The sequence below is a fragment of the Lissotriton helveticus genome, chromosome 2_1 (genome assembly GCF_964261635.1).
Source record: "Lissotriton helveticus chromosome 2_1, aLisHel1.1, whole genome shotgun sequence".
Lineage (NCBI taxonomy): Eukaryota > Metazoa > Chordata > Amphibia > Caudata > Salamandridae > Lissotriton > Lissotriton helveticus.
The window spans coordinates 1,727,396,396-1,727,468,484 of NC_136059.1; positions in this window are offsets into that span (position 1 = coordinate 1,727,396,396).

The following is a 72,089-nucleotide window of genomic DNA, read 5'->3' on the forward strand; positions in this document are numbered from 1 at the left end:
GAAACTTTGAGCGCAATGTATATATATATATTGTTTATATATATATATATATATATATATATATATATATATATATATATATATATATATATATTACCTACTGGCGGTCGCCAGTAGGTATATATAGTTAGGATTTTTTCTCTATGGGATTTTTGAAAATTCTATGCCTAATAACTTTGGCGTTTGTGGACGGAATTGGCTGAAATTTTCAGGAAAATGGCACATTTTGTTTCTGAGCAGCCCCTGAAAATTTTGGGGGGGTTCGTCAAGGGGGGGCCGAGAAAAAGGGGGTCCCAAAACGCGTTTTTCCCATGTTCATTTCCATAGGGCGGTTGGCCTCACTTTTAGCCCGAACGGCTGAATGGATTTGCACGAAACTTGGCAAAATTGTAGGGACTGGTAGCCCGATGTGCCTTTTGTAGGTCTCAATATATGTGCTCCAGTGGATTTTGAGAAATTAACGTTTAAAAAAAGATATATATCTGTAACAGCGGACCGGGCAGCGTCCCAGGACGCGTACTTTTCGCGCAACGGAGCTTTGTGAAGCGAAGCTGATTGGTTCTCCGGCGTCTGTCAACATTCCAAACAGTCCGTAGCGGCCGCCATCTTGTCTCTCGGTAGGATCGAGAGACAAGAGGAGGCGAAAGCGAAGGGGCAAATGACCATAAGGGGGAATAGTAGATCCTCGCTGACCCCCTAGGTTTGATGTGGAGGTTTTAAAAGGGCCCCGCGGGGCAAAAAAAAATAAAATAATAATAATCGAACGGCTGAATGGATTTGCACGAAACTTGGCAAAATTGTAGGACTGGTAGCCCGATGTGCCTTTGCTAGGTCTCAATATATGTGCTCCAGTGGATTTTGAGAAATTAACGTTCAAAAAAAGATATATATCTGTAACAGCGCTCCGCTTCGCGTACTTTTCGCGTTACGGAGGTTTGCGAAGCTGATTGGTTTTTCGGCGTCTGTAAACATTCCAAACAGTCCGTAGCGGCCGCCATCTTGTCTCTCGGTAGGATCGAGAGACAAGAGGAGGCCAAAGCGAAGGGGCAAATGACCATAAGGGGGCATAGTAGATCGTCCCTGACCCCCTAGGTTTGATGTGGAGGCTTTGAAAAGGTCTCGCAGGGCAAAAAAAAATATACAGTTTTTTTAGTTTTTTTGCGTGGAGTGCGCCCGGTTCGCGAACCGGGAAGCGTTCTGGGGAGCGTACTTTCTTGAAAATTAGTGAAAAAAGTTAGAGTAAAATAATAATTGTGAGTGATCAGATGTAGGGTAGCTCTGAGAAGAGCTTTTGGGTTTATGGTACATTTTAGGTACTTATAAGTAGGTACCAATGCACATTCTTAAATTCAGAGTGAAAACTCTGTTGCCCTCATCTGAGAAGTGAACTCCATCTCCTCTGTAGATATCTTGCATGTAGTAACGCAAGTTATTGTTGTACAGGGAGCCCATTCCATGGTCTCTCATGTAAGCTGAAACAGATTTGTTTACATGCTTCCTCGATTTCTCAATTTGTGGACAAAATTGGTTCGACCACCTCCATTTCTGTCTTTGGCATATATTTGAATATACCAAGGCAGTCTGAGGAAAAAGTGCCATCATCAATTGCTCAAAGGTGTCCTTTAAAAGCATTTCCAGACCTACCCCAGTCAAAGTGCCCAAATCATTACCTCCACAGTGCACAATTAACAGGTCAGGTTTTGGCAAATGCATAAAGGTTTTCACCAATGGTATCAATTGGTGACATTTTAATCCTCTGTGGCCAAACCACTTAATTTCCACATCTTGTAAATTGAGGTTAGGTAAATTCCTGTTTTCAGCGTACGTTTGAGCCCAATAGATGTAACTATGTCCAACAATCCAGACAGAAAACATGGTGAGAGAAGGTTCTGCTGCAGTCAGATGAAGTGTGGCAATGAAATGGCAGTTGAAAAAATGAGAGTGTAAAATGAAAAAAACTGAGGAGTTTCTGTGTTAATGAAGCAGTAAGAGTGATTGGTGGATTTTGATTGCTGAAAACAGAAAGTTAGTGTGCATGGATGAGTTCGTTGAAAGATGTATTTTGAGTGGCGAAGAAAAAATCATTAAATGAAAGAATGCTCTGGATATGCAGGTGCACTGAGAGTTCAGAGTTCAATTGCAACATTGTTGTGTGAGAGGTCTTGCAAGAGGTGGTTGCTATGCAGAAAAAGCAGAGAGGGGGCAGAGGGGGAAGGGTTTTGCTTTGAAAAAAAGTGAGGGAAGAGTTTTGATTGGGTGACATGAGAGATATGTGTGAGGAATTACAGCATTTCTGTGCTTTTGATAGCTGCAGACTCTGGAGTGCATACCCTTTGCTCTGCTGAAGACAAATTGGTGTGTTTCTGAGACTGTTTTGAAACTCAAAGTATTTGCTAAGGTGAGAAAAGATTTCTTTAATTTAGATAGAAAATAGTGTGCTTTAAGGAGAAAATTATGAAGAAAGTTGTGTTTTTCAAATGTTGCTTTGTCTCAAGTGTTTCACAAATAGATTTTGTTTCTTTGAGAAATTGTAATTGGAGAAAATGTGAAGTATTAGTACTGACAGGGCTTTTATGTGCATAGGAGCTGTGGAGTGTTTTCAAATTATGACTTGTAAATCGTTTTTGAGAAAAAGCAATGGTTTTAATATTGATGAGAAGGACATAATGGTGTCTGCTTCTTTATAAGGTAATTGAGAGTCTCTGATGTTATTTTTCCCATTTCAATGTAAGAAGTTTGTCTGTGGAGCGAATTGCTTGTAAATATGCTCCCACCTGTGCATGGCAAATTTAGATTTTGAATGTTTCCGTTACATAGGCATGTTAAAGGTGACTGAAACATGCTGCAAAGGCAATCAAAAAATGCTTTTATGTGTCTTAAGGACATTTTAAGTCATTTCCCCATGTGCAGTGTTTTCAAATTATGAGTTGAAAATCGTTTTTGGAATGTTTTCAAAATTTATGTGCGCCATATGACCCCAAATGTCTTTTTCAGGGGTGCAGCAGGGTGTTCTTGAGACACCCCTGCACCGTCGGAAAAATTCGTAATTTGCGATGAGGTAATTGCTAATCGCAAATTGCACCTTCATTCCTATGGGCCTCCTGCTGCATGGAAATGAATGGGTAATTTGTAATTAGCAAATAGGTCATCGCAAACTAGGAATGGTAAAGAATCGCTATTTATTCCTTAAAGTTCGCTATTTAGGAAATGCAAAAAACTTTGATGATACATATGGCGGTTTATCTCTAACAAGATAAGAAGCATAGGGATAGATTTATGATGACTGGCGCATCACCAGGGATGTGTTAGTCATTCTGTGCCGCTGTTCCGTCACCTATGGTGTGCTGCATTTACAATGCGGCGCATCATGGGGCAAAAACAGCACAGATGCGTGACGTATTTGTGCCGTAAAGTTGGCGCATTGCTGGAGTTGTATCGCAAGTGTGATGAAGCTCCAGTAAGGTTGAGGGGTGCCCCTGTCGCAGGGTTTCTGTTCTGACACAGAACTGTGGACAGAGGATTGGAACCTCGGCGAATTAGGGTGTCCCAAAACTCACCTTAGTAATCAAAACCCCTTAGCAAGCTAGGTACAGTGTCACATTGGATATAACAAACTCTCAATGTTTAGACAATCCAGAATATGAACTTATAGTACCTCAGGATACGTGGAACTCATGAACAGTCGGTCGTTATATATTTCTTAGAAACGAGAACATGGAGTTAAGAAGAACACATGTGTATTTGAAATGTTTATTTACTAATGCCGTCTTCTCAGGCGTAGTATCTTAGATTATACAAGTACACATATTATCAGTAGCAAAATTACCAGCATAGTCAATAGTACATAAAAAGCGAATGGTGACAGTATGTTAACATGCTGTAAATGAATAAGAGTTAGCAACACTTATAAGCAGCCGCGGGCCGTGGAGGGAGTTACGGTGGGCAGGGAGGCGGGGAGGGGGAGGGGCAGGGTGGAGAGGGCTCCACCCTGCCCCTCCCCCTCCCCGCATCCCTGCCCCACCGTAACTCCCTCCACGGCCCGCGGCTGCTTATATCTCACCCTCCCTAATACACATAATATATTATTTGCTAAGAAGGTCTCTTTGTGTTGGTTTAGGGCGTGCCGATACTTTAGTGTCTTAGATTTGAAGGAATCACATCAGCATAGAAAAGATAATCCATATGCCGTGCTTAATATCGCCAACGGCATTGTGCCATAATATTCTAGCATGCGATTGCGGAACAGTGTCAGCAGCTGCAGGGCGGGAGCTTGCACAGGAGGGACATCCATATTTAAAAATGTAAAAAAGCACAAGAGCGTCCGCTGGTAATGCAAGTAAAAATGGGAATCCACGAAGCAGAGTGGAAAAAATAGAATGTAAGAAAGCAGGGATGACTCCAAAGATTTTCTCAAATGAAGTCACGAGACCACTGGTAACAATTTTAAAAAAGTGCGCCAGGCCCTTTGTGGAGGACGCGTTAGAGATAGTCCGAACCATCTTGCTGAAATGGAAAGGCGAATCTGTATTTAAAAGGGTCTGCACCTCTGTACGGGTGTTCGCTATGTGAAGCACGAAAGTTTCACGGGCCGAACTCAAGGCCACCTCTCTCTGAGACAAAATAGCTCTTATTCTTGCCATGCCGTTGAAATGTGCTGCCAAGGTTGGTATTTGTGGCCAGATTGAAAACTCCCTATGTTCATGTGTGGGAGGAAATAGAACATTTCTGCAGCAAATAACCCGTTCATTTACTGTTACGATAAAATGAATACTTTTAATTAACCCAGAACAATCTTCATTATTGAGCATCAAATAACTACCATTTTCCAAGAACTTGAACGTGGGGATGATAGCAGGAACTGGTGTGCCTTGCAACACGCAAGCCATATTTGGTCGGTGTTTGTTGCATGAACCGTGTAACTGTATGTGCCTACACATTAGTGAATGATCTGGCGTCTCAGTGCATTCCTCTCCATTCAGATAAAGTTCTTGATCATCTTTGAAAATCTGTATGTGTATGGAAGCGACCAGACTTCATGAAGAAAACCACTACCTAAAGGTTAATAACGACCTATTGGTATATATTTCATACAATTTGAAAACTTATATAAAGCAAAAGGCAGCGTTATTAAACCGTGGATAAGGCACGTTGCCAAAGCAGTCAACCTTTTGGATTTATACTGGAAATGTTAAAGGAAGAATTACGGAGTAGGGCCTGTAAATCTTTAATAGACAACGAGTAAAATTACTCCAACCATCATATTCCTCTAACTCCGGGATAGTAGGGGTGTTTAATTTTTTAGAAGTAGCCAATCCAAAGCATTTGGTCTGGGAAATTGTTTCATTCACAAACAACATATGTTTTGGGATGAGACATGCACGGTGGAAAGCCTCAGTGCCTTGTACCTGCCAGGTTCGTGAACCCCAAACTGATGTAGATCCTGGATATTTTTACTCTGTATTACGTTAGCATGGTCTCATTACTGGTTTAAACGCCATTTTTCCTTTTTTGTAACTTCTGCACACGACACTTAGTTGTTGCTTTAGCTTTCAGCCTACCTGCGTCAAGATCTATGCCTGCTTCAAGCAGGCGCAGGGTTTTGATGTAGCTTTGTCCTATCTGATTGTAAATGCGGCACACCGTGGGTGGCAGAGCAGCGGTGCACGTTAACTGGTGCATCCCTGGGGATGTGCTAGTTAATATAAATCTGCCCCTTTACATTTAATTATGTGCAGGGGACACAGAGTAGGTGAGGTTTATCCAAGGTTAAGAAGAGATGAGTCCTGTTCAGTGAAAAATTGGAGATAGGCTTCAGTATATTATATACTTAAGTAGTGTGTTAAGTTTTTGATGACTGTTATTAATTTACTGTTGGGTAATAGTGGTTAATAACATTTTTTATTATATTTTACCACAGATTCAACTGCAGATTATTTCAAGATTTTAGGATGCCTAGCAAAGAAAGAGTAAGAAAGGCTGCAAAACGTCAAAGACAGCAGGACCATGGAATAATGCAGCAGTCCTCTAACAAAAAGATTTGTCAAGTCACCAAGAAAGCACCGGGTAAGAGTCGAAAAACAGTCATAAGAAATATGTGTAGTAAAAAAAATATTACTACAGAAAATGTTTCAGTCCAGAAAAGGAGAAAGAATTCAAATGGTAAGGAAAGGCCAATGAGAAATGTTACTGCTAGAGTAAGAGATAACTCTATGCATGAAAGTAGAAGGAAACAACAGTTTAGGGATATTCGTAAACGAATGTTCCGCAACAGGATAATTGGGAATTTGTTAAAAAATATTAAGAAAGGTCAGCAGAAAGTGGTTTTTTATAAGAGAAAAAAAATAGTTGAGAAAGTTATTGATCAGGCATTTGAAATTAAACGTAAGTTATTTATTTTGACAATCAATAGAATTAGGAAGCTAAACAAGGTAATTTATGATTTCAAAAGAAATAGTAGATGGAAGAGAATAGTTAATCGTAGTAATTTTTGTGAAGTTTTTTCTGGAGAATGGATGCATAGTTCAAGCTCTGAGGCATTTTTTAATGAGGAGAGTTATTTCCAGGATAATGATTTGGTGCATGCAGTTGACACCAGTGGTCGAGCTTATGAAGTGAAAGATGGTTGTCCAGTTGAAAAAGAAAAACTTGTGAGAACAGAGATAGAAGAGGTGTTAGGTAATGAGGTTTTAGGGAGACGTCCTAAGGGTCCTGTGTACACCTGGAAGTGTAGTAGTATTTGCAGTGTACGACAGGATTCCATCAATTTGCTTTGTGATTTTATACGGTCATTTAGTAAGAAAAGTTTGAAGCAGAAAATGAAGTTGTTGCAAGAATTAGATCCTTGCAGAGTGAGAGAAGTGATAGGTTTGCATGGTCATTCACTGGCTTGTCTTTCCAGGAGAGTATGCCAGAGTGTTTTTCATCATTTCAGGATGCTAGCAGTGCATCATAATAAAGTGAGGAAATTAGTTAGAATGTTGTATTATGCTAAGAGTCCAGCAATTATGCTTAAACAATTATGCACTGCTCTTTTGCATGGTTCTGAAATAGATGTGAAGAATATATGTGAAGAAATTGAGTTTTGTTACTTTGGAAGTAAAGAGGAGAATGTTGAAATTGACCAAGAAGAAGAGAGTAATGTGGAAGATAGTGTACAGGTTTCCAGTACAGATAATTTCCAGAGGGAAATTGCGACGTTTGAGGTGAAATCAAGTGAGAGGCCAAATTTCACTTGTGTGTGTTGTCGACGCACTTATTATAAGAATCAGACTAAGTTAGTGGATTTATATGGAAAAAGTGAAAGGGAAAATAATAGTGAATGGAAGGATTTTACAACATACTTGATGGTAGAAAATTGTTTTGATTTGGGATTGGATCAACGTGTGTGTACTTATTGTTGTAACAAATTAAATCAAAACCAGATGCCTGCTAGAGCAGTTCATAATAATCTGGAATTGGTTGAGATTCCTTCTGAATTGAAGGATTTAAATACTTATGAATCTATTTTGATTCAAAGTATCCATCCCTTTCAGGCTATTGTAAGAATGGAGCCAAAGACAGGGAAATTGCCTCCATCAGATTTACAGAGAGGATTAAAGGGAAGAGTTGTTTATTTGCCTCTAGATTTGAAGAAAAACATTAACACAATTGGAGTAGAAAAAGTGGAAGAGGAACCTCTTGTTATCTTAGTTAATGGGGTTCCGACAAAGAATAAGAAAATATGGCAAGATTTAGTAGATGTTAGGAAAGTCAAAAGGGCAACATTGTATTTGAAAAAATATAATAAATACTATAAAAATGTATATGTTGCAGAAGAGGAAGTAAGTGAGGAAGAGGATAGCGATTTGTGTGCTGGTCAAATTGAGAAAGTAGAACCCTGTACTAGTGAAGAAATATATGAACATTATAGTGTTCATCCTTTGCATTCCAAGGAAGTCATGGGGAATGCTATTGAGTTGTTTCAAATGAAACAAGCGAAAGGGAGTCCCATTAGTGTTTGGGAGGAAAGTTTGGAAGCTCGGTGTTTCCCACAGCTTTTTCCAACAGGTCAGGGAGGAAGATATGATGAGCGACCTCATCAAATTCCTGCTTCTGAATACCGGACTTTGCGATTGTATGCAGGAGATCCTAGGTTTCGACAATGCATTCCTTATTTGTTTCATCTCCTGTTTGAAAGCGATCTGTCTGGACTGTCATATGCAGTGAACCACATCTTGAAAAGTGGTATACACATGCAAAACATCTCGGCAAGTGACTTTATGGATAAAGTCAATGTCCAAGACAGTATTTTGGATTCTCACCTGATTAATCTCATGGCGTGTCAGCGTGGTACTAATGAGTACTGGTACCGTCGTCATGGTGATTTAAAATGTATGCTGAGGAACTTAGGAACTCCCACATGGTTCCTCACTTTGAGCTGTGCTGAGTATGGCTGGGAAGACTTACTTGAATTTCTACGAGAGGCAAATGCTAACGTAGAAAACATCGAATTCAAGACACCCGGAGAACTGTGCTCTTTGGATCCAGTCAATGTATGTAGGTACTTCAATCATAGATTTGAAGGTATGATGTCTTTCATCATGAATAAGAAGAATCCACCTCTTGGAGAGGTGTTGGATTTCTTCTGGAGGAAGGAGTACCAAGCAAGAGGTGCTCCTCATATACATATGTTGCTGTGGATCAAGGATGCACCTAAATTTGGAACGGATGCAGACGACTCAGTGATGAGTTTCATAGAACAGTATTCTACGTGTGCTGTTCCAAACGCAAAGGAGAAAAAAAGCCTAAGAGAAAAAGTTCTACGTTTCCAAAGCCATCGATGTGGAAAGTACTGTCGTCGTAAATTCCGGAACAAAGACAAGTTCTACACCAAATGTCGTTTCGGCTTTCCACGATCGGTGATTTCTAAAGGAAGAGTGAACAGTTTGATGTCTTCGCTGCGACATAATGTGATGAAGAAATCACCTAAAAACACATACAATTTGAAGAGGAACGAAGAGTCTAAGTACATCAACGACTACAACCCGGTGATTTTGTCCATGTGGAATGCTAACATGGATATACAGTTTGTGGCTGATAACTGTATGGCTGTGGCTCGGTATGTGACATCTTACATCACCAAAAAAGAGAAGACAGAATTGAAGGATATGTGGGAGGACATTTCCCATGAAAAGAGCCTCAGCAAGAAGTTGTACAGTTTCAGTCTGAAGATGTTGTCGCATCGAGAAATCGGAGCTTACGAATGTTCTGACCGGTTGTCTTCAGCAAGTCTCTATGCCAAGTCCAGGAGTATCGTTTGGGCGAGTGTTGGTCTTGCTGCAACGCGTAATCGAGTTCTGAAACCTGTGCGGGAAATTGAGTATTTGGCGGAAAAGGAGCCAAACAGTACCGACATTTTGAAGAGCAACATGTTGGATACATATTATCCAAATCGAAGCAGTCACCTCGAGAATGTTTGTCTGTATGAGGTTCTGCAAAATTACATATTCAAGAGGAACATCAAAGAAGATACTGAGAAAGGAGTGTATGCTGTAATAGGAAGTGAGGGATGTCTGGTCAAGCAAAGAAAATGCCACTTGATAAACCATCGAAAATTGAGTGGCGAATCTCCTGAAAAAAAGGAGTTTTTCTATTTAGCACTTTTGCAACTTTTTAAGCCTTGGCGTGCAGAAGAGGAACTGCTTGGAGATTTCCTTTGTTACGAAGACTCATTCAATGCTGCCAAGGAGACCATAGAATGTCCTGCTTTTCCCAAATATGTAGAAATGTTGAATGTGGAAATTGAGCAGGAAGCAACGATTGCAGCCGAGATTGCCAGAGACAGTTCTCAGGACAGTCAGAGTTCTGCTTCATTGAGTCAGGATCCACTAGGAGGACCTCTTATCGAAAATGAAGCTGCCACTGCTATGAATGAAGTGGAAAGAGCCATGGCACATGCTCAGGAGGATGTGGTTAACTTAGAAGAGTTGGAAAGACAACTCAACGTTGAGCAGAGGAAAATATATGACGAACTTACCATGCAAATTGATCATGGATTAAGTCATGACAAGAAAGAGTGCTCATGTACGTCGTTGAAGCCTGTCCGACTGTACGTGACTGGAGAAGCGGGAACTGGAAAAAGTTTCCTTATTAAAGCAATTTCATGTTATTTGCAGGAAAGGACAGAGTCATCGCTGTCTTGTGTTGTCACCGCTCCAACTGGACTGGCAGCACATAACATTAAAGGGATTACTTTACATCGTTTACTGATGCTGCCAGTGGAGCATGACAACAAATTAGAATATCACAAGCTATCTGGAGATGCTTGTTTTGAAGTTTCAAGAGTCTTGAGGAAAATGAAACTTCTTATCATTGACGAAGTAAGCATGGTTTCCAATGTCATGATTGCCTTTGTGCATTTGAGAATGCAAGAAGTTCTCAAAACAGAGTATGATGTGTTATTTGGTGGCAAACACATCATTGTTTTCGGAGATCTTCTGCAGCTGACACCAGTGAAAGGGCAACCTGTGTTCAAAATGCTCACGCATGAAGATACCAGGAAGTGCTTAGGGAGTATTGGCAACGTCAATATATGGTTAAACTTCAATTATGCTGAACTGCATGAAAATATGCGTCAGGCAAAGGATGAAGTTTACAAGACTATTCTACAAGATGTTAGAATTGGAAAAGTGACCGAGCATGGGAAAGAAGCTTTACATGCACGATTACTGACAAATTTATATCCAGACGAAGATGTTTTGCCTGAGAATATTTTTCAGAAAGTTACTGAGAAAAAATCTGGAATATGTTTGATGCCAACTCTTGCAGAATGTGCCAAATTCAACAACAAAATGTTGCATTTAGAAAAGCAAGAGATTGTGAAATTGGAAGCTATTGACAGAGTAGAGCATATGGGATCAACAATTATTTTGTCTGAGAATCTGAAAACAAAATTGGATTAATTAGAGAAGAGTATATCTAAAACTGCGGGTTTTAAAAAGACTCTGAATGTGTGCTTGAACTGCCGTATAATTTTAAGAAGGAATTTACATGTTGAAAGAGGTCTGGTAAATGGATCAATGGGTAATGTTGTTGATTTTGTGAAATACAGAAATAGAGATGGAATTGAATTTTTAAAAATTAAATTTGATGGCATTGAGGAAGTACAGCTAATTGCTCGTTGTTCTGCTAGATTTTTGCTTGTAAAAGACTTATATGTTCGTCGTAAGCAGTTTCCTGTTTGCTTGGCATATGCGGTGACAATCCATAAATCGCAAGGTTTAAGTGTAGACTGTGCATTGGTGAATATTGGCAGTTCTGTGTTCAAGGAGGGTATGGCATATGTGGCATTGTCACGAGTTAGGACTTTATCGGGATTGTACTTGATTGAGTGTGATGTCACAAACATTTGTGCGGATCTAGATTGTGTTAAGGAATACAATAGGTTGAGAAGAGAGTATGCGCCACATTTGCCTCAGTATCCTTTGTTTGAGAAACGTGTGGTAGGCCGGAAACGAAGAAATGTGACCAATACTGGGGAGGTTGTAGCAAAAAGACGAAAAGTCGATGAACCTGAAATTATAAGCAGAAACAAAAAGGATTCTGTTGAAGATGTTGTTGGTTTTCAATTTGAAAACAGTTCTGGTGTCAACTGCTATGCTAATGTAGTGGTTAATGTTTTGTTTTCTCTACAAAATGTAAAAGAAGAGATTGTGGTCAATTCTGATCAAAGATTTTGCAGTTTGTTAAATTCTGTGTTAGAGAAATGTAGCACTGATAGAACAAACATAGAAAGTGTGTCTGAAATTCGAAATCTGTTAGACAGATGTTCAGGCCAAACACAATTCTCTCAAAATAGTCAGCAAGATTGTCAGGAGTTTTTAATGTATATGCTTGATGTATTGTATGCTGAAGGTGTAGATGTAGATCATCTGTTTGGGCTTTCTTATCAATGGCAGCATGACTGCGAGAACTGTAGGGTATCAAGTAGTACTAGTGTAGACTCAGAAAGATTTATATATTTAACTTTGCCAGACAGTAAATCAGTCTCTTTTAATAAGCTAGTAAAAGCAGCTGATCACAATATGGAGTGTAGGCAATGTAAATCTGAAATGATGTCCACATTATTTATACGAACATATGGCCAGTATGTCATTTTAATGTTCCAACGATGTAGGCCTGATGGAACAAAATTGACAACTTTAATTAAAAATTTTGTGGCTTCACAGTTGTCAATATCAGGAAGGACTTTTGTAACTGTAGCAATTATATATCATGATGGTTCTTCAATAACATCAGGACATTATACAGCTTATTTAAAGTGTAGAAATGGCTGGTCATTCTGCAATGATTCTGTTTTAATTTTCAAAAAAGAAATTGCCATATGACCTTAAAAACTCTTACCTGGTGTTTTTAAAACCAAAATTTTAGGGAAAGAATCTCGGGATGTGCTCTGAGGAATTTCAAGAAGTTCTCATGGCTCCTACACTATTTGGCCTTGAAGATAAGTGTAGTACAGAGACATAACTTTTTACCATAACACTGGACGTTATTGAGAAATACGTGCACTTTGAATGAGTTCAGAAAAACTATTTCTTTTTATAAGCTAATTGAAGCAGCGAATCAAAACATGGAGTAGAGGGAATGTAAGTCTGCAATGCTGTCTACTGTTTTACATTGCTTTGTGATTAAAAGTGATGTAGAGAATTAAATAATTGTACTAGTCATAAAGGTAGTGTAAGTCTGCTTCATAGTAAGCAGTATCAGTGTGATAGGAAATGTAGAACATGATTGAGCAAGAAGGGGAAGATATTACTAGTCCAGGATTGTGTAAATGATCTTCAACATTTTAATTCTGAAAGTTGCGGAAATGCGAAAAGACGGGATTGGCTAACAAGAAATCCAAGAGTTATACATGGCTCTGACAAGATTTGGCCTTGTGGAATCTTGTGGTAGAGAGCAAGAAGTCATTTATTGTATGTAACATGTTTTTGAAAACGATGGAGGTTTTCTTTCAGAAAGTGGCGGGTTGAAAGTAATAACAGCACAACAGAGTGTAAGCTGTTCATAGGACATCCTTGGCCGTCATGGAAAGTAAGTTAACTTTAAGGAGTTCTGAATTCTGATTTCTAATGTTGTATGGGTTTTTTAAACACAATCATTTTGATTGTGGTTTTTTTTCCCCGCTGTTATATGATGAATACCTTCAAGTCACTGTTTTAGTGAAATTTGATACATTCTGAGAACAGCAAAAATAAACCATTTAACATGTATAATTAATTCTGTTCTGTTTGCATTTATGATGTACATGTAGAACTGTGTAGGAGGCATGGAGAAGGTGAGGCTTCTGTAAGTGTCAAAGTTGTTGCATACAGTGCTCATATTCTACGTAGTCTTTTATATTTCATTACTTTCACTGTTTCTGACTGATCTAAAAAAATTTTTTTTAAAAGAACAGTAAGTATAAGGGAAGGAAACAGACAGTTATGTTAAAAGAAACACAGCTATAGGGAATAAACTAGGGATACTGTTACCCGCAATCCTCTGCTGATGATGTCACTGAGCATGTCATGAATGATGTAATATGTGACATCATCAGCAGTGGATTACGGGTAATAGTATCTCTAGTTTACTCCCCTATAGCTGTCTTTCTTTTAACATAACTGTCTGTTTCCTTCCCTTATACTTACTGTTCTTTTTAAAAAAAAAAAAATGTGGGTTCGCTTCCGGTTCGCGTACCGGGGAGCGAACTGGGAAGCGAACTAAGAGAAATAGAGGTTGGCACAGTTGCAAATATTGTACCAATTTTTTAATAACGGGGAGGTAGTTCTGAAAAGAACTTTTTTTTAAATTGTTTTTGTTGTTTTATATTTTTTTTATTATTTTTCTGAACATTTTTTTACTTTTTTTGAATTTTTCTGAACAGTTTTATATTTTTTTTGGTTTTTTTTCGGAGGGGGCAACGAAAACGATTCATTGTAAAGGGCTCAAAAGGAGCAAGAAAACAAAAAAAAAGAATTTATTGTTTGGGGAGTTTCGGACAAACATGAGCATGATTGTCAATAGCTCTGTTGATCAGAGTGATGCTACTTTCTCCGTAGCAAATGAATCCACTGCAATGTACGCAGACTTGTTTTACTTCACGAAATCTCGTTTGTATATTTGGCACCATCTCCCTGCCCTCTGGTCCCGTTACTTCCGGTACAACAGATCTTCTGGCCATAATAGGGAGATTATCTAGGTCGTCCTGTTCCTCTTCTTCCTCTTCTTGCTGAATTATAACTTTAGCAGGTGGTCCACTCTTCCTTGGATGTGGTGGAGGTGGTGGGGAAGCACCAGCTGAAGCTAGTAAAGAAGCCATTGCTCACTGGTAACAAAGGGTCTTTCTCTCACAATGATGAAAGTCAGAGTGAGGAAAGAAGGAGGGATTTTCACCATTTGGGAAAAAAAATAGTTCTCAACCAATGAAAAGTGTTCATTTTAGATCATATGACCTAGTCTTACATCATTAGGAAACCGAAAGTGAAATGAACCAATGAAAAGTGTTATTACCAAGTCACATGACCTGCTGTGTTTACGTTACGCGCTTTGCAGGGCCTCCCGGTTTGCTTCCAGAAACCTGTGCTTTGCGACTCGGTAAGCGTACGAGTTCGCTAACGTAGCACGTCATATGACGTATCACGCGACAACGCGAAACGTCATGCGGACGGGAGGCGTCACGATGTTGTTTTCTAACGCGGCAGTTGCGGTAAAGAAACGTTTACCGGCTCGCGGTCTATTTCGCGGCATCAAGGTCAGCTAACGGGAAGCTTCCCGATTCGCGAAGCGGGAACGAAGAAAAAAAAATATTTAAAAAAAAAGTTATTAATAAACATATAAAATATATTTTTGGATTTAAAGAAGAATACATTTTACAGCTACAGATATTAGCTGTTAAAAAACCAATGAAATTCACTGAAAAAACCATAGGTTATAGACCATATATAGTTAGGAATTAGCATTTACAAAACCTTGAAAATTCAGTGAAAAAACCATAGGTTATAGACCATATATAGTTAGGAATTAGCATTTAAAAAACCTTATTTTACTCACACAAAACCATTGAAATTCCATATATAGTTAGTTGCACTAACTATATATCGCGCACCCGCAATCCACTGCTGATGATGTCACATATTACATCATTCATGACATGGTCAGTGACATCACTGATGACATCACTGATGACATCTCAAATGACATCACTGATGACATCTCACTTGACATCAATGATCACATCACTGATGATATCATTCATGTGATAATACAATGCATCTCCTCACACTCTAATATAACCTCCGTTACACCCAGTGTTAAATAGAGAGTATCATTTTTGAAACCATTGACACACCAATACTAGTTACTACATACGCACTCACTGATTCCTATGTCTACACACACATTCACTCATACAATCATTCATACATACAATCACTCATCTTTACAACACTATCATATGCACTCATACACCTATACAGACACTCACACTCTGCCACTCATCCATGGAGTTACTCACACACCTAGTCAGTCCTGAAAAGAATCAATCACACTTCCATTTTCTCATCTATACAGTTAAACACAGAACACCTTACATTTTTGAAACATATACTAACACATAGTTACTCTCTTATAGAATCACTGATACAAGTACACATTGATCTGCACAGAGTCACACACCTCCCAGCCAGCCATACACACACTCAGTCTCCCATACAAATACTTGTGCAACCAATCAATAACCCATATAGCTACTTATATAGCTACTGATCAACACATGCACAGCTTGCACAACAACAGACATACTGATGCACACTTTTAGACAGTTTAGTCACTAACCCGTGCATTCAGTAAGACGCATTTAATCACTCACTCATACAGTCAATCACGCACCTACTAAAACCTTCATTCAGACACTTATACATCCACTCATTCTTCAATATGTAAAACATATTTAAACTTTACAGAAACACATAATCACTGGATGCTGTCATCAGTGATGTCATCAGTGATGTCACTGACCATGTCATGAATGATGTAATATGTGACATCATCAGCAGTGGATTGCGGGTGCGCGATATATAGTTAGTGCAACTAACTATATATGGAATTTCAATGGTTTTGTGTGAGTAAAATAAGGTTTTTTAAATGCTAATTCCTAACTATATATGGTCTATAACCTATGGTTTTTTCAGTGAATTTTCAAGGTTTTGTAAATGCTAATTCCTAACTATATATGGTCTATAACCTATGGTTTTTTCAGTGAATATATATATATATACATACATATATATATATATATATATATATATATATATATATTACACTGCAACTTTATCGGTTAGAAAAGAAGTCAGCTCGAGCCCAAGTCCATTAAGCGTGAAGTTTATTAACCACACAGGATGCCAAAAACACCCGACGCGTTTCGGTGCAGCCGCACCTTGGTCACGGGTAACAGTGTTTTTTTCTTTCACGCGTTTTAAAGTAAACAGCAAAGTGACATAACATAAAGGTAGGACTACTCGTCCTCACAAAAGTTTGTTTACCCACATTATGGCGGCCATATTTGAATATGTTTGTTTAAACAGACAAGTATGTAACCCAGTTACCACAGTGATTTAAGAACAACTCATATGTTGAAAGTGTGAACTCAGAATTAGAGCGACATAACATTTCATGTAACAATGTTAATAAGCTGAGTGTAAAACATGATAATTCATTCTAGATGACAGTGCATCAGAATTTTGTTAATACATATCGCCCCAGTGGGCTTTCACACTCTAAATGTGATTTGTGTCTCACATTTCAATCAAGCCCCTGTGGGCTATTTAAATCAATTTAAAATGAATAATCACTGTAAATTAGTTCGCACATAGTCCCGCCCAAGTGGGCAATCAAATAATTTAAAGTTCCAAATAATATGAGGTAAAATTGGGTACATTCTCTTGAATCAGTCCAATTAATTCAGCAGCCAGTGGTTTCCCATCCTTATAGCGTGGCGACATGTGAGTCTCCTACAAACATAAAATATGTAATCACTTTAAAATACACACAATTTGTTTTAAAAAAACAAGTACATAGACAGCTTCAAAACATCTCTACATGATTCAGTTACTGAGTTTAGAGTTTTATATAATTATTCAAGCTAAATGGACAGATAACTCCTCATCCTTATTCAGCCCAAAAGGATGTACAGTGTCATATTTAATTATGAACTTTGACTCAAGTCGTCTCAATTGTCTCAGTCTATCACCACCACGTTCTGATGGCGAAATCCTATCTAGGGCACAGAATTTCAGTAGGCTTAGTTTTTTCTCATGAACATCTTTAAAGTGTTTTGCAATGGGGTAGTTCTTGTCCTCACACATGAGGACAAGAACTACCCCATTGCAAAACACATGAGGACAAGAACTACCCCATTGCAAAACACTTTAAAGATGTTCATGAGAAAAAACTAAGCCTACTGAAATTCTGTGCCCTAGATAGGATTTCGCCATCAGAACGTGGTGGTGATAGACTGAGACAATTGAGACGACTTGAGTCAAAGTTCATAATAAAATATGACACTGTACATCCTTTTGGGCTGAATAAGGATGAGGAGTTATCTGTCCATTTAGCTTGAATAATTATATAAAACTCTAAACTCAGTAACTGAATCATGTAGAGATGTTTTGAAGCTGTCTATGTACTTGTTTTTTTAAAACAAATTGTGTGTATTTTAAAGTGATTACATATTTTATGTTTGTAGGAGACTCACATGTCGCCACGCTATAAGGATGGGAAACCACTGGCTGCTGAATTAATTGGACTGATTCAAGAGAATGTACCCAATTTTACCTCATATTATTTGGAACTTTAAATTATTTGATTGCCCACTTGGGCGGGACTATGTGCGAACTAATTTACAGTGATTATTCATTTTAAATTGATTTAAATAGCCCACAGGGGCTTGATTGAAATGTGAGACACAAATCACATTTAGAGTGTGAAAGCCCACTGGGGCGATATGTATTAACAAAATTCTGATGCACTGTCATCTAGAATGAATTATCATGTTTTACATTCAGCTTATTAACATTGTTACATGAAATGTTATGTCGCTCTAATTCTGAGTTCACACTTTCAACATATGAGTTGTTCTTAAATCACTGTGGTAACTGGGTTACATACTTGTCTGTTTAAACAAACATATTCAAATATGGCCGCCATAATGTGGGTAAACAAACTTTTGTGAGGACGAGTAGTCCTACCTTTATGTTATGTTACTTTGCTGTTTACTTTAAAACGCGTGAAAGAAAAAAACACTGTTACCCGTGACCAAGGTGCGGCTGCACCGAAACGCGTCGGGTGTTTTTGGCATCCTGTGTGGTTAATAAACTTCACGCTTAATGGACTTGGGCTCGAGCTGACTTCTTTTCTAACCGATAAAGTTGCAGTGTAATTAATAGGGGGTCGCCTCCCCGCTCGAGCTCGCCGCCGCTAGCAGGCTGGGGGACTGGCGAACTTTGCTGATATATATATATATATATATATATATATATATATATATATAATATATATATATATATATATATATATATATATATATATTGTTTTTAATTATGAGTCCCATGTACTAAAAAATCAACTATGGAAGGGATTCCCTTTGATAGTACCTTGCACAAGGGCAATCCATAAATAATCCTTCAGGTAGTGATTTGGCTTACATTGTTGTTTTTTGGTAAGCCCTTTCTGTTAGTGAATACAAATTCACATAAAGAAGCAGGAGAGGTGACATACCCTCCCAGCCTGAGCTAGTAAAATGTTTACATGAAATATCATTGGACTGTGATCGAGGATAGGCTGCAAAAATATTGCTAAGATTTCTTTGGAGTTTAAATGAGGGAAGTAACTAGTTGTTCATTAAAATTGTTTATTTGCTTCATGTTTTTACTAAATAGGGCTTTAATACACATTCCCTATTGTAAGGCCCAGTAAATCCACCCTTTGGAGTTACAAATACCCATGGTACAGGTAAATCTGTGGGTGGAGATGCTGAGGATTACAGGATACAACCTGATGCATAAATGTCAACTTTTTAAACCAGGAAAGTGAGAGTTTTTTAAAACTAATCTAGGGAATGTATTTTACCCATACACCAATATTGGAGCCGAGACAACTTCAGGCAGGAGATAGCTAAAATAAATCCATTTGTGGCTTGACAAACCAGGAGTCTCCCACCTGAGTTGGGTTTGCTGGCATGTATGGTTATGGTTCCCTTACAAATGAGGAGTTACCAAGAGAATTAGCAATTTGGGCAATTTTGTTCAACTTTGAGGTTTCAGATGCAGGTGAAACGAATATATAAACGGATCTGTGGTGTTCCTACAGGTCTCATGGGCCTAGTTTGCAAGGTGCCAATGGGCCGGAGGACAGGGGGGATGGTTTGCGCTACTGTTCCTGAGGTGCTCTCTGCCTGGCACCCAATACATTCAGGACAATTGCTTGTATTCTTGCATTTTCCCAGTGCTGGCACAGAATGTGCGACCTAGTGCCAACGCAGGCCCCCTTGGGTGCCTGCATTGCAAACAGCATTGTTTTTGTGCAAGAAGGGGTTCCATCCTGCACAAAAACAATCTCACTTTCTAAGTGTGCTGCAGAGCAAAAGGAAGTATAGAGAATAAATAAAGAAATGTCTCCTTGTTACGCCTCCCCTGTGAAGATTTAGCATTTTGTTGCATTCCCAGGTCTACCAGTAATGGCACATCCGGGAATGTGTTAAATTCCTTGGGTATTGTTTGGGAAATGACCAACGGGTGTTTCATTTACTACTTGCTGAAGCATCTCCGTGATTTCTGATCCAAAGCACCAGGCACATGGAGGTTGTTGTTTATGGAAGTGGCCAGAAAAGAGGGCTGGTGAAATTTTTCTAATTTGGCAGGAATATGAAATTACCGCAAGTCTAATTTTCAAATCCTCTTGGGACAAATGAAAAAAATTATGGATGGGCTGTGTTTGATTCCAAGTCACTACACCCTCAACTACCATCCTCTGAGGATTTCTAGAATATCTGGCTGTGGTAAATGTAAGGAAAACAAGAGTACATAAGAAATAGGTTATAACAAGGACAACAAAAGGGGTGAGGAAATCAATCAATCAATCAATCCATCAATCAATCAGGGTATTTGTATAGCGCGCTACACACCCGGAGGGTCTCAAGGCGCTACTGTTCGAACAGCCAGGTCTTGAGTTGCTTCCTGAAGGAGAGGCGGTCTTGGGTCAGACGGAGGTGGATTGGGAGGGAGTTCCAAGTCTTGGCTGCCAGGTAGGAGAAGGATCTTCCTCCCATGGTGGCTCTTCGGATGCGTGGAATGGCGGTGAGGGCGTGGCTGGTTGATCGTAGCTGGCGGGTGGGAGTGTAGAAGGTCAGGCGGTTGTTGAGGTACCTAGGGCCCAGGTTGTGGAGGGCCTTGTGTGCGTGGGTAAGGAGTCGGAACGTGATTGTCTTGCTGATGGGGAGCCAGTGCAGGTTTCTCAGGTGTCCGGAGATGTGGCTGTGTCGGGGGATGTCCAGGATGAGTCGTGCGGAGGCGTTCTGGATGCGCTGGAGTCTTTTCTGTACTTTGGCTGTGGTTCCGGGATAGAGGGTGTTTCCGTAGTCCAGTCGGCTGGTGACGAGTGCCTGGGTGACCGTCTTCCTGGTTTTGGTGGGGATCCATCGGAAGATCTTTCGGAGCATGCGAAGGATGTTGAAGCATGATGATGAGACGGCGTTGACTTGTCTGGTCATCGAGAGGGAGGAGTCCAGGATGAAGCCCAGGATGCGTGCGTGGTCCGTTGGTTTGGGTGCGTTGCCCAGGGCAGGGGGCCACCAGGAGTCGTCCCAGGCAGAGGGTGATGATCCAAGGATGAGGACTTCCGTCTTGTCTGAGTTCAGCTTCAGGCAGCTGTTCATCACCCACTCGGCTACGTCTTTCATCCCTTTTTGTAGGTTGGTTCTGGCGGTGGCTGGGTCGTTGGTGAGGGAGAGGATCAGCTGAGTGTCGTCGGCATAGGAGATGATGTTGAGGTTGTGTTGGCGTGCGATGGCTGCGAGGGGGCTCATGTAGACGTTGAAGAGGGTGGGGCTGAGTGATGAGCCTTGTGGTACGCCGCAGATGACTTCGGTGGCCTTGGATCTGAACGGGGGGAGGCGGACTCTCTGGGTTCTTTCGGCGAGGAACGAGATGATCCAAGATGAGCAAAATAAGGAACAAGATTTCACAAGCAAATAGCACAAAGGAACAAAAGTAAGAATGGAGGGCAGCCACAATATGACAAAAAGGCACATCACCCAGCATTAGTACCTGACTCAGCACCACCGGATCCCAATCAGTAGATAACAGCTGTCAAAGAGTCACAAACCATGAGTTCCACAGTGTGGACAGGATGTTGTTCCGCCAAAATATCGAGTAGAGAGTGATAGAAAGTTTTACTAAAAACTGAAATAATAGCTAGAAATCACATGTGCAATATTAAAGTGAAATTTATAATGAACCGAAAAGATGCTTACAAATGTGCAATTTGTAGTACACAGATATATGTATTCATATTAGGACTCAAAAATGCCTAAAGTAACTTTGCTTCACAAATGACGTGACTAGATTGCATTAAAAACGTTGACCTTTCCATGACTATGCCTTTAATGAAAGATTCACATAACTCTGATTGTGATTAATAATAATAATATTTTGAAATGTTTGCTGAGAAATCATTAGATGGAATTATGAAAAATAACCACACAAGGTTATAATGCTTGAATGGTGATGTTGAATGTTTAGCATTTTTTCCTTATTTTATAAGAGAAGATGCTTTGCTAAAAAATGTCTTGTTACAGCTGACATTTCGATTTTTTTTATTTTTTTACATTATCTTTTGTGCTTTTCGCCCTTCCACTCCCAAAGCTGAATGCTGAAGGCTTAATGCTGAGTGCAGGAAGCTGCATGAACCTATTTGAACTTTATTGCCGATTGTAGTTGCCACTGCTCCTGCATTATCATTTTGCCTTATTGCTTTGAGACTCAACTGAGTTTCATGAATCTCTCCTTAGCGGAAATTCTGCTGTTATTGATTAATTGGATTTGAGCTTTACTCCGTATCTCATTCTTATCTCTTGAATTAGGAACTTCTTACTGGTTCATACTGACACCATTTTGCCCCATTCTTAGAATAGGGATTCTTTCCTTTATGGAACGTGTCTGATGCATTATGATTTGATCTAACCATATATTATTATCAATTCTGTTAACTGACAGAGATATTGAACTATAGAGATTTTCTAAACCTTAAGTGAAAATAAAACATTTAAAACTAACTCAAACTCTCTTCATTGGCTGAACTTAGAAATAGACATTGTAATAAGGATTTGTGTGATGATATGCTCCTCATTCTCAAATATGACAGCCAAGGTCTGTTGCATATTTTGATCAAGAAGAAGAGAAATGGGAAAGAACAAAGAAAACACAGAGCAGGGAGCAGCCCAGAGAGAGAGAGAGAGGAAAACCTATAATAATTTAAACTGATTCCTGCTCCAGCAGGAGTTTTGTGGGACCTTAATAGAGTAAAACGCAAAGGAGACACATTTTGGTCTCCATATAGCTGCACAACCTATTAATAATGAATTTAATGAATTAAATTCGTAATCAATTCTTTTTTATTCCTCAATTTTAACCAAAAGTCTTCTGTCTTTTCTTCACTCTGTTATGTTTCAATCCTTTATATCCATTTGCTTTGTTCCTTATCTTTTCAAAAAACACAGGGGAATCCTTGTTTCCTTATGCCACGTTTTTATTGTATATCACCCAGTGCATTTCGGGGAAAAATCCCTTCTTCAGGGGTTTCTAAAGTGCAAACAAAATAAAACCTTATCAATTCGATGGCAAACATATTTTGTAAAAACAATCATTGTAAATGCCGTATATATTCAAAAAGAGACTGATAATTACCATATGTTTCTATTATTCTGTCTGTGCACAACTGTTACTGTCATTTTTTATATACATGCATAGCTGATAACACTCCCCATATTCAATATCTTAACGCCTAATCGTGTCTCACAACAACATTGCTGCGACCTTGCCGAATTATGAACTGATATCTGTTTTCTAGGAGTCCTTTAGTGAGTTCATTTAGAAAGTGTGCTGTAGCGCGCTTACCGTGGCACAAATTGATTCGGTCTTTCATGAACGTCCAATGCAGGAAAAAAAAAATGCAGCGGCTAAACTGCATTCCGTTCCCTCTTCTCACTTCAAGGAAAGCTTAACTGAAAGCTGGCAAACGCTCGCTTAAATCACCCCGCTCCTTATCAGCTGTGTTCGCACGTGACTTGGGTAAAATTGAGGAATAAAAAAGAATTGATTACGAATTTAATTAATTAAATTCATTAATAATAGGTTGTGCAGCTATATGGAGACCAAAATGTGTCTCCTTTGCGTTTTTCTCTTGTTTGCAGTGCGAATGGGCGGAGCACGGAGAGCGAGCACGCCGACAAAGTTTAAAATGGACAGTACAAGTAGCGTTGGTAAATTAAAGAAGAAATAAGGAGTGCATCTCGCCACTACCTATGTACCTTAAGAGAGTAGCCAGAATATCGAGGTACAAAATATTGAAAAGCAAGTAAGCATAGGTATTCTATACCTAACGCCACATGTATGTGCCTGGATGATATGTACATCTTCAAGGTACGTATATGTGGAGTTAAGAGTCGTAAATCTATACTTTCACCATATAGACTTACCTTTCAACATTTTGCACCTTGATATTTTGTCTACTGTTTTATGATACCATGATATTCCCATGCTTGATTTTCCGTGGTACATCAACCAGGACTAGGGGAAAGCAACCTGGTCTACATGTCATGTGATGCATGCAATGCGTAATATGACACTCAGTATCATCATGGGTGGTGCCTCCTGTCTCCCGGCAGTAACATACATTTGAGGTTTTGCTGGATCACAACCCCTCAATGAAAAGCCATTCCAGGAAATTGTGAAAAGATGTAATTTACAACTGACACTTGCAAAAACTGCTACTATTCTTAGGTCGAGCCTGGGCAGTGCATGTGCTGCTCTGCGAGGTTTGCTGTATTGAGGAAGGGACTTGAAGCTCCACCCAATCTCTTCCCACATTTTTCATTGGCTTGTGTCATAGTCCACTGTAATCTGTGGCTGTTCATTGGTCAAAAAGCTTGGTAGTCTCTCCTTAGTACTCCCTTGTCTCATTTTGTAACCTCCCATTGCGACACCCCTGTTATGTGTGTTGTTGCTCTAGTCTTTAATTACAGCCTCCGATCACTAATTTCTCAAATATCGTTGTCCTGCCTGCTATTGCAGACAGGACATGCTCTCTCCTGTAATGCAATAGGTCTCACTTTTGCGAGAGTTTAGGCTATTGGCATTGTAAATGACATATGGCCAGATGTAGGAGCCCTAATACCGGTCGGAAACGGCCGATTTTGGCCGTTTCTAACCGGTATTAGGGTTTTCAGATGTAGGGCATGCATTTACAGAATCGGTATTTTACCGAATCTGTATTTACCGATTCGGTAAAATTACCGAATCGGTAAATACAGACTCGGTAAAATACCGAATCTGTAAATGCAGATGTAGCTGGCACATGTCAGAGTGCCACAGGCCTTCAGAATTTGGTATTTTACCACCCAATCCTTTTGGGTGGTAAAATACCGAATTCAGGTGTGCATGCACATCTGTGCATGCACACCTGTGCCATGTGACACACAGACATGCCCTTAGGGCATGTCTGTGTGCCACATGGCACACATGCCTGTATTGGGGGTGCTAGAGGGTGTCAAAGTGACACCCCCTGCACCCTTGCTGAAATCGGTATTTACCGAATCTGTAAATACCGATTCGGTAATGCCCATTGATTCCTATGGGCTTCAATGCCCATAGCAATCAATGGGCATTACCGATCGGTATTTACAGAATCAGTAAATACCGAATCTTAACGATTCGGTATTTACCGAATCTAAAATACCTACATCTCCCCTCCTCTTTTTTACCACTTCTTAAATACCGATTCGGTATGAATCGGTATTTAAGAAGTGGTAAAAAAGATTTACCTACATGGGGCCCAATGCTTTTTATTTATCTCTTTTAAAAACAACACATTAATAAAAGGCATTGTTATTTACAATGCTACTAGCTCAAACTCTCATAAATGAGAGACATATTGCATTGCAAATGCTTGTTAACATTACTTGCAAGGGGAGCATTGTTCAGAGCTACCGTCATCATTATTGTCATCTACTGAAAGTACCTGCATTGTAGTTGTCTGCTGTATGCCATCTTGAGAGTAAAGAGGGATTAGGATCATGTTATTAGTGTGATCTGATGATTGTTAGCAAGAGACAAGGGGTCTGATTGGGATGGCGGGCAGACTCACACCTGCCCGCCACCCTAATGGAGATGGGGACCGCCCGACATAGTGTCAGGGGTCCCGCATGACAAATTACAATGCGATCGCCAACGTGGCTGTTGCTTTATCCAGGTTTTCCATTGCAGCAATGGAAAAAAGGGATGTGTAACACATCTCTTTTCCATGTGACAGGCACCATGTGGTGCCTGTCACTTGGTACCTGGATCTGTTGGGGGGCACTATAGGTGCCCCCACACCCACAATCAAGGGCCCGGGATTAAATGGGGCCCGCTATAGGCCCGCAAGGTGAACCACCATGGAAAGGCTGGCGGGAGGGAGCATCGTAATCCCTACAACTGTGCCTGGTAGGCACCGCCACCATTTTAGGGATAGGAAGGCCTCCGACGCACCGGCAGGCCCAAGGAGCCCATCCAAATGCATGGCAGTTGGAATTTCTGACTGCCACAGAACAGCCCACCATTGACTACGGAAACGCCCTCTACGCCGGAACCACAGCCAAGCTACAGAAAAGACTCCAGCGCATCCAGAACGCCTCCGCCCGACTCATCCTGGATGTCCCCCGACGCAGCCACATCTCCAGCCACCTGAGGAACCTGCACTGGCTCCCCGTCGACAAGAGGATCACGTTCCGGCTCCTCACCCACGCACACAAGTCTCTCCACGACCTGGGCCCCAAGTACCTCAACGACCGCCTGACCTTCTACACGCCCACCCGCCAGCTACGGTCCACCAGCCTCGCCCTCGCAGCCGTACCACGCATCCGAAGAGCCACCGCCGGAGGAAGATCCTTCTCTTACCTGGCTGCCAAGACTTGGAACTCCCTCCCCATCCACCTTCGGCTGACCCTGGACCATCTCGCCTTCAGGAAATAACTCAAGACCTGGCTTTTCGAGCAGTAGCATTACCCTCCCCCCAAGCGCCTTGAGACCCTCCCGGGTGAGTAGTGCGCTATACAAATGGCATGATTGATTGATCGATTGATAATTTGCTGAGTCACCATGATCGTAATGAGTCCCCAGGTGTCAAGGCCTATGGCATGATATTAGTAGCAGAATATCGAGGACTGAATATCATTTTAAAAATATCTCCACATTGGAGTTAGTAACAGGATATCTACACCTCATGGAGCAACATTTTGTAAACGATATTTAAGCACAATATTATGCCAGTTGATATTTTTGTTATTATTACTTTAACATATGACCGCTCTACACAAATATACTGGTTACCTGTATGGGTTGTAGTATAGAATGTCGAGTAGGAAATATCAAAGATATCTTCATATCATAACCAACAATTCAAAGATAAAAATATTGAAAAGTGAGTTCATAAAGAAAAGTACAGATTTACAATTCTTTGACTGCCTTTCTGCGTACCTTGACTATATATATGTATATCGTCAAAGAACCTAGAAGTGAAGGTAGGTATGGAAAATGTACACATACTTGTTTTTTCAATATTTTTCTTTTCATTATTTAGGGTAGGATATTAAGGCACTGTGTTATTCCCTACTCGATGTTCTGGACCCACTCCTCTTGTATCTGCCAATGCCAAATGCAAAACTCTCACACCGATGCAATATGCAATCCTGATGAAAGGTCGGGTACACCTAAGAAGACTGCTGCAGATCAATAGGGCAGCCTTCAGCCTCACATCAAGTCCACAAAATCCCTGATAATCTTGGGTTGGTAGCAGGGCCGGACTGGGAGCCCAAAGCAGTCCTGACAGCTTTGTGCAAGTGTGAAACATGCCTGCCTTTTTTACTGGGGACCGATATTGCAGAACCGCTGCAAATAGGACCCCCAGTAACAAAAAAACGGCTCCCACCACCACTGTAAAACAGGCCCCCTCCGTTCTAGCTTCCCGGGGAAACGCCCGATGCACGCTACAGCCAGTCCAGCGATGGTTGGTAGGAAGCTTGTTATAGCGTTTGCTCCAATAAATCTCATTGTGCATGTTACTGGAATGCCCGGATCCCTGTGCCTTTCAAAGGGCCACAAGATGCACTTGGGCGGGGAATGATTTGTCCAGGTGCCTAGGCGCACACTGTACCTTGATTGGTGCCATGGCCTCATTTATGTCCCTATGACAACTATTAGTCCTTTTACCCACACGTCATTGGTTGCTAACGTGATGCACGGTTGTCACAACAACTTATAACATAAAACAGCACTGTACAGCATAGCATATAATGCTTCATAAGAATCATAAAGCTCGTCTAAGTTGGACATGCATGTCCAACTTAGACGAGCAAATGGGTTTATATAACTTTTCTACCATTGGTGGTGACCAGGTGTTCTAAGTTGGGGATGCTGTGGGAAACACTTGTTTTTAGTTTATGGTTATTCAAAAACCTGCTTGCAACGCATCCCGTCCTGCAAACTGTCAAAGATTTACTCCAATTAGGGGCAGTTGTATATGCCCTTCTTGTGTTGGAAAGGGCAGAGAATCCCGGAAAAATGGATGGTGTTTCAGGGAAGATTTCTCCCTTTGTTCCTTGTGAAAAAATCATTTGCGCTCATGCGAAGACATTTTTGCACGGGTGCAATTGGACTCTATTTAAAATTAGGCATTTTGTAAGACCTTCCTGTGCATGTAAAATAATATTTCATGAGCCTCTTCCAAGACTGCTCAGGGAAACCTGTAACGTTCCCAGTTTTCTAGGATTAATTTTGGAAACCTTTGTGAATTTCATGAGTGTGGGTACAGATTTATAATTGTGTTAAGGCTGGGACCCATCGAACTTAAAAACAATTATGTAAGGGATTATCTGCGACCTTAACCTGCAAAAGTACAATTCTGAAATTTCCTTCAGGTAGTGATTTGCCATAAAGTGTTGTATTTAAAGATGAAGCTCTTTGTTAGTGGATACAATTCACATAAAAAGAGGAGAGGGAACATACCCACCCAGCATGAGCTAGTAGTTAGATGACTGTGATCGAGGTCGGGATGCTAAGATTTCTTTGGAGTTGAGTTAAGGAGAGTAAAAGTTGTTGACTTACATTTTTTATTTGCTTCAAGTTTTCATCACTAGAGCCTCAATACATGTTCCCAATTGTGAGGCCCAGATAAATCCGCCCCTTGGAGATACCAATGCCAGTGGTACGGGTAAATCTGTGGGGCACAGCTGCTGAGGATTGCAAGAGGCGTAAATGCCAACATTTTATACCAGAAAAAATGGTAGTTTTTAAAAAAATGGAGGGAATGTTTTTCCCCATTGACCTATATTGAAGCAGAGAAAACTTCAGGCAGATAGCTAAAATGAAGTCATTTTTGGCTAGGAAATTCTGGAATCTTCCAACTGAATTGGATTTTTTGGCATGTGTGCTGAAGGTTCCCTTAATAATGAAGAGTTACCAAGGGAATCAGTAATTATGTTTCCAGCATGATTACTGATATTCTTAGAGGTTTCAATTGGAGGTTTCAGGTGAAACAAACAGATAAACAAATCGGTGGTGCTCCTACAGGTCTCCTGGGCCTGGTTTGCTCTGTTGTTCCTGAGGTTCCCCCTGCCTGGCACCCAATAAAAGCAGGACGCATTGTTTGTATTTTATAATTGAAATACACACATGAATTTATTAATGCAGTCACACCAGTTTGTCAAAGAGACTAATTTAGCAATTCATTGTTTGCATTCCACTCATAAAATGCATCACAATTCATGTTGCTGGATTCATTAAAGGTGCCCATGTTTGGTGAAGGGGAAGAGTAGCATGAGACAACGTGATTTGTTGTATCAGAACAGAGCTAGACTGGGCCGAGGCGTTTTCCTCCCAGGAAAGAGGCCCAGTGGCATAAGACACGCCACTGGGCAGCATTGAGGGACCCCCATGTTGAAAGGTGCTTGGAGTTGGCCTAACGGATAGGGCGGTTGACCTCGAAAAACGGCGGTAATGGGCTTTATAATATGTCCTTGTGAATTCCCATAGCAGCCAAGGTTCTGATGTTAACCTGGGCTGCTATGGGAATTCACAAGGGCATATTAGCAAGCCCATTATCACCATTTTAGCGGCAGTTTCCTGCCGCTAAAGCGCCGATAATTTTTTCGCAGTTCTTGATAATATGCCCCTGGGTTCGAGTCTCGGCAATGACACTGAACATCCTGTGATTCTGGTAAAGCCTCTGATACCTGATACAAATCAAGTTCGCGCTATATAAACCTCCGTAAAAAAAAAAGTGCGCCCAACAAAAGAACAGATAAGAAACTGACTGAGTTGAGCCTGCTGAGAAGGTAGCCTGGGTGGATGCCTTTGCAGGAACTCACAACTCAGGGGTGGATATGGGGCACCAACGAGGTAAGCCCGGGCGGTGTGGGGTCCTTGATGGTTGAAGCTCATTATTGCATATGTGCACAGAGTGCATTTCAGGCCGGGCTCAGCAGTAGTGGAGGAACTTTCTCAGACGTGAAGGAAGGTTGCTCTCTAACCCCCAGATGCATCAAGCATCCATTTTGCGATTTCATATTAGCGAAAAATAAGGAATCGCTAATAAGGAATAGCAAAATGCTATGCAAGAAGAAATTGCTTAAAATATTGCGATTTCTTAAAATTCCTTAATTGCGACTCGCAAATTGCGAGTGGCAATTAAGACATTCTCAATTTGCGAATCGCAATTAGCGAATCGCAAATTGAGAATGCGATTTCAAGGGTGCAGGGGTGTCCATAGGACACCCTGTTGCACCCCTGAAATTGATCTGTGCACATATGTTGCGCAAACACATGGCCTTAGGGCATGTGTGTGCGCAACATGAAACTTTGAAAAATGCACTTTAGTGCATTTTTCTAAGTATTTGCAAATTACCATGAAGTTCAACTTCATGGTAATTTGCAAGCCCTATTAGTGAAATCGCTATTTTTTAAACTTTAATGCATTGCATTTAAGGAATCTCAATTTGAGAATCCTTAAATGCAAGTAATCACAAATTTGCGATTTCTTATTTTGCGATTTTTGCATTTGGGATGATCCCAAATGCAAAAATACCGGTCGCAAAGGGGCAGATTCTTAGAATCTCAAAGTGGATTGGAAAGACATTGGATATAACTCTGCCGAAAAAATTCACCTGCAAACCTCGAGGCAAAATCACCTCGCCCTGGCTCACCAAGGAAGTACGCCTCTTAAAAAAGCTCTGTAAAAAAACTGAAAGGGAGTGGAGGAAGAACTTTGACCCCCTCAAGAAGCTAGAATACAAGCACACGATCCTTAACTATAAAAAGGCCCTTAAAACTGCACGGTCCACTTTCTTTGAAGAAAAAATTAGGTCATCCGCTAACTCATCGAGGGAGACCTTTCAAATTGCAAAAAAACTCTTAAAAACCCCTGACCCTCCTTCCCCTGTGGAACCATCGGTCAGTCGGTGTAACAAATTAGCCGAATTTTTTGATTCTAAGATTAAAACAATTCTCTACTCTCTCCCCCTGTATACATCTGACAACTTTGACCCTCATAACTCGCCCGGATTGGTATCCCAGCCCCCGGAGCCCAAGCTGACCCGGTTTGCTCCCACGACATTAGACACGCTATCCCCAGTATTACAATCAATCAAAAGTGGATCCCCATTAGAGCCTGCTCCTCTTAACATTCTAAAATTAGTTACCCCAACCATCTTGCCTCACATGGCGAAACTGATTAATACCTCGCTCTCTCATGGTATTGTTCCGCCGAAGGAGTTAAATAATTTTCGGCCAAACTCCCTATTACCGGGCATCAGTAAAGTTGCAGAAAAATTAATTAACCAGCAGCTATCCGACTACCTTGAAGTCAATGGCCTACTTAAACCCTCACAGACGGGCTTTAGGCCAGGCTAGAGCACGGAGACCGCTATGGTGGCAGTGGTCAAAGAGGCCAGAAAGATCATGGACTCAGGAGGATCAGTGGCAGTGATCCTCCTGGACTTTAGTGCGGCCTTCGACACCGTTAACCACTCCATACTGGTCCACAGGCTTAAGGGCCTGGGCATCTCAGGGTCTGCTCTGTCCTGGCTGGAATCCTTCCTGAGTGACCGCTCCTTCCAGGTGGGGGACGGTAATTTCACCTCTAAAATAACATCTATACACTGTGAGGTTCCTCAGGGCTCATCCCTGAGCCCAACCCTCTTCAATGTGTATATGTCCCCCCTTGAGAAGATCGTCACTCCATTTGGGATCAAGCTATTAACCTATGCGGATGACACCCAGCTGGTGGTATCCCTTAGTCAGCATGACCACCCTTCCACCAATCTCTATACTTGTCTTGGAGACATAACCAAATGAATGGATAGGTCCCATCTTAAGCTCAACAGCGAAAAGACGGAGATCATGGTCCTGGGCAACCAGTCATACTTCCGCCCTGAGTCCCTGTGGCCTCCCTGTATGGGTACACCCCCAACCCCTAAACATGAAATTAAGAGCTTGGGGATCTGGCTGGACGAAGGTTTTACCTTCTCCACCCAAGCCAGGAAAACTGCTGGCACCTGCTATGGCCTCCTACGGACTTCCAGTAAAATTCTCCCATTACTTCCTGCTCAATCCCAAAAACTACTGATTCAAGGCCTGGTATTGTCCCATTTGGATTAGGCAACGCCTTGTACCTAGGGGCTCCCAATAAGGTATTGGCAAAACTCCAGGTTGTGCAAAATACTGCCGCCCGTCTTCTCACGGGCACACACAACCGTTGCTCAGCCAAACCAGCCCTCAAGTCACTACATTGGCTGCCTATCCAAGAAAGGGTGTATTTCAAAGCCCTTTGCACCACTCATAAAATCTTGCATAGTAAGGCCCCACCCATTCTAAAGGACCTCATCGTCCCCCACAAAACCAATAGAACTCTCCGTTCCTCACACCTTCATTTGACGTCAATACCTAGGATCAGGAAGGCCCGCTCTGGAGGCCGCCTTTTTTCATACAATGCTTCCAAACTGTGGAACACATTGCCTCTAGACATTCGGGCCCAGCCCAATCTTCTTCCATTCCGTAAACTTCTTAAGACATGGCTGTTTCCTTAATTCACTCTTCCCTCAATCTCTTCTGCTCTATCACTAGCGCTGGGACGCTCACGGGCAGCCATGCGCTTTACAAATCTGTAAACATAAACATAAACATAAGGGCCTCTAAAGTCACATTCCGACAGCCTTTCGATGTCGGAAAAGGCTGACATGGAAAGGCTGTTGGAAAGTGACATCATAATCCAAACGGCGGAGCCGAGTCTAGCTCTGCTGTCATTATGGAATTGTGATTCTTTCAGATGCTCCAATGGGCTCCTTGAGCCATCGGAACAGCAAATGGTGGTCCCTCCTCCCGATGCCTCCACCCACCGCATTGTAATGCAGTGGGAGGACATCATGGGGAGATGTTGGTTGGATCGCAACCCACGGTTGTTTGGTTGCGGTCCACCCGACAATCAGGCCCTAAGTTGTGAGTTCCACGCCCAATCTCCAAGTACGAAAGAGATTACAGAGAATGAAAATGTATATTCAAATGATACTTAAAATGCATGCCTTTGATTTTGCAGATCACTGATACATTTTGGGGACCAGGCTCTCTGAACTACATTCCTAGACTCAAAATACACATTTTTAAAATTAACGTTTAATAGCGACTGTTGTCACTGGATAAGAAGGAGCACTTTTGGTATGAGGTGGGCCTACATTCTTTAGAACCCTGAACCGAACCGTCAACATACTTGACACACAAATCATGCAACAAAAATATGTAAAAATATAACTCTTCATAATTCATGAAAGTATATTTCTTCAACATGAGGAAGCCTTTCCGTTTAGCACATCAATTTCCATCACTGGACTGGTGGCATTTAATTGAAGGGAACGTTTCCAAATATTCATGCCCTTCCTCCCAATGCAACTAGTGAACCAAGAACCAAGGCAATTATTATGTGTACAGATGGAGCAACATTAAATTCTATTAAAACATATACAAAGGAGGCTTTTGTACCACACATCCTGAACTGAAAGGAAAAAGAGGTACAGTGAACTAGGTAATTGCCTAGAATCACACAATTTGAACGGACTAGGATTGATCCTGGGTTTTCGGATTCTATATTGTGCAATTTGACTACTATATGAATATGTATTTCTCCCGTTTTACATCAAAGGTTAATGTTTCCCATTTAAATCGTTGACATGTTACATCACCACAATGTGGTTAAAACAATAGACACAGACTTAAAAAAAAATGTAAAACTAAGGTAAGGGAAGGCTGAGTACTCTTCTTTAATGTTGCTGTCACCTGCTTCCTTTGACTTAGCACAGAGATAACATAAGGGATTCACTCATTTTTCATTGGAGAATCCAAAAGGACTTTGGACGGAGTCAGAGAATAACATCTAGCTCAAGACCTGGTATCTGGTTGGCCTACGCTATGTTGGTGCTGTGTGTGAAACAGGAGAAAAGCAGGTGGCAAAAGTCGAGATTGGTGTAGCCTGACAGAATAATGGGTGAAGCTCCATTTCTAGCAAACAAGACAGTGCTACAGGTCAGGTGTAAAATGCATTATCAATGCTATGAATTAGACCCAGTGTTAAAATGGCAGGAGGTGCAACATTTATATATTAGGGCGGTCTGGCAGAGCGATACAAGGGGCACAACTCGTGATAGGAGGAGTCCTGCAAGTTATAATTGAAGTACCTTGAAAGAGCTTATTTTGGGATCCCGGTATTCGAATACTATGGTGTCGGCAGGTAGGGAGCATGGTGAAATGGAAGCACTATGGGGCATATTAGCAAGAACCTCGTTAAAATTATTATTGTTTTAGCGGCAGGAAACTGCCGCCAAAACGGCGATAATGGGCTTGCTAATATCCGTTATAGAATTCCAATAGAAGCCCAGGTTAGATGTGCAGGACATCTAACCTGGGCTTCTATTGGAATTCTAAAAAGGCATATTAGCAAGCCCATTATCGCAGTTTTAGCTGCAGTTTCCTGCCGCTAGAACTGCAATAATTTTAAGGGAGGTGCTTTGGCTGAGCTCATGAGTGAGGTGCTTTGATAGCTGTCTGGAGTGTCAGTGCTGCAAGTTAATGAGAAGTTATGGTTAGAACTGGGGTGTGTAATAGAGACGAGCATGTGCTTGTATCAATAATGAGTACGCTGCCTTTTATGTGCTATAGAACTGCATACCCTGCAACCTTACTAATTTAAGGAGCAGGCTACTGTTGTTTTTGGCAAATTATAACCTATAGATTTATTTCAGTCTTCATGCAACTTTTGGGGAATCTAATGATTACAGTCTGGTGTATTGTTTACAGCATCACAAACACGATGGATATCCTGCCTGCTGTATTACAAGGGCCAAAGGAGATGATATAGGTGTAATGCTGCGGATGTTTGTGCTGGAGTAAACTGGTCCGCCAATCTCTAAATCAAGCCCTAAATCTGCTAACAGTTAACTATCAGCTCCTTGAGCAGGATGAGAATGGCTGTCCTCTAAATGGTAGTGACAAAACCTCATCGGCAATGTCAATAAAGCAAATATACACAGTATCTATAACATTAAGAAAACCGATTCCTTCTCATTATCTAAACAAATTATATTTATACAAAACATTAAAAAAAATGTAACACAACACATTTAATCAATATGTATAAATAAAGGGTTAAAAAGTGGCAATATCTTCATTACTCGACGCGCATTTCGGCGTATACAACACCTTCTTCAGGTAAGCCACACAATTATCAGATAAAAATGCGGTGCACCAAATGTGCAGCGATGTCTTATTCATTTTAAAATAAACAATATCACGAAAAGGTCGGATGTCTGGTTATCAAACAAGCCTTGTGTAGGTACATTTGAAAAGCGACCAGATCCTGCTAAATGTTAAAATCAGTAATATGATATACTGGAAAGACTCTTGCGATGGAAGAGATTCAATGAAGAAACTGGAACAAGCACTAGATATGCAATAGTGTTCCAAATATGTAGTTGAATAGACATGCACAGTAAAGGACTTATCTGATAAAAGGAGGCTCCAGGTAGGACCAGGCTAAGGATGGCTGCCGGTGATGCCTTCGGAAAAGAGTCCTTTACTGTGCATGCCTATTCAGCTACATATTTGGAACACTATTGCATATCTAGCACTTGTTCCAGTTTCTTCGTTGAATCTCTTCCATCGCAAGAGGCTTTCCAGAATATCATATTACTGATTTTAACATTTAGCAGGACCAGGTCGCTTTTCAAATGTACCTACACGAGGCTTGTTTGATAACCAGACAGCCGACCTTTTCGTGATATCGTTTATTTTAAAATTAATAAGACATCGCTGAACATTGGGTGCACCGCATTTTTATCAGATAATTGTGTGGCTTACCTGTAGAAGGCGTTGTATACGCCGAAACGCGCGTCGAGGTAATAAAGATATTGCCACTTTTTAACCCTTTATTTACACATATTGATTAAATGTGTTGTGTTACATATTGTGTTACATTTTTTAAATGTTTTGTATGAATATCATTTGTTTAGATAATGAGAAGGAATCGGTTTTCTTAATGTTATAGATATTGTGTATATTTGCTTTATTGACATTGCCATTTGTTTCGATAATGAGAAGAAATTATTAAAATGGTAACAACTTTGAATATATTTTTTCTGTCTTCCTTGGTTTTCTGAATGTTATAGATACTGTCTATATTTGCTTTATTGACATTGCCTAGGAGTTTTTGTCACTACCATTTAAGTCCCTGTCATAGGAATTGAACTATCCATTGTTCAGGGGGGGGTCTTTGTTTTTTCTCATTAACTATCCTCTAAAGACAGCATAATGCAATGAAATATTTGTCTGGCAACTGCTGCTGGAATTAAGTACTGACTTTGTTTTAAAAAGTAAGGTGAGGCTGGTCACAGTGATCATAATACTCATTAATGGCATGTCATTTATATTTAAGGATGTCACCTGGGTCAGAAGCAAGACAATAGTTTCTTCTCATCCAGAGCCCTTTTCATGGTATTTCACTGATATTTCCTGTTCAGAAAGCTGTTTAGTGATTTTGAAACCTTAAATAAATGTCTACCTCTTATTTGGTCAAATGAAAATGGCAGTTGTGCATCCGTGTCTTTCGATGGACACATGTATTCTGCATCCCATGTTGTATTGTTTTGTGAGCATGCGGCCTACACAGGGCCATTCTGTGCTCTACCTGTTCCCAACTTATCTTTGTAGCAATTGCCCTGTGAGGCACATGGTTTGAAAAGATAGTGCATAGTTTAAAATCTACACATTTTTCTAATTTAATAAGTATTTATGTACGTTTTTTTGTTGATAGACCACATCAAGGCTTAGATTTAGTAACCGCCACCATTGGTGGTGAAAGGCAATGCAGGGCAACACAAAGGCTTATTTAGAATAATCAAAGAAATGAGTTTGTAAAGAAATGTAACGCAACGCAGCAACGTCTGCTGCATTGTGTTACATTACTTAGTGGAAGGCATTCCAAGGGTGGAGAATGGATGTTTCTGTACATCCACCCATGAATTTCACATAATTCCAGAATTACTAACGTTTGTAAAGATAGAATTGCGTGGAATTGATACACCTTCCAGAGATAGGCAAATCAAGGAGGAAAATCTTTTTTTCTCTCCTCCTTGTATCCTCTTTCTATGCGAGATGCATTCTTCATCACACATAAAAAGAGGGAAGTGTTTGCGCAGGACATTATCCATTTCTGGACAAAAACAATCCTGCCTGTGACGCAGGCACCCTTCCATCAAAGGTGCCGACGTTGATGCTTTGCAGTCTCTAGTAGGCTAGAGAAGGGAGAGAGTCGAAGAACGCCATATCTTAGCAAAAATGGCCCTTTCAGCTCCTTCCTGTCCAGGACACTCAGCGCAGAAAATTTGCTTGCTGCCCATTAACTTTTGATAAATATGCTCCCAATGTATATGAAACAAAACATCAATATAATTACAGGTCCGTTTAAAGGCTCATGCACTATTTACCTTTGTAAAGTCTGTATTCTAGTAAGTGGCAGTGTCGAGTAACTGCATTGGAAGCCAGTCAACATAAATTGTGACATTTTCTCTGCATACAATTGGTCACTAAATTGTTAGATCAACTTTTATTTATTAGTATATGTGTGTGTGTGTGTGGGTGTGCAGTAGCAGCCCGTACAGTTTGGGGGTGGTAGGGTGGGGGATGGCGAGGGGATGGCTGGAGGGGTAGGTGGCTCGGGAGTTGACAAAAAATAAAAATTCACTTACCTGATCTCGCCACTACTCTCCTCCATCTCTCTCACACAGGGGGGCCCATTAGGGTGGCGGTCGGATCGCCCCCGCCAGGCTGGCGGTAGCCACTGCCGGCCTGGCGGGGCGATCCGCCCGCCATCCGTGCCTAAATGACCCCCCGCCATATTAGCATGGCTGGGGGGTCTGCGGCGGACGGAAAGACCGTCCGCCGCAGTCGCATTGCGACCGGGGCGGTAAAGGGTTCAGATGGTGGCGGTGTCTATGAGACACCGCCAGCCATATTACACTGGGCATTCACCAATGCCACCATGGAAAGACATGCAGAGTCTGCTCTGGGGGCCCGTTGCAGGCCCCCAGGGACTCCGGGAGGGTGGGGGTGCTCATGGGGGCTACCTATGGTACCCCTCTGCATTTCAAAGCACAACGTGGCATTCGAAATGGTAAAAATACAGGATGCGGCGGACGTATCCTAATTCCCCCCACGGGACCCCCGCCCTTATGGTGGGCAGTCCCTTGAACCGGGAGGATGGCGGGCGGCAAAGTCTGCCCGCCATCCTAATGGGGGCCTGTGTCTCTTCCAGGAAGCACCCAGGCTCCCCACAGCAAATCACAATGTTGCATTGCAGCATTATGATTAATAAGCACCCAGGCTCCCCTGAGCCAATCACAATGCTGCAATGCATTGTTGTGATTGGTCTGAGCGCCATGGTTCAGAGCTCAGACAGTGGCTGGGGGCCTGGGCATGTTCTTCACCCAGTCTTATAATGCAGCCTGGGTGGAGAACAAAGTTGGCATGACGCTTTGGCGGACCCGAGATGGCTGGCCAAAGCGTCATGTGCACTTTAGAGTGCAGCAACCACTCCTCCTCCCGACATCAGGGGAGCCAAGCCCCACCTGTGACAATAATCAAAATAAAATGATAATAACTAGTGGAGTTGGGGTAGTTTTCAGGCTGGGGGAGGCTCCAGATAGCTTCCAGACAAGGATGCTCCAACAAAAAGAGGCCTGAGGGCCCCTTAAATTTTGCCTTTGTTATGGCCCAGCTGGAGTCTGAAACTGGAAAGACCCATAAACCTCCTGCACGGTGTTTCTTGGATCGAAAGCAGACAATGTGCAGGCGCTGCTGAATGTGTCCCCGTGTCTGAAAATTACACCTGGACGAATTCAGCATTTTACAATGGGGCCCAATATCTCGGCAGGGTGGACAGCATCCACCCTGTGAAAATAGCAGGGGGACACCGTCCACCCACGTGTACCACCGACTTGTGCCCTGCTTGTAATCGGTCCACAAGTTTAATAGTTTCTGAATCCTCAAAAAGAAGATTGGTTGATCGTTGTATCCTTGGGCTTATTTGAGAATTGGTAACTCTTTTACTTTTTGATTATAAGAGTTGCAGACAAGACTTTAATCAGCCTCCTGGTACTCACCACCTCAACTGCTAAGCAAGATGAGCAGAGCAAAATATGCCCTGTGTCTGTAGTTCATTTGGATGTTGCAACAATAGCTATAGGGGTGCTTCACGTGCCGAGTGCGTGAGTTGTCAAACTGCTTGGGCATCCTTCTGGTTAAAAGTGGTAACACCCGGCTCTTTCTAATTCTCTGAACGCCATGGTCATTGTTGCAAATTAGAACTATGTAACATTTGCGTAATTCCTTTTCAGTAATTATGTAAAATTAAAACTATGTGAAATTACATAAAATTCAAAACTGGCATATAGAGTTACATTTTACCATGAAATATATCTTTTCATCCATTCTGTATACAAAGCCCATTTCACGCTAAAATAATGCTAAAAAGCTACTGCTGTGAACTTGAGCCACTTGATTCTGGTTGTTTGTATTGTCCCCGTACTCCCACATTAAAATGTTGCTGCATATTTTTCCACATGGTGTAATATTGCGGTATCGTGAGTAGCAACCATGATGCGAAATTCACGAAATTAATTACCTGGGATTACGCTGGCGTAACAGAAATTCCGCCCGATACTAATAATATTCTTAAATCTTCACATATATAATCCAAAATTAATGTAACTAAATGCGTTATTTATTTACGAGTGTGTTATGAAAATCATTGTCTAGGAATGAACTGTTGACAACAGTCTTGTATTCAGCAGCAAACTGACGGATGTGTATGCTCTTTGCATATACATTGAAGTATTTACATAATTAATTAGCTGTTTGCTGGGCACTATCACTGTGACAACCTTGGAAGTGCCTGGGTACCGTCCCCTGGGATACATAATATGACGTTAATGTCCTTGAGGGATGGCATTGCTGCTTAATTGCATATACAATATCAGTGCACCAAAGAAAGCGACATTCCACATTCACCTTCAGTGGTTGTGCTCTATTCAGATCTTTCAGACGGTGGATAAAACATTATCATTGCCTGAAAAAATGTAAGCTTCAAATTCATAACTATGACTTCAAATAAGTTGAATATGCTATATAATGGAAAATAGATAAAGGTCTCACAAATAAAAATGTACCTGTTAAATGAATTTAATCCAATGTAAGATTTCAGATCCTAAATATCTCAGCAATCCTCTTGTCTTGAAAGGTGTTTTGTTTTATGGACATCAAGTACTGGTATTGACATATTACAATGAGAAGAAGAAATAGATATATGATAAAGTCATCTCCTTTGTGATTGTATATGTGAGGATGAAGGTTATAAAATCTATAATGAGGTAGCACATCCCATTCCATCACGCTGCAAGGAGCTTTAAAGTGGCTGAGGGATGGCATGTTGGGACGAAATAAAACATAAATATAAGGAATACTTAATTACTAGTTATTGACTTTATATCAGACTGTTCCAACCAGACTCTCCTTAAAAAGAGTACATGGTTAAAAAGTTAAAAAAAGCTAGATGCTTGATTTATTATATATTGAGATATATATATTTATATATTAAAATGTTTATATATAGGTATATATATATATATGCAAAAAAGATGCAAAAAAAAAAAAAAATATATATATATATATATATATATAAAAAAAAAATTCTCAGGACCTACTTTACGGATTTACACTATTTAACAAAAAGAGTTCTTTCTGAAACAGGGGCTACCTTTTTGCTAAATTTGGTGTAATTCCGTTCAGCAGTTCGGCCTGTAACCATGTCTAAAGTTTCCTTAGGAAAATAACATGGAGAAAACACGTTTTGGGACCCCCCCCTTTTTTCTCGGCCCCGGCTTGGCGAATCACCTTTCAGGATAGGAGCTGAAAATTTTGCGAAGATTCGTCAACCGGCGCCAAAGTTATTTGGAAAAGAAAAAACGCTTTTCCTATGGAAGCTAGGTCCTAACTGTAACTATCTACTGGCCAGTAGATTATATATAAATATATACATATATATAGTACGTTTAGCATCAGAGTGCTTAAAACTAAGGGGCCTATTCTGATGGTGGCTTTCCGACCCCCATCTTCAGTTTCAATTCCAACCGGCTGATTATGTACCAGCTGGTCAGAATTGAAACTGGCCGGTCATTCTGGCTGGCTTCTGATGGGTTCAAGGAGCCTGTCAGCCAATCAGAACTAGCTTTTGATCGCAAAGGGCAGGCCTTTACGCCCTTGGGATTACAATGCACGGTTTCCGGCATAGTTTCCATGACAGCCAATCAGAAATGCAAATCATGTCGGAAAAAGTGCTTGCGGGCTCTCAGCAGGGCCCCCTTGTGTGTGCGCCATCCGGTTGGGGGCCAAGGGCCTATGGTGCCCCCGTGTTGATCTCTGCACCCTGTGGTAGGCACTTTGAGGTGCCTGCCGTGGGGTGCAGGGATGAACTTCACCTCCCATTTCACATAGGGAGCACGTATTACGGCCAGTTTATGGCCGTAATGCATGCTCCCATAGGTAAATGTCAGAATGTGACCAAACATTGTTCGGTCGCATCCTAATTACGCAGGCAGGACCACCAACTGCAGGTTGGGCGGTCCCATTTAAGAGATGTGTCGGGGGACTTCGAAATCTCCCCCTAAATGTAAAAAACATAAACAATGTGTTTAGCCGCACAAAGTTTTCTTTGATAATCCACCGCCTGTGTTGCCAGATGCCAAAGTTGCTGTATGCCAAAGCTTCTTAGTTTTGGTTCCATCTAGTGTCTCTTTCTTATACTATCCTACACTTCCTGTGTTTCACTCCAGCATGTTCTTTTTTAACCCTACATTGTTTCTTTGCCACTATTTTCGTATCTTTTTTTATTCCGCCTTCTGTCTCCTATATCTATTTTTCTCTCCCTCCTGCTCTGTGTCAAAGTCTAAAAAAAAAATAAGCCCTGGTCCCCAAATATCAGTGTTTTTGCTCAACTCATGCATAAGTAAATCATTTGCCATATATCCTGAGAGAACCTTCTTTACTTGCCCATAAAGCAAGAAATTGAACAAAAAAGATTTAAAAAGTAACCCTTCTTTTCTGTTTAAATTACAAGATTTGTCAACCAACCATCATACAAGGTAACTTTAAATACTGTAGCCTGTCTTGGCATTTCCTCTTCTTCAAACTGAAAAATATGATATCTTGAAGAGCTGAAAAATCCCAACAATGGAACTTTCTCATCAGACCGTTAGTTATGAAAAACTATGGAACAGATGTATGAAACGTCCAGTTGCTGTTCCTAAATAGCTAATCCTAAGAAATTGCTATTTAGGATATGGGATACACAAAAATAGAGATTTCCTAATAGCGATTATTTCAGAATAGGAACCGTTATTAGGAAATCGCTATTTCGGAAATGCTAAACCATTGGTTTCGATGGGCCTAAAGCACCATAGGTACAAATTGTTTCACATTTCCAAATTTGCGATTTCCTATTAGAAAATCACAAATTTGGAAATGTGAAACCAAGGGAGTATATGGGCCTAAGGCCACCCTTGATCCAACCTCAAAAAAAGTGGTGCAAATGTAAAGCCCACAAATACCATAGGGCACTTTAAAAAAGGCATTTTGGGTAAAATGTTTTATAAAATTGCTCATGGTTACTATTGAGTTTAAGTCCATAGTAATAGCATTTCCTCAATGCCGCTTTCCCATTTAGGAAATTCTTTGTATGGGGGCTTGGCATAGCACACACTGAAGATGGCGGCAGGCCAAAGGAGCTCCATGGCAGATGTGAGGTACTTTTCTTCACATACCTACAATTTGTCACCAGACTGCTGAATACTAACACAACGGAATTTACAGGTTACAGCTTAATGGGCTCGGAAGCACCAGCAGTGCCTGCGATGTTATCTCCTCTCATGAGGTGTTTATTAAACTGAGCAGAGCTTCTATACTAATGGCATAACCTTTTGACCCTGCAGCCCTCATAAATCCCTATGCAGTTCTATGTGCCGTGAGATTTAATTTTCAACAATTTATCTCTTAAAGTTAACATTTCTATTTTCTGAAGCACTGCAGTAGACTGCCAGATGAGACTGTTTTAACTACATTTTAACTGCAGTTTATTAAGAGATAATTCCCTATACCACTTTTCCTTTATTTTATCATTTATATTCATGTATTGGGAAAACTAGGAATTAAAAATTACACACCCCTGGCATGGCTTACTCTCAGTATACAATGGATACTAAAAACTCTTATTTACTGAAATCCAATATGGAACATCCTGATGTGTCATATCAAGATTCTCATTTGTCCTCCTCCTGCGCCTCTGCAATTTCTTCTATGCAACCCGTTAAAACACCAACCACAGCTCTGCTGACGGCAAACAAAAGGCCATAAAAAGATCCTCTATCACCTGTTAAACCTATTTCCTGGACAGAGGGTCTCAGAAGAAAAATAGAGCTGCAAACCTAGAACATCAGATGCTTTTTATTCAGGATACTGCTCAAGATGTTACGCATCTCAAAGCGGAAGTCTAATATCTTAAGAAAGTTACTGAAGATGTAGAAAAGCCAGATTTGGTGTTTTCCATCCGTGCTTCTTTAAAGTAACTTATAATAACAAAACAACAACGTACAAAGATCTCTCTATGCTGCAGAAATGTATTGACAACTGTAAAATGGAAACAATGGACACTTCTAAATAACCTTTCACTTGAAAGCTTCATAACATTTCTTTTTATGTTTCACATTGTTGTTGCTGTATTTTGTAATGTCTAGGTTAACCTACCATTTATTCTCACGTGTTATTGGTCTTTTAAAGGCATATCTTTGTAGAACATAATAATGTATATCTTTTTCTTTACTTCTTAGGTACCCTCTTTTTCTGTTATGCCCAGCAAATCATCATATTTGTATACCCATAGCTATGGTATGGATGTCTCCCCTTCTGCTGCCTCTGGAGCCCGGTTGTTGTCATCTTCCTTTTTGTGGTCGCTCCACTCCCGAATATTTTATCCTGGTATTTGGTATGTCTTTTGTCCTAATTTGTTTCTGTCAACATCCTTATTTCTTTTATCCTTTTCATGTTTTCTTTTCTCAATCTGCATTTCCTTTTCTTTCCTTCTATTTTCATACTCTCTTCTATGTTTTTTCTCTTCTTTATTTTGTATTTTTCATCTTGCTCCTTCTCTTTCAATGTGTCATTTTCTGTTATATTACTCTCTCTGCTACGCATGGTTTTATCTTAAATTAAACAATTTACGTAATTGTTATTCTTTACTTATAGAGTGCGCTAATTTCACTGCAATTCTTTATTCATGACTTAACGCATGATTACTTGGAATGTAAAAGGGTTAGGCTCAGCCATTAAATGACAAAGAGTTCTTATTCATTTAGCCAAATTAAATGCTGATATTGCTTTGTAACAAGAAACTCATGTTACTGAATTGGAGACCCAAAAACTTGTTAGACATTGAGTGGGATATGCATTTTCCTCACCAGGTAATGGGAAGCATAATGGTCTTGTAATTCCGGGCTGGAAGCTTCGCCTCTAAGTCGGAAGCTTCTCCTCTAATCCGGAAGCTCCGCCTCTGGGCCGGAAGCTCCGCCTCCGGGCCAGAAGCTCCGGCCCGAGTGCGGACGTAAAGTTAGTAGTTGTAAATCCATTCTGTGATTACCAAAAGTAGTAAGTGCATTTTGTGAATACCAAAAGTAGTAAGTGCATTCTGTGAATAGCAAAAGTAGTAAGTTTTAGGATTTTGTCTTAAGTTAATTCTGTGAATCGGGCCCACAGACATTTATTTCAATTAAACTCCAGTTAGGTATGATAATGTGATGCCACATTCAATTGCAAGACTGTGGTTTTAATATGAAAAGTTTAAGTCTCATCAATTACATTGAGATGAATAACTGGCTTGCAATAGATGGCCCTGACATTTTTAGGTCCCATCTGAGACAGCATATGAAGTGTTGCTTGCGGCAATCTGTTGATTCTTTTTTTTAAAAACCTCTAAAAGGGGCTTTTAGCCTGCCCATTGTGTACCATGTGTTGGCTTCTTCTTCACTCTCATTTCCTTGCATCTCATTCTTAAGTGCATCTAGTTTCACTCTCTCTTCATATGCCTTCTACCCTTCAATGGAGCATGGCCATGTACTGATCGATTTCTTTATAGGTGCCCTTCTGCTGGTCACACCACATTTAGGTACTTTTATTTCGCCTCTTTTCTCCTTTGCTTGTTGCTGTCATTCCTCTCCTTTTTCTTTTTCCTGAAGCACTCCAACAGAGTGCTTGTTTTATCCAGCTGTCTCTCTTGTATGCTACTCTACCTCAGTGTTCTTCTTAAGCTTGTACAGAAGTGTATAAACTCCACACTTCACATTACAATCTAGCCTATACTGCTGGGTCCCCGCTCCAGGTCCTTATTGCTCTCTCTCTCGCAAGCTTCTGCTTCTTTTTTTTTAATTTAGCACAAACTCTGCTCAAGGGCATTGGAGCAGTTTTTGTGAGCACCAGTTACATTACACAAGGTCACATTAATTTATTAGGCACAGGAAGATTATGGGTTCGCTTCCAATTTGGGTCGGAAGGGCACCGAATGCGATCCGGCTGGAAAAACTACAAGCGGTAGGCGTATTTTCCGCCCGACTCGAGCGAGCAGGTATGATGCGAGGTACGTGAAATTCACCGACTGAGTCGTTTCTGGGTCCAAACCACTCCGTACGTCTTGGCCGTAAGCTAACCGTGCCATGCAATGGATGCGATTTACGGCCAACCCAGTACGATGCACGCGTCGGACAGCCAGTTCGAGCCAATGTTTCTGGCTCATAAAACATCCGGGACGTTGCCTTTGGGGGTCCACGTCGGACACCCTGTCACGAGCAGCCTTACGACTCGGACACAGGGGGAGACCCAAGGGTCTCACCAACACAGGTGTGTATGGTGCAAATGGCACTGATGCTTACCCACTGTAGGGGGCGCCATTGTGCAAGCCGTACCCATTCAGTCAATGGGAGCCCATGTACGCGCCGTACGACCGGCTCCCATTGACTTCTATGGGCGTCCGACCAAACTGAGTCCGGCAGCATGTGGCCAAATCGTACTCGCGTGGTCGGACTGCAGGAGTGCGGCTCGGTCAGAGAAGACTCCGGAGCCGGCTTGGTAGGAGAGCTTTCCGACCCAGATCAGAATCGGGACCTAAGTGATGTGCCAGGATCACAGGATGTTGATCTGATGTTAAAACTCAAACCTGCTTCCTCAGTTCCAAAGTTGGCAGCCCTGTCAGGAACGCCAAGTCATTCAGTCAATCTCCAATTGTACACCTTAGCCAGTTCATTGGAATGTCTCTTTAATGGGTACACATATCAAATGCACAAGTGCCTTTATTGGCAAACGAGGGTGAATTGACATGCCTGTATCTAAAACATTTTTGTAATATTTTATTATAGTTGTATTTTAATTTTGGGTGTTATTATACATTGCTATATATTTCAGCAACTTAACAAGGTTTTTTAAATAAATATTTTACTATAAGTAATGTTGGTAAATTAATTTATTTGTAATTATGTTATAGGAGGGGGAGATAATTAAAATATGGGAGCATGAATTTGCTTGTATATAAAATATTATTTACTATATACAAAAATATTTATTTTTTTAAACTGTAAAATGGATTAAGTTAACTAATAAAATGTTAATTATTTTACTTTTAATTAGTAATTATATAAATGATCTGTAACATTATTATAAGAAATGTACACTTGTGTGTAAGTGATTCAATCATTTTTGGAGAGTTTTCTTTTTGAATTGTAATCTTTTTGCATGTTTTTATAGAATATTAATTATTTATTTAAAATTTAAATTTTGATGTAATTCAGATTTCAAATTTAAATCTATTTTCTTAAACTTTTACCACAAATCATTTTATGTCTTTAGTGTAGAAATAAATAAGAATTTAATTGTATATTAATAATTTTTTGTATAAAATAAGTACATATTAAAGTATTGACATTATTTGAAATGTAATTTAAATAATATTTTTTTAAATGCTTCTATTTTTTAGATTTTGCATGTACCTATTCTGCAATAAAATACATATATGTTTAAAAATCAGAAATAATGTTAAGTTTTTAATTATTTTTTACATTTTTTATTGTAGTATATTTGTTACAATTTTAATAGGAGAACACAATATTTGTAAGTTATAATGAATTAGTAAGTGTAATTGAAATAATTATGTGTGTAATCAAAAACAATTATTTGTTGCATATGTATTATTAATATATGGTAAAATATTGTTTTTCATATGTTTTTGCTTTAAAGCTATTGATTTTTACTGATATTCATGTAGTTGATATTTTATGATCTGATATTTATGTATATATATATATATGTTTATTTTAAGGTCACAATGTTTTTGTGTCCTATAATTTTATTATTGATATACATGAAGATAGATATTTAAGACAATAAGTTTGGTTATTCATATTTATGCTTTGTTAGTTAAGTATATGAAGATGATGTTTTTGTAACCAATATATTTTTTCCATCATTTAAGGGATTTGATATTGTTTAAATCACTATACTGTCAGTGATCCATTTCAGGAAAAGTGTTGAACAATAAAGGTGTTACATTTACTATTCCCACTCCAATATATACCATGTTGATGAATGTGTACCTTTCTTATTCCCACCGCCATCCTAATTTGGCGGTGGGAATAATCAGGACAATGGCGGGAAATCCGCGACCTCCGGGCCGGTGGTCCTCACCGCCAGCCCAGCGTTCGCGGATTCCCCGCCATTGTAATCGGCCCCCAAATCCCTTTCAGGAAGTGTTAGACACTAAAGGGGTTGATTCCTATGTCATTCGGAAAGCATTCCTACCGTATTGGTTTTGGAACACTTTCCGGACGACTCGTACCAAGGGAGTCCGACCGAGTGATTTGAATGTATTCGGATGCTTCTGGATACGATTCAGTCAGACTCCCATTGACTTCAATGAGAGCCTGTGTTCCGAACGAGAACACAGGGTCCCACAAAAAAAGAGGTGGCTGGGGAAAACCTTGCACCCTGCTGCTGGCACCCCATGATGCCTGCCACAATGTTCATTGTTTGAAAGGGGGGTCCCTTGGGTACCCCAATGGGCACGATTCGAAAGGCCCTGGGTGAAGTAGGGCCTGCAATGGCCCCCAAAGACAGATTCCGGCAGCCCATTTGTTCCAGAGAAACCGATTCGGAACGGCTGTCTGAATCGGTCATCATACTCGCTCACTCGGAAACCGAGTACATAGAGCTGTACGATTGGGCTCCGAAAGACACAACCTTTCCCAATGCCTTTCATAACCTATTCGGCAACCCTACTGGTTTCCAGGCATCGTGCTCGGTCATTGGGAAGTGGGTACGATTTGGTCGGAAACAAGAGTTTCGGATCAGATTCGGTAAGTACGAATCCGGTTTGGAGGGCTTCCGAACAACATCGGAATCGACCCCTAAATGGGCTACATTTACTATTCCAACTCCAATCTAAACCTCTTTGGGAAAGGTGTTGACCACTAAAAGGGTTACCTGCACTATTACTGTTTCAGTCTATACCAAGTTGCTCAGTAAAGTGGTTACATTTAGTGTTTCCACCTCTCCAATCAAATTGATTTTGGGGAAGGTGTTGGACAATAAAGAGGTTACACTTAACCATCCCACTCCAACTTAAACCATTTTGGAGAAGTCATGGGCACTAAAGTGGTACCATTTACTTGTCCCACTCCAATATAAACCATTTTGCAGAAGGTGTTGGCCAGTAAAGGGTGACCCAAAAAATGTGAAAAATATCTCTAAAATAAACAAACCTGTCCAAGAACATAAACCATATCTAGTGAATACTCGAATTTCATCAAACGGAAAACTTGTAACACCAAATAAAAGTCTAAATTAAATAAAATATTAATAAATATATGAATTACTAGATGTAATAAAAATAAACAAAACATTTTACTATTCATTATCAAAATAATAGTATAGAATATTATTGAATATTACATATGTGATACAGCATATATCCATCCTAATATATGTAACAAACAATTTGTAAAAAATTAACTACTTTTTACAAAGTAAAAGCACTTCCATAATTAAAAATAAATTAATATAAATAATAAAATACTTACATTACAAAAATTCAATGTTAATATAAGTTGTTACAAAGACAATTATTTTCATACATTTTATTTACATTGTCAAAAAACACATATGTATGAATAAATCATAATAAATACACTTACAAAATATTTTTAAAAATAATTTTGTACACTAATATTTTAATGATGTATTTATTACATTAGGAAAATACAAATAAACCAATAATATATTATTAAGTATGTTTGAAATTGTATAAGGAACAATTAATTGTATTCCAAATGTAAACAGATTTTCTAAAATATAAATGATTTTACAAATTAAAAAGTTAAAAAATGTGAAATATGAATACTTGTTAATTTTTTATATTACAATTAGTAATATATAGGCCAACAAATCAATAAATATCACATTATATACAAAAAAATAAAACATTTTGAAAATAAATAACATAGCATTGACATTCATTTATAAATGATATATACAATTTTAAAAATGAAAAAAACAATTAAACTGGGATACAATATTTATAAATGTATACAACGTAAGAAAAAAATCAATTAATAAATGTAATAAAATGTAGCATATTACTAAATTAAACCTAACAAATTTAAAAAAGCTCCCTTCCTTTTCCCATAAAACCCCAACTCTTATATGTGAAATACATTTACAATATTGTAAAAGCTTATTAAAATTTTAAATAAAATATTTGGAACATTTTGAAAAATTATATTAAAACTAAAAGTAGCATACAAATAAAATAAAACACATGTAAAAAAATCACTGATTAATCAACAATATAAAAAGAACACTTAAAACAATATGCTTACCGTTGATATTTCTGACAATGATATTGTGTCTAACATCTTCCCCAAAAAGGTTTAGATTGGAGTAGGAATAGTAAATGAACACTCTTTAGTCTCCAACATATTCTCCAAAATGGTTTAGATTGGAGCAGAAATATTAAATGTGACCCCTTTATTGTACAACACCTGCCCCAAAATTATTCAGATTGGGGTAGAAATTGTCATTGACTCCCTTTTGTGTGCAGCGCCCTCATCGAAATGGGTGAAATAGGAGTTGGTACTGTATTTCTCCCGTATTATTATTATATTTTTTAAATAATAAAGATACAGAACACAGTTTATAATTTTTATTTATACTTTTTAAACTCATTTAATGGATTTGTATCCTTTTTAATACATATAAATATGCACCCATGCTAAAAACATTTTGTTATATTTTAAACTATATTTTAGCAAATTTTTAATAATCATGTAGATACATTTGGAACAGGGTTGTACATATCTAATTTTTCCATATATATATATATATATATATATATATATATATATATATATATATATATATATATATATATATATATATATATATGTTATAAATTATTTTTTTTACAAATAATGCAAAAAAATGTTTTACATTTAACCCCATTGCTGCTGGCGATGTCCAACAGACGTCGCGTGCACTACCTCGGTAGTGCTGCGCACGTCCGCTGGACATCGAGCCCCGCCCATGCAATAGAACGTGCCACACTAGCGCGGAACGTTCAGCGCAGGTAACGGGTTAAATCCCCATTGTTTTCTATCGAGAGAGAGACTTTTTTAGTTTAATTTAGCGGCCATTTTTATTACCGCTAACTTGAATTTTGTAGTCTATTTGTGTCATTTTTGTTCATTTTCCTGGAAGTGAGTCAAGGAAAGTGCTGCTGTCCCTCGATCAGGTAAGACCTTTTCCAAAGTTTTCAATAGAGCTTTCAGAGTAGGTGGGCCATAGAGAGTGCTACTAATTGGTAGGTATAGTGTTGCTTTCTAGTTTTTCAAAAGTTCATTTGCAGTTTGTGTTATTTTTTTTACTAGTGTTCTATGTTAAGCTTAGTTAGAGTTTAGTAGTAATGTGTTAATTTATATGACATGTTATGTGCTTTGTATATTTTTATTGTAATGTTATGTTAAGTTTGAAGATAGCATTTTTTGTCGGTGGGTATTGTATGTTTTTTTACCCGTTGATGGATGTGTAGTTAGTGTATGGACATTTGGATGATGGGTGCTTTTTTAAAGGAAATCATTTAGCTTTTTGCACCATGCTATGTGGAATTTCGGGTTGACGTCTGTGTCTAGAGCGGTGCAGTCTGCCAGCCTAAGTGTCTTCAAAACAGTCCATTAGGGGACTTAGCTTTTGATCACTTTGTCGGTAGGGTAGATTTTCTATAAATAAGTTGTAGTGGATGGCTACTTCACTTACAGGGACATAGGCTAGTGCTAGTGCTATATTTTATTTTATTTCAAGGACCAATTGGCTCTTTGTTGCATGTTCTACAATTAATGCAGATTGTTGAAGGTATGTCTAAATACTTTGGTTAAAATGGTAGTAACAGCCTTCTATAGCTGTGTTTGAGTATAGAATAAGGATAGTTTGGTCATTGCTTAAATTACTTTATATGGGGATTAGCTGTTTGTATTATTTTTATTGTTGTTTGGTAGTTTGCAGTGCTACTTTGTTTACTAAGTAGCAAGGCATTTATGACTGATATATTAGTGTTGTCAAGGATGGTGTATATCTGAGTGAATGGTATGGGGCACATTTTGAAAATCCCATCCATAATCCATGTTTGACATTGGTTTACTTTTAATAAGTTGTCTGCCGTAACAAATATTATGTTTTTATGTTGTTGAGGTTTTCATGCCACTGGAAGGGTCCAGGAATTTGGATAATTTGGTATCTTCTAGGGGCAGGTTGGGTCTCACTGGTTCAGCGTTTTAAGGTGGGTATAGCTGATAGATGGCCTATGATGTGTTCAGGGACTTTAAGGATTAGTTATTTCACTATTTCTTGTGGGCTCATGGGCGCTAGTGCTTGCCTCTCTAAAATCTTGTACTACATGCCTGACTTCACTTTTGGTGACATTTGGAGTGGTTTTGTCTCTTATATTAATAATAATATCATCTTTTTTAGTCCTTCTCCCATAGCAAGCATTAGATCAATATTTAGGGATCGATTATGATGCCGCTCGATAAGCATGCCAACCGAATCTGTCTCGTAATGCTTTCTGATCTAATCCTATCCGGGGAGTCCATTCCAATATAATTTGAGCCTGTGTTCCGAACGAATACACATGCTCCCATTGAAGGAAGGGGTGGCTGGGGAAAATCATGCACCCTGTAGAGGGCACCCCATGGGGCCTGCAACACAATGCATGCTTGGAAAGGGGGTCCAATTCGGAAGGCACTGGGTGAAAGGGTCCTGCTACGGGCCCCCAAAGTCAGATTCCAACAGCCGATCTGAGTCGGAACAACAGATTCTTAAGGGCTGTCCGAATCTGACATTGTAATTGCTCGGTCGGAAAGCTTCCGAGTCATTCAGAAACGCGGCCCGTAGACACACACATTTTGGCTCCGGACGACTTTGACTTTCTGAATACCGTCCGTTTCAGATTCAGAACTGATTTGGAAAGACCAAACATCATAATGGGTCATTAGGAAAGGTTTCAGAATCGGTCGGAAAAAAAGCTTCTGTATCCGATTCAACAAATCTGAATCCGATTCAGAGCTCTTACAAACAGCATCGTAATCGACCTCTTAGTATATTATCAATTGATTGTTTCTGTGCTTGTACTTTCTTAGCTGCAAGTGTAACCCATGTGATAGAGTAAGTGTTCCCTTTCTGTAACGTAATGTTATTTGCTTCTGTTATTATGTCTGAAAATAATGTAATAATATAAAAAAAACTAAAGGCAAACAAATGTATATTGAATTTATTATTGGCATACAAAGTTCTGGTAATCTTTTTCTGTTTCATACTTACATATGTGTTTTTGTTGGTAATGGCAGTTTTTATTTTCTGTTTTTTCCATTGGAGGTAATGTGGGTAAGGTGGTTCCTTATCTAAAAAAGCTGTTTAGTTTTATTTTAAACATTTGTTTATTGGTAGCTAGTGGGGACTGAGGGACTTTAGAATTGTTTTAGAGTTTTAAGGTGAGTTGGTCTCTAGAAATATTTTTTATTTACTTTTTCCAGGTAGGTGATTGCTGTAGTTTTTGGGTTGATTAGTAGTTTCTTGATGGTGTAGTAATTTCTCTTGAGTATCTACAATTTAAGAGATAAAAGAAGTAGAGTGTTTTGTTATTTTTTATATTTTTAAATTTTTAGTTAATGTATAGGTTTGTTTATATAAAGATTTCATTTTCTTTAGAAGGTAGTTGTATGTTCTCTCCCACTTCTATTTTCAAATTGTTGCTTGCAAATCCGGCAGAGTATCATTCTCTTGCAGCTTTTGTGGTTTATTGCGCAGTATAGCCAGCCACACAATACAGGGAATAGGTGTGACTGGCTACGTCTTCTCAGGCAGGATGGGGGCATAGCTCTGCAAAGCAGTACTCGCACTTCAAAAGACCATGCCTTTCTCTCGCGTAAAGAATTAAACACCAGCCTATTGTGCCTGCAGGCAGATTGGGACCAGAGGGCGAAGGCAGGAAATTCCAGACACTTCTGTGGGAGGGGAGGACTCTAGAAGTTTCTCCCACTTCAAAGAGGGCACCAGGAATAACAATAGGACTGTAAGGCCCAATTGTCATTCACTCCTGGACCTGCGGAAGGACTGTCAGAAGAATGCCTGCTGTCTGCTTTAGAGGACTGTTTAGCTACGCCAAGTAGAACTACTCTGTTGCATTAAGCCTACTCTAAGACCCCAGACGTGAGCCCTGCTCTTCTACTTGAACCAAGGATGTCCAGAGTGATGCCAAAGGCTAGTTAGCTTGCCTCCTGATCAGAACCTCATTAAAAGGCTCCCACTATTTTGACCTGTGCCTGGTCCCAGACTGAGTCAGTTCTGGCGCTCCCATGTGATGCCAACCAGTCCTGGATCCTTGGAAGTGGTGCTTAAGGTGCCCAGATAACCCAAATCCAAAACTTAGGAGACCCTTTATGCCCACAAAGTGCTCTGAGAAACAAAAGGAGATGGGACCTACCTACCTGGTCTGCCCAAGGTGCATCGCCAGTCAGTCTGACTTCACAGCAGCTCCAGATACGTTCTTCGCAGCAGCAGCAAATACTGCTATGCATCTACGCACAGAAGGGGGGTTGCACCTCATGGAGCATTGGTGACAGCCTGCAGGTTTGTCCCGCGGAAGATTTTTGACTTCTTAAAAAGAGACTAAGAGGCTGATTAAGAGTTTGGCCATCCATGGTACCGTCAAACTTGCGGTGGAGGTGCTGTGGTGGTGGGGGATCACTGCACCAAATGTCCAAACTCAGTATTACGAATATGTCAGTTGGACCACCAGAGAACCGCCACAATCACCAAGGATCCGCTATCCCTGGAGGCGGCACAGTTGTCTAGGGAAGCGATATTGCTTGGCAGTGCCGCTGCAGTACCGCCAAGCATATTACAAGTTTCCCCACACCAGCCTTTTCATGACAGTGACCATACCATGAAAATGCTGGTGTTGGGGAAATAAATGCCCCTGTGATTGGGGACGCATGCAGGGGGCACTTATTATGCCCACTTGTGTGCATTTACCCCCTTCCCTGCATGGCATGGACTGCACAGTCCATGCCACGAGGATACAGGATTTGATGCTCCCATTCAGGCGCCTTTCTCATAGGCACCACTGTGGAACCAACTTGCTTCCCACCTGCCAGACCACAAGAACATTCGTAAGTGGGCGGGTGGCAGTTGACTTTGTTGATGTGAGAGCAGGCAGTGGCAAAATCATAATCGGGGCCTTAGTCTGAATGAAGGAATCTTCAATGCTACTTCATCCAGTGGCTCCTCAACGACAATGTTTCCTCCTCCATTGCCTTGTCTGCTGAACTTTACCTTCTGATACATTTTTCTTAAACATTGCTTCTTAGCTCAGAGGTAAATGGAGACCGTGCTCAATCCACTTCGTGTATCTAACTCTCGTTCCATCACAGTCTTCCATAACTTTTGACTTTGCCTTGGTCTCGTCCATCCAGATGTCCACAGTTACCACCTTCATCTTTTATGTGCTATTTTTTATGCCAAACTTAAAAAATTCCCAACTCCGTTCTACAGATTGTTTCCTTGTGATTTTGGTGTTAAATAGTTTATTCCAAGTTACTCCTTTTTCTAAACTGGTGTGGGACTTTTTATTGTGTTGTGTTTTCAATTTATTTCTGTTTATGTGCTGCATAAATACTTTACACATTTCCTCTAAATTGAGCCTGACTGCTTTTGTGTCACGCTACCAAAGGGTTAAGCATATTATTATTATTATTTGCTGTTTTATAACGCGCTCCATTACTCCAGAGTATCCTGGTGCGAAAAAGGAAAAACAAGCAAGTGGCCATCTAAAGGAAACATGACACTAATAGGCTGTTATAAAAAGATGAGTTTTTAGTGCTTTCTTAAATGAAACAAAATTTTCAGTCGATCTCAGGGAGAGAGGAAGGGCGTTCCAAGTCCTGGCTGCGACAACAGCAAGCGAGTAGCCTCCTAGTCGTACTCGCTGGAAGCGGGGCACACTCAAGAGGTTGCAGCCGGCTGAACGTAGCGGCCGTGTGGGGACATAGCGGCTGAATCTTTTTCTTAGATAGGATGGCCCCATGTCGTGGACTGCCTTAAATGCTAAAGTGAGAATTTTAAAAGTTATCCTTTGAGCAATCGGCAGCCAATGAAGTTCCTTAAGGTGTGCTCGCACGCTTTCTCTGCTGGGAATGTTATACAGCAGCCGTGCTGTCGCATTTTGGATAATCTGCAGTCGGGCAACTAAAAAAGCTGGAGTGCCGCTAAAAAGAGAGTTGGCATAGTCGAGCCTAGATAAAATTAAAGCTCTAGCAACCGACTCTCTAGCTGATGATGGCAGATACGGGTAGAACTTTCTCATGGCTTTTAGAGACCCGAAGCACACAGCAGTAAGTTTTTTTATGTGTGCCTCGAATCTCAGATCCTCTCCAAACCAGACTCCCAAATTCTTGGCAGCGATAGTAACTGAGCCTGGCTGGGGAAAATCAGCCGGCCACAAGAGGTCTCTGAAATTGGAAGGAAATTGGCCATACAGCAAAATTTCTGTCTTGTCTTCGTTGCACTTCAGCTGTGCAGCTGCTAACCAGTTAAACACAGCGGAAAGGCACGAACGGACAACCTCTGTGTTAGTTGCTGCATCCTTCCAGGTAAATAAAAGCTGCGTATCATCTGCGTACGCTATGATTTTTGCTCCCATTTGTTCGGCAAGCACAATAAGGGGGTGAGATAAACATTAAAAAGCAGGGGACTCAATGTGGAGCCTTGAGGAACCCCGGTAGTGAGGGGCCTGACCGAGGATGAAAAAGGTGGGATCCAAACCTGCTGAGACCTGTCAGATAAAAAGGATTCTACCCATTTCAATGCTGAGCCCACCACACCAATCCCCGCTAGGCGGGTAAGAAGGAGTGAATGAGGGACAGTATCGAACGCGGCAGAGAGGTCTAATAAAATCAGAGCCGCTCTGCCGCCACTGTCCAGACACTCCCTAATGGCCTCAGTAATCTCCACCAGCGCCGACTCAGTGCTATAAGCTGCACGGAAGCCAGACTGGGCAGGGTGTAAGAGTTCCGAGGTTTCTACAAAGGCATTAAGCTGGGCAAAAGCTAGTTTCTCCCCAATTTTTGCCATAGCTGGTAGTAGAGATATAGGTCTATAATTACTAGGCACAGAAGGATCTGCACCCACCTTTTTTAACAAAGGAAGCAACTTAGCCTGTTTCCATTCATTAGGAACCCTGGCTGATGTAAAAGATAGACCCATTATTTGAGAAACCTCAGGAGCCACTGCTTCTGCCACTTCAGCCAACACCCTGGTGTCACCTGATTTTAACGACTTGATTGCCACTAAGGTGTCCTCCACCGAAGGTGGGACAAAGCTCTCCATGGTGTGTGTGGGTTCGACATTAGATCCAACCCTATCCTCAGTCCAGCTCCCCCCACCGATAGCTCTGAGACTTTGCTGGATTTTGGCAATTTTTGTCAAGAAAAAGGAGGAAAGGCTTTCGCACCATTCCGTAGAGGGCTTGATGGAAATTTGTTCAGCACATGGAGAAAGGAAACTTTTTACTATAGAAAAGATCTCGCGGCTATTGTTATTCGCCTTCTCAATTCTACTGGCAAAATATTCAGTTTTGGCCAGCTTGATATTGGCATAATATTCCCGCTGAGCAGAGCGGTAAGCTGCCTTAGCTTGTGGGCAATAAGCCACCCTCCATGCTCGCTCCAGTTTTTTACAGACTAATTTACCAGCTCGAAGATGGGGCGAATACCATGGTTCTGAAGGAGTCATCCTGCTTCTGCCGGGGTCAGTCGCCTTTGAAGACACAGACAGGGCTGCTCGAATCCACCCATCATAAATCTCCACAGCAGAATCTAAATCTCCTCCCAACTGGGGCTTATTCTGATCCAACCAAGCAGAAAAATTGCCTACGTTGATTTTTGGGGGGCGTGTATTCAGGTAGACTTTAGGTGAGTCTTTCAAGGCTGACCAAGAAAATCTAATAAGCTGGTGATCAGTCCAAGTGAGTATTTGGGGGGCTTCAACCTTCAAAGAAAAGTTAGAACAAATGACGTCCAAAATGTGACCGCCCGAATGAGTAGGGGAGGAAACCCATTGGGTAAGAGAGGCCAGGTCAAAGGAGTCGGATAGAAGCTTACTTTCCTGACGTTCCTGACAATCTACATGAATGTTTAAGTCACCGAGCAGCAAGAAACGAGAGAATCTTACTGCTCTAGGGACAAGAGTCTCCAAGAGAGCTTTAAGGAATCGTCCCGCGGAGCCGGGGGGGGCGGTAAATGAGGGAGCCACCCAGAGTGAAATGAGGGGACAAAACTAACGAGAAATTCATAATCTCGCCATCCTCGAGATCATCTAAATCTTCCACATTAAGCTCCCAGGACTCTCTAAAAATGATTGCTAACCCTCCACCTCTACCCCTAGACCTATCCTTCCTACGGATCTTGAACCCTCTTGGAATGGCTTGTTCGATGTCAGGAGCACTTGAACCATCCAACCAAGTTTCCGTAATAAATAGCAGGTCCAGAGTACCCTCTTCCAACAAAGAAAAGGTTTCTAAGGCATGTTTACACATTGATCGTGCATTTATTAGGGCTGCTGAAATAGAGGCTACATCAAAGCTGGATTTCAGTGAAGTAGGGTTATTAATACCACATGCAAAAACGCAGGCTGGGCAAGAGCTGAGCCTAACATATGTTAATTTAGTGACTTTTGAGGTGACAAAGGTTGTGACTGTTGCTTGAGTAGGGTTTCTACCCCCTCAGCTAACAACCCACTTTCTCACATATGCATTGATTGTTTCTTAGGAAACACTATCCTCCAGAATAAAATGTGTGTCCCAGGTCCCTAGTGTTTTCCTGGTTTCCCTTGTATACTTAATACTAACATCTTAGTAAATATAGCACATTTGTACTCTCTCCTTTTCACATACCGCAGCGCAGCAAGTTCCCTTGCTGTGCTGATTGCATGAAAGTTCAGTAAATTAGGCCCAAATCTGATATACCTGCACACTTTCCTTCTGATTCCCTAATCTTAACAGCCTCCTATTCCACATTTCTCTTCCACTCCAGCCTTCTGGTGCAATTTTACAATTTTCCTAGAATTCCTCTATTTCAACACTACACCTATACTCTTAACTCAAGTCTGCCTCCCATACCATACTTGCCATCACATCCTCTACCCAAAGCCTCAAACCCTTCTTGTACTACGTCTACTTATAGATGCCTCATCTCCTTCTCTCTGCCTCAGTCTCATTATCTGCCCCACACTGAATCTCATATGCGCAATTTCACTCTGCTGCTTCCCACCCCTAGACTTACATCTCCTCAGTTGTCACCTATATCACACTTCCCCTTTTTCCCTACTCCCTAATATTAACCTTTCTACAATCTGCTGCCTATCCCAACACTTCCTTTCTTCTCCCTCTCTACCTCACCGTTGACACATATAGCCGTAGATCATGTCTCTTACTCTTCTTCTTGTTTCTCCTCCCTTCTTTTCCTCTCTATATTACCATCAACAAACGACCTCCATCTGTGCACTCTCCCTCTCCTGCTCTCTATCCCAGCAATTTCTTTGCATTGAAAGTCAATGATGAGTTGTTAGTTGTACAAGAATTATTCACTACCCTGAGAAATCTCATTAGTTGAAGGATTTTTTGGGATAACGGCAAAGGAATGCTATTAGGAGACAGAAAAGACATTTCTGATCACAGAAGCTTATGGTGCAGCCAAGTGAGTTCAATATTTACTCCTTCTTTGTTGTAAACAATGGAAGGATGATGTTGTACCATCGTCAAACTATCCCTTTCTCTGCACTTCCATCCACCTCTTCTCTACCTACCAATTTCTTTGCATAAAAAGTCAGTGATATGTTATTAAGTTAGGAAGCATTAACTGCTCAGATTAACCTCCCACCTATCCTCTGTTTCCATACTCTCTATCTCACAATTTCCAAAGACTGCCTCCAATTCCTCATCTTTGCTCTCTACCCAGTCTCACCTGCTGTCCTCCTCTCTCTCTCTTTCTCCACCGCCAGACACACCCATCATACACTTCCTCTCTCCTCACTCTACCCAATTCTCACCCTCTGTCACAGACTGCACCCCATCCTTCACTTCTCCTCTCTTCTTCTTTTCAGTATCAGATCCATTCCATTCTCCCTTCCCCGCCACTCCTGTCATGTCTAGCACCCCACCTTGTCCCATTCTTCATAAAGTACATGTGAGGGTTGTGATGTATTATATTGTGTGGTCGTGTGACCTTACAGTGTAATATACCCACAAAACTGCCTTGGGTTTAGGCAGGTTTATGCGTAAAACCTCTAGCTCAATCCTGGGTAGATACAGCTTCAAGCAGCAAGGCTTAAACAAAGGAACTAGTTGTAAAACATTTAGAAGCACCAAACAAAGAAATGAGAAAGTCATACAACCTGAAAGAAATTTGACACCAATTTATATAAATATATTACATTTTACAAGTTTGTAGACACCTAGATGATCAAAATCCGGAGATATAGATTTTCAGTTAAATGTCCATTTTAGTTTTTTAGTCAACAGCGCAAACAAGTATTGGTAACTGTAAAGTTTGTAAACTTTGAAAAGTTTGCAAGAGTTTGGTTTGGTTACTCTTGCCCGAGTTCTGACGGGAAGAAGGTCAGCGGGTTATTAACAAGTATTTGGACATATACCTGGTCACCAGATCAGTCTCAAGTCCACTATTGTGTTTTCCCTTGCCCCGCCGCTGTTACCCCTGCGGCCCCACCCTCCTGCTCATGCTCGCTCCCACCTCCCAGCTCATCGTCCCTCCCCTACTTAATGGTGGCCACTGCGCGGTCACGTGCAGGGGGCGTGCTGCTGGTGCACCTAAGGCAAGCCCGTCTGCACCCTGACACGACCAGCATCAGGAACCCTGGTTTCTCAACTATCCATTGCTATGACACCAACACCCTCCTCACACTCAACCCCCAAAAGGCACATAGACAGCAAACTGGCTTCACCAAACACAACCCACGGCAAGTTCTCCTGCCTCCACTGCCGCCGGAGCTTCACCACCACTTCGACCCCCAACACCACCGACAACACCCTCAGCTGCATCCTCCTCAATGTGCGCTCTGTACACAAGCACGCTAAAGAAATCTGGAACTTACTTGACTTCATGGAGACCTAGACCAACGCCGCCTCTGCCCCCAACATCAACACAGCCATCTCGGAGGGCTACAAGATCCAGAGGAAGGACTGCCCCAACCACCCGGAAGGAGGCCTCGCCAAAGTCAACAAAAACACCCTCTGCCTTACCACCTCCAGTGATACCCTCCCCTCCGCTGAACACCTGCACTTCCAGATCAAGACCAGCCCCAAAACCACACTCCGTGGGACACTCATCTACAGACACCCCAGGACACCCTTCGCCACCACCATCACTGACTTCATCGCACCCCATGCCATCGCATCAACAAACTACATACTCCTTGGGGACCTTGAGAACCCCATCGACCCAACTACACCATGCTCCGCGACAACCTCGTCAGCATCGGACTCAACCAACTTGTCAACACACCAACACACAGGGCAGGGCACACCCTCGACCCCATCTTCGCTGCAGGAAACAGTGTCCACTTCAGCCACACAACGCAACCACCTTGGACTGACCACAACTGCGTCCACTTCACCGTCCAGAAATTCAAAGCACCTAAACCAGCCCGCGCCTGAACTGGATCAAGATCACCGACGACCAACTGAACTCTACCCTCTCCCGAGACAACAACACCTGGGCATCTGACGCAAACATCGCAGCCAGAGAACTCCACGCGTAGATCTCCAACTGCGCAGACGAGGTCGCCCACTACGCAACCCTGGCAAACAATGCACCAGGAAAGCTGCCTGGTTCACCACCAACCTCCAAGAAGCCAGACACACCTGCAGACACCTGGAAAAGAACTGGAGGAATACCAAGACGACTGACAGCTACTCAACCTACAAGAACGCCATGAGGGACTACCACAGCCAAATCAGAACAACCAAAAAAAACTTCATCCACAACAAAATTCTCACCAACTCCAAGGAACTCTTTAACGTCATCCAGGAATTCACCAACCCATGCAGCGAATCCACAGACATCATCCCATCCGAGGATCTCTGCAACAAGCTCAGAACCTTCTTCCACCTCAAGATCAGAACACTCTATGACAATTTTACCGACCACCCACAAGACACCTCAGCCAGCCGGCCCCTTCTCCAGGACACCAGCCAGCCCACCATCTCCAAATGGGCACCAATCACAACCATGGACACCGCCACGACCATGAAAGGCATCCACTCGGGGGCCCCCACCGACTCCTGCCTCCCACATATCTACCACAGGACGTCTGACACCATCGCACCCCGACTACAACACACCATCAACACCACCTTCAAAACAGGCACCTTCCCAGATGGCTGGATGCGCGCCAAAGTCAAGCCCCTCCTCAAGAAACCCACAGCAAACTCCACCGACCTCAAAAACTACCGGCCCATCTCGCTTTTCCCCTTCACAGTCAAAGTGGCAGAAAAAGCCGTAAACAGGGAGCGGACACGATTCATAGAAGAACACACCATTATAGACCAGTCCCAATCCGGATTCCGGGCCAGCCACAGCACCGAGACCGCCCTGCTTGCCGCCACAGACGACATCCGCCCCCTCCTGGACCAGGGCCACTCCGCGGTCCTCATCCTCCTCGACCTGTCTGCAGCCTTCAACACTGTCTTCCATCGCACTCTAATCACAAGGCCGGCATACAAGGAACTGCCGTAGACTGTATCCGCTTGTTCCTCTCTGGAAGAAGCCAAAGGATCAAACTATTGCCCTTCCTCTCTGACCCCACCGACATCACCTGCGGAGTACTACAGGGGTCATCTCTAAGCCCGACCCTCTTCAATATCTACATGCCCCCCCTCGCAGACATCGTCCGACAACATGGCCTCAACATTGTATCCTACGCCAAAGACACCCAGCTCATCCTCTCCCTCACCAAAGACCCCACCACTGCAAAACTCAACTTCCAGAGAGGAATGCAAGAAGTGGCCGTCTGGATGACCAACAGCTGCCTAAAACTCAACTCAGAGAAAACAGAATTCCTCGTTCTCTGAACCACCCCTTCAGCATGGGACAACACCTGGTGGCCCACTGCCCTCTGTAGCCCACCTACCCCCACAGGCCACGCCAAGAAACTCGGCATTATACTCCACGCATCACTCACCATGAACCGACAGGTCAACACCGTCTCCTCCAGCTGTTTCAACACCCTCCGCATCCTCCGAAAGACCTTCAAATGGATCTCCCCTGAATCGAGAAAAACAGTCACCTGGGTACTCATCACCATCAAACTCGACTACGGCCACTCACTCTACGCCGGCATCAACAAGTCCCTACTCCGCAAACTTTAAAGAATACAGAACACCGTGGACAGACTCGTCCTCGGAACCCTCCGCCATGAACACATCAGCAAACACCTGCAGCGACTCCACTGGCTCCCCGTGGAGAAGAGAGTCACATTCAAAATCGTCACTCACACCTACAAGTGCCTACACAACAACGGACCCAAATACTTTAACGACAAAATAAACTTCCACGTGCCCAAAAGAAACTTGCAATCAGCCAGTCTCGCACTGGCTGAAACCTCACGGATCCACAGAGGCAGATTAGGCGGAAGATGGTTCTCCCACATGGCAGCTCAGTCCTGGAACGAGTTACCGGCAGACAACAGACATGCCCCCCTCCCTGAACACCTTCAGGAAGACCCTCAAGACCTGGCTCTTCGGTTGAACGGAGCGGCGCACCCCCCCCCGTGCCTTCAATCAATCAATCAGGAGTTTGTTAAAGCGCGACTACTCACCCGTAAGGGTCTCAAGGCGCTAGGGGTGGAGGGGGTTGGGGGGGTGCAGGTTCCATTCCATCAAGGAGGGGGTCTGTCGAAGAGCCAGGTTTTGAGGTTTCTTGTGAAGATGGGGAGCGATGTTGTCTGTCTGAGGTGGAGCGGAAGGGCGTTCCATGCTTTGGCCGCGAGGAAGGAGAAGGAGCGGCCTCCCGATGTGGTCTTTCTGGTGCGGGGGACCACAGCATAGGAAAGCTGGGCTGATCGTAAGGTCCTTTGGGGTGCGTGGAATTTGAGTCGGCTATTCAGGTATGCTGGTCCGGTGCCATGGAGGGCCTTGTGTGCGTGGGTGAGCATCTTAAAGGTGATTCTCGCCTCGACGGGGAGCCAGTGGAGTGTGCGCAGGTGCTGGGAGATGTGACCAGTCTTGCGGCGGCGTTCTGGATGTTCTGTAGCTTGCAGATGAGGTTTTTGTTTATTCCGGCGTAGAATGCGTTGCCGTAGTCGAGTCTGCTGGTGACCAGGGCGTGAGTGACTGTCTTTCGGTGTTCGAGGGGGATCCATTTGAAGGTCTTACGAAGGAGGCGGAGGGTGTGGAAGCAGGAAGATGAGACAGAGTTGATCTGGCGGTCCATTTTGAGCTCGGAGTCCAGGATGATTCCCAGGTTGCGTGCGTGGTCTGTGGGGGTTGGCGGGTTTCCGAGGGCGGTGGGCCACCAGGTGTCACTCCAGGCGTCGGGGTTTGGGCCCATGATGAGTACTTCTGTTTTGTTGGTGTTTAGTTGTAGGCAGCTGTTTTTCATCCATTTGGCGACGGCTTCCATGCCTTCTCGAAAGTTGCGTCTGGTGGTGTTGGGCTCGTTGGATAGGGAGAGGATGAGCTGGGTGTCGTCTGCATATGACACGATGTTGAGTCCGTAGGTTCTGACGATGGGGGCAAGTGGAGCCATGTAGACGTTGAAGAGCGTCGGGCTGAGGGAGGAGCCCTGGGGGACTCCGCAGGTGATAGGTGTGGGGTCCGAGAGGAAAGGGGGGAGTCTGACCCGCTGCGTCCTGCTGGAGAGGAAGGAGCAGATCCAGTCGAGGGCCTTGTCCTGGATTCCTGCATCGTAGAGTCTGCGTATTAGGGTGCGGTGGGAGACTGTGTCGAACGCCGCTGATAAGTCGAGGAGGATGAGGGCTACTGTTTCTCCTTTGTCCAGTAAGGTGCGGATGTCGTCTGTTGCGGCGAGGAGGGCGGTTTCCGTACTGTGGTTTTTTCTGAAGCCGGATTGGGAGGAGTCGAGGATGTTGTGTTCTTCAATGAATGTGGCGAGTTGGCTGTTGATGGCTTTCTCGATGACTTTCGCTGGGAACGGGAGCAGGGAGATGGGTCTGTAGTTTTTTGAGGTCGGTGGGGTCCGCTGAGGGTTTCTTTAGGAGGGGGTTGACCTCGGCGTGTTTCCAGTCGTCGGGGAATGAGGCGGTCGCCGGGGAGCGGTTGATGGTTTGGCGGAGGATGGGTGCGATGGTGTTGGCGGCTCTGTTGAGGATGTGGTGGGGGCAGGGGTCCATGGGGGCCCCTGAGTGGATTGACTTCATTATCTTCAGTGTGTCTTCGGTGGTGAGGGCTGTCCAGTCATCAATCGCTGGTTTCCGGGTGTCGGGGGTGGTTGGTGAGGGTTCAGTGTGTTGGTTGTCTTCGTCGAAGTTGTCGTAGATGCTCTTGATTTTGTGGTGGAAAAAGATGCTGAGTTTGTCGCAGAGGTCTTGTGAGGGAGGGATGTCGGTAGACTCGCTGGTGGGTTGGGCGAACTCCTTGATGATGCTGAAGAGTTCCTTGCTGTTGTGTGCGTGGGTGGAGATTCTGTCTTCAATCGCTTTTTTTCTCGTTTCTCTGATGAGTTGATGGTGGGCGTTGGTGGCGGCTCTGAAGTTGTTGTGGGCTTCTGTGGATTTGGTGTTTCTCCAGGCCTTTTTGAGGCGGCGGCATGTGCGCCTGGACTCTCGAAGTTCGGTGGTAAACCATCTGGCTTTCTTGGCACGGGTATTGTTGTTTTTCTTGAGGGGGGCTATGGTGTTGGTGCTGTCCGAGATCCATCTATGCAGGGTTCGGGCTGTGGTGTTGGGGTCGTCGTTTTCCGCGATGGTTGGGGTGGAGTTGTTGAGTGAGGAGGTGAGCTGGTCATCGGTGATTTTGGTCCAGTTTCTTTGTGGAAGCAGGTGCTGGTGTCTGTGGATGGTGGGTGTTCTGAAGGTGAAGTGGACGCAACGATGGTCGGTCCATGGGAGTTCGGTGGTGTGGCTGAAGGTGATGGAGTTTCCTGTAGTGAAGAGGGGGTCGAGGGTGTGTCCTGCTGAGTGCGTGGGCTCGGTCACGATCTGGCGGAGTCCAATGTTGTGGAGGTTGTCCAGGAGGGATGTGGTGTTGGGGTCCAGTTGATTGTCGAGGTGGAAGTTGAGGTCTCCCAGCAGGGTGTAGTTGGTGGATGCGATGGCCTGAGGCGAGATAATGTCCGTGATGGAGTTGGCGAAGGGTCCGCGGGGTCCAGGGGGTCGGTAGATGAGGGTTCCTCGGAGGGCGGCGGTGGGGCTGGCCAGTATCTTGAAGTGAAGGTGTTCCATCAGTTCTGTGGACTCGTCAGGGAGTGTGCTCAGGCGGAGGCTGGATTTGTGGACGATGGCGATTCCTCCTCCTGGGTGGATGGGGCGGTCCTTCCTGGAGATCTTGTATCCTTGGGGGATGGCGATGGCGATGTCCGGTCCCGAGGTGTTGTTGGTCCAGGTTTCGGTGAAGAATGCTACGTCTGGGGTTGTGCTGTCGAGGAGGTCCCAGATTTCTGTGGCGTGTTTGTGGAGGGATCGGACGTTGAGGAGGATGCATTGCAGGGTCTTTAGTTCGGTTGTGTTCTTGTGGGCGGGTTGTGCTGGATCCGTGTTCTTGGCGGTGCTGCAGGTGTGCCGGCAGCGGTGACAGCTGAAGGGTCCATGGGTGTCGGCTGGTGATGCTAGCTTGCAGTTGTTGTTGCAGCCTGGGTTGAGTGCGTGGAGTGCTGCTGGGTCGTAGCGTTGGCGGGGCGGAGGTCCAGGGTTCCTGGTGCTGGTCGCGGACGGGTCGCAGACGGGCGCAGACGTGCTTGCCTTTGATGCGCCTTCGGTGCACCAGCGGCGCGCCCGCAGCCCGCGCCGCTGTGCGGCCGCGCAGTGGCCGCCATTAAGTAGGGGTCGGGGAGGGCTGGACAGCTGGGAGGCGGGAGTGGGGAGGGGAGCTGGATTGGGCCGGTCGTGCTGGGGGGGGAGGGGCCGCGGGGGCAGCAGCGGCGGGGAAAGGTAAAGGGAGGAAAGAAGGGATAAAGAAAAAAGGGAGAATAGGCAGAAATAAGGCACAAAAGAGCAGAGATGCAGAAAAGAGCAGAAAGGTGAAAGATAGAAAGGGTAAAAAAACGAGTGAAAACGAGAGAAGGAGCAGAGGGAGAGAAAGGGAAATGGGCAGAAATAAGGCGCAAAAGAACAGAGGTGCAGAAAGGTGAAAGATAGAAAGGGGAGAAAAACGAGTGAAGGAGCAGAAAGAAAGAAAGGAGACAGAGGTCCACTGGACCACCAGGGATGAGGCGCAGGGAAACCTGCGGGTGGAGGAGGGCCTCGATCACCAACACTCAAGAGTGCAGGGGCAAGGGCACCTCACTTAATGGTGGAGCTGCGAGGGTGGGAGAGCAATTTCACTGACAATGAGCCAATGTGCCTTGAGACCCTCATGGGTGAGTAGCGCGCTTACAAATCCCTGATTGATTGATTGATTGAACGATTTCCACATTATATATCGAGACTGCCGTAGACTTCGATAAAGTGGCCCTGATGATGAAGATGCAGAATGCTGAGCACGCTGAAAGATGCTCTGGGTGCTGTGTGGTCGATGGGGTTCTACCTGAGGTTGTTCTTAGGTCCAAGGGTAAGATGCGGTGACTTTGGCCACAGGAGTCAGAGTCCCTCCTGTAAGCCAGTAGAAGTACAGCTGAGGTTGGGATAATGATCACCGGTCACAGTGGGTCCAGCGATATCATTTGGTGAGGGCTAGGGTCCATCTTTGATGACCAATCCACACTTTGATGAATCTTCTGAGTCTGACTGATACGGGTGCAACTTTTGAGTTTGGTATGGAGGTCTTCTTGGCTGCACATTGGCAGTCAGCAGCGATTCCTTGCTACTGACTGGCCAGGATGGGCGACTTCAGTTTTTAAATCTCTGGTATTGGAACAGGAAATCAGCTGACTGCCCCTTGGAGGCAGGACTTTGGTCTGGGGCTCAGGAGCAACTTTTCCTTGAGACAGGCACCACAGACACAGTTCTCTCTTTGTTATCCCTAGGAGAAGAAGGTGCAGTCCAGCAGTTGGTGCAGCCTCTCTTGCCAGGTCTAGGTATCAGCAAGGTAGTCCTTCTTTGGTCCTCTCTCCAGTTCAGATGTGATCTGAGGTTCAGGGTGCCAAGAGTGCCATAGTATGCCAATAAATTACCTTGGGTATGATGCAATTACAAGATCTCTCCCACCCTATGATGACTTTCAGCTATGTGTAGCATCTAGCTATCCTAGGGTGCACTATTATGCTCACTCCAAAGATATCTTAACCTATACTTGGATTCTAGTAGCTTGGTAGCCCACCCTAGAGGTATGGCTAGCTGTGTGCTACACTCCCACTGAAAAACTGGTTTGGTAATGGTTTCCCCTCTCTCTTCCCACCACAAGCCCATCTACCAAAACAAAGGGGCAGCCCTACACGGGTGTGATCGTCATTTCCCCACCAGAGGTGACTTTCCCTTTGAAGCTTGCCTTTTGGGCCAACACCCTGTTTGGCTTCCTACAAGAGGGAGCTAACATCTTCCGGTGTGGCAGGCCTCTATTGTTCTTGAGCCTCGATGTTGTTCACACTACTTCCCTGGAAGGCAGAATGCTGTGAGTTGGCCAAAAACTGTGAAAGGCCACCGGATAAACTGGGCAACAGAGTGGTAACTTTCTAAAAGTTGACTTTCCTTAAAAGTAAAGTTTAGGGGTGCCTGCAAGGGGTTTTGTTAATAAGAATTATCACCAGATTTCAGACTTGGATCTAATTTCCAAAAAGTCTGTACAATCAAATGTAATATCTGTTATAATTTCTTTATAACTACCAATTGGGTAGACAAACCATTCAAATGAAATAGTCAATATGAAGAAATGAAAAATATGAAAAATATGACTTGAACTACAAACTAAGTGAGATGATCTTGACCTGACAACGGGAGTTGAATTCAGAAAAAACCATTGGCTTGACCACAACACCTTTTTTAACACCTTTTTGCTTCTTCTGGCAAGGCTCACAAAGGTGAATGTACAGCTCAATATCATGACGGGTAATGTTCTTATACTTGGGTGAAAGTTCTTTCAACATCCTGTCCCGTCCTCCATGACCAATAGCCAAATGGGCCTTATGGAGTACGTCAAATAACTCGGAGTCCGCGTCGTAAAACTGAATAGCACTCGTACCTTCTTTAACAGAATAGATCAACTTAGTTGTATTCTCGACCATCATTACGTCATAGTGTTTCACCAGCCAATAGTCCTGTGGTTCCTTCTTAATGGCTGTCTTAGCCTTTTTCACATTGTCCACTAACTTCGGTTAGGAAAACACAGTTTTTAGCAGCATTGGCTCTTACTTGAGATAATTCATCGCAGAACCGTCGTTGCATGTCAGTATGGCGTGATTCCTGTCTTGGTACTACACTCCCTTCTGACATGGTGATACAAGAACCACGGGAAAGGATGACGGCAGAGCGTCTGTGGAACCCCAGCCGGATGCTATACACGACCTATGACCCTGCTTGCAGGCAGGTCGCTCCCCACACCACCGCACAGCAGCCACCTGCTCTTTGCCTGGTTACTTGTGCTGTCTCTGCCCCTCGCTTGCTGGCAACTTGTGCTGTCTCTGCCCCTCGCTTGCTGATAACCTGTGCTGTCTCTGCCCCTCACTTGCTGATAACTTGTGCTGTCTCTGGGAATAGGTGTATTATATACTTTGCTGGCAGACAATCCAGCAAAGTATACAATGCCTAGGCAATGTATAAAATATCAATAATTTCATACTTTGACGTTCGATTTTCAGGCATTCAATACATTATCTTGCCATTCTATAGAATGCCGGATTTCACACATTGCCGGGCGGGAATAAAATGGCGGGATTAGGCGTGTTATATACTTTGTCGGCAGACAATCTGGCAAAGTATACAATGCCTAGGCAATGTATAAAATATCAATCATTTCATACTTTGACGTTCGATTTTCAGGCATTTTCAGGCATTCTATACATTACCTAGGCATTCTATAGAATGCGGGATTTCACACTTTGACTGTAACATATATAAAACATTACTTCAATTCTTCACTCCACTTCCTTTTAATTTTTTCAACCTGCCCATTCTAAGTATATTCTCAGCTAATCTTTGCACAAATATTTATTTATTTATTTATTCATAAGACCTTTTAGCAAAAGCCTGTTTTGAAACATTATACGCAAACTGATATTTTTGCCGAATGTTTTAGTGCACGAAAGTTTGATCATGAAAATGGTATAATTAACATAGCTCAGTAAAATTACATACATTGTAGGAAAAAATAGTTGCAAAATGATACATTTTCAACATAATTTCCCTAAAAATTGGCTTCAGATATTAGTATTTCAGGTAGTTCAGCTGTTCGGTGTATGCAATTGCAGTGCTTTCAAAATGCATACTGCATCTTTCATCACTTCTTCATTTCATTTTTTTTATGACCTTCCTGCCCTTATTCATCATTTGAAAAGACTGAGAATATTCTTGGGAGGGGTAGAATTGCAAAAACCAAAAGTTACATACATGTTACAATCTCAGATTTATAAATTTTAGGAGAAGGGGCACCAAATAAATCAACTAGTCGATCGTAAAGATAGCTCCCAAACCAATCACGAAAACACAACCAAGATTAAATGGCCAGAACTTCAAACAATTTGACAATAGGTTACCACAACAGTGTTTTGTTGTTCTATGTTACAATCTCTGGCCACATGTAGAAGAGTTAGACTTTTCCTGCACACTTGCTCAGGTTAATGAGACCGTAAAGGTTCAGACAGGTTACACCAACTAAACTAGCTCAGAAGTCAGAATATATAAAATGTAATTAAGTTTTGACAATATATTGGACATGTTTAATTATGCACAAACTATAGCAACTTGGTATCAAGGAAAATAAATCAGCATTTAATCTGTTGAAGACTAACACTTCGAAACTGAACCTTCATGTATGAACAAACCCCTATGCACTCACAGGCATAGGCGCAGATCTGTGACAGCAGGTAGTTTTAGCAGGGAAGGGGGTGTGGGCCACACTCGTACACATACATCTCACTCACACCCATTCATCCACACACGCACATACACACAGTCACAAAACTCACTAACAAATAAACATACATTCATACATGCATGCAAACATGAACCAAACAAAAAAAACACATACAACTTACCTTAAAAGGAGCTCTCCAACAGGGAATCCACGGAGGTCCCATGAGGGTTGGGACTGCTGTCTTCCCTCAATGGCTGTCCTTAGGTCAGCCAGTGAGGGAAGGCAGCTGTCCTAATCTCATCACAGAGTAGAATGGGGTCAGTGAGACTGCTGACCCCACCGCACACTGGGACGAGGTGTCACTGATTGACACTTGGCCTGCGGGGATGCGCGGGACCGGACTGGGGACTGCCCCCTTTTCTCGCCGACGCAACAGTGATGCAGCCAAGAATCCAGGCCCGCGCTGGCCTTGGGCGCAGCCGTGAGGAGCAACCCACCACCTCCCACCTGAGGTCAGCGGACGTGAGGCTCTATGCCCCCAACCTGAATCCCAGTAACACTAGTCCTTCAGAGATGCCTGGTTCCAAAATGGCGCCCGTCGGTCTTAGCGGCTGACTCTGGGAGAGAGGAGAGTTGCATCCCAACACCGGAGCACTATGTCCACTGTGTAGAGGTAGGCTGCCGTGCCCCCGTGACGACCGCTGCCCCTGGTGGGAGGGGCATCGCACCCCTACATGTGCCAAGTTGCTACATTATCACTGGAACATGCCTGGCTTTAAAATGGCGGCTGCATGCCCGCGCTGGATCTGCGCACTTGAAGCCTCCCCCTCCCAGAAACAATTGGCGCAGTTATTATCTAAAAAAGCAGGGATCGGAGGGGGGAGAGCATCGGCCGCCCCCTTGTTAACCTTTGCGGACTCTGCCTACTTGGTTTGACCCAGAACAACCTGTATCCAGCATGCTGCTTCCCTCACCAAAAATCCTGAGAAAATCTATTTGTATATACATGTATATAGAGATAACTCTAACCACGTGTGTGTGCCCCACCATTTTGGGACCCTCTCCTGTTGTCGCACTTGCCCTGGGTGCATCTTGCCATGTTGAGATGGTTTCCATCGATGCCCACAACCCGGGTCCGCCATTTTGTTGATTCTTGTCCTTTCCTTTGGTCCCTTGGATTCCATCCTGCTGACCTTCAGACATTTCACTTACGCTGGACTGCCTTATCTATTTCTCCCCCTCAGGTCCCCCTCTCTCCTCTCACCAATCTCAGCCTCCAACTCTTCTCCCCCACATAACGCTCTCTACCCCTTTTTATTTTAATTTTTTTTTTTAAATGTTTA